The sequence below is a fragment of the Ovis aries genome, chromosome X (genome assembly GCF_016772045.2).
Source record: "Ovis aries strain OAR_USU_Benz2616 breed Rambouillet chromosome X, ARS-UI_Ramb_v3.0, whole genome shotgun sequence".
Classification (NCBI taxonomy): domain Eukaryota; kingdom Metazoa; phylum Chordata; class Mammalia; order Artiodactyla; family Bovidae; genus Ovis; species Ovis aries.
This window is the reverse complement of record NC_056080.1, coordinates 10,259,361-10,331,449: the sequence shown is the minus strand read 5'-3', so window position 1 is coordinate 10,331,449 and position 72,089 is coordinate 10,259,361.

Here is a 72,089-nt window from a genome sequence, read left to right as displayed (position 1 = left end):
TGTCTTGTGTGCAAAGACCCTTTGCAAGGTGCCTTTGTTGCTCTTCCCTTTAAGAAGGTGAAACTGAAAGTGTTAGTCACTCAGTCATGTCTGACTCTTTGCCACCCTGTGGACTGTGGCCCACCAGGCAGGCTCCTCTGTCCATGGAATTCTCCAGGCAAGAATATTGTAGTGGGGTACCATTCCCTTCTCTAGTGGATCTTCCCGACCCAGGGATTGAACCAAGGTCTCCAGTGTTGCAGGCAGATTCCTTATAGTCTGAGCCACCAGGGAAGCCCCTTCCCTTTAAGGGGATGAGTCAGTTTCCCAATCTCTCAAAGATGGGCTGGTCTTGGAAACTGCTTGGCCAAAAGACTGGCTAAAATGATTTTGTGCATCTTCCAAAGCCAGACCTACAAAGGCCTTGCTTCTCCCTCTGCAGACCTGGAAAGCTGCCCCGAAACTATGAAAAGAAGCCAACTTAGTGTCCCCTGCAGGATCAGAGACCACGTGGAGAAGAACCGAGGTGCCCTAGTCAACAGCCGAGAGCCTGAGGCACATGAGGCTCTCTCAGACCTAGTCTTGCTGCTGTCTTGGATGGATGCAGCCACATGAGTGAGCTCAAGAAAATCAGCAGAGGAACTATTCAGAAAACCCACTGAATTATGAGAAATAATAAATTGTTATTTTAAGCTAGTAAGTTTTAGGATGGTTTGTCACACATCAGTAGATAACAGAAGTTCCAGCTCTCTCCAGGACATCTCCAGGTGCACGTCTCAGAAGCACATCAAATTTACAAGTCCATTAGTCAATGCATGCCCAGTCCCTTCCAGGTTCCACAAGTCTTCCTTGATCTCCCACCCTCAGCCTGGTGAGGGGTCCTGGTAAATGCTTCTTGAGCTAAGACAAGGTATTACAAACTCTGTACCTTCTCCTTGCTCTCAGGGCATGCACGTGTGCTCAGCTGCTTATGTCCAACTTTTTTCGATCCCATGGACTGTAGCCCACCAGGCTCCTCAGTCCATGGGATTCTCCAGCCAAGAATATTGGAGTGGATTGCCATTTCCTCCTCCAGGAGATCTTCCTTACCCAGGAATCAAACCTGTGTCTCTTGTGTCTCCTGCATCTCCTGCATTGGCAGGTGGATTCTTTACTGCTATGCCACCTGGGAATCCCTAGCTCTCAGGGCATGCACTATACTGTTTCAGATCCTGTATTCCAAGCTCCTTGACTAGTATTTGGCACATACTAGATGCTTAATAACTGTTTGTTAAATGGCAAATGAATGAATCATGGATTTAGAGACTTCAGCTATCTGGAAATACAGAGATGCAAAAATAACTAGTGATCTGGGTGGGGTTGGGGAGTGGGAGTCAGTAAGGCAAGACAAACCCAAGCACAAGTTGTGAATTTGCCCAAAGCCTAGGGAATCTCATATCATATACATTTATAACAAACCTAGTGATCATATCGTGTAGAATATAGCAGCCATGACCTGAATACTTGGCAAGAAGGCCTAAATCAATTGATTAAAAAGAAAGTTACTCACAGTAGGCAAACTGAAAGGTAACATAAATGACAATTCAGAAAGAAAAAAGGAGATAAATGAAATTAACTACAAAGAACAGACAGGAGAGGCAGGAAAAATATAGGACTGGGAGCTATTTGGTGTCTTGCCTTACTCAAAGTCCTCACCTAAGTCACCCTAAATGTCTCAACCACCAGAAGAATGTAAGAGCAAGGAGGGTAGGGATTTTGGTCTCCTTTGTTCAGCGCTACACACCCAGCTCCTAGCCCATCATCAGCGTTCAGTAAATATTTATGAATTGAATGAACAACCTTCAATTATCAAAGACAACACAGAACAGCTCAATGTCTAAAGTGAGAATGATCTGAGTCACTGGGAAAAGGTTAAAATATATTCATTACGCCAAGTTTAAGAACACAGGGCAGAAGGTAACATACTGGAAAAAATTCTATTGAAATTGCTTTTCAAAGTTTGGACATATAAGCAGTACTGTTCATTCATCTGAAAAACATAGGAACAAGGACAGCCAGATAAGTAGAGTTAGAATGTGTCTATTTTCCCCTGCATAGTGAAAACTAGAATGGCCTCTCACATTTTTTTTTTTTGTATTTTCTACTCTGCCAAGCAAACCAGGTAGAAACAATAAAGCTGTCATGAATATTTTAAGCCTTTTATTATGTGTTCAAACATACATAAAAGTAGAGATAAGTTCATGCATCTCCACGTGACTATCACCCTGCTTCAATATCAGCCACTCTTGATCAACCTTGTTTCATGAAAATCACATCTACCTTACCTCCTCCACACGATACAAATATTTGGGGATGAATAATTGGTTTAAGAGCCAGTTAATTGCTATCACGTATAATCTAGTAGGTGAGATTTCCAGATGTATTTGTATTTAATGGATATTAATTAACGGCATCTCTCAATTAGTGACGATTTCATCTAAGTCTATGAAGAATAACCCACTCATAATGGCTTTTTAAATTTTTTATTCATCCATAGAAAACCAAATGTCATACTAAAATAAATGATTCATTTTTATTTTAATCAATTTTTTATTTGTTGCTCCCATTAAGTCATTTCTCTTCTCAAGCATCTGAGCAATTGTATTTTTCAAACATGACTATGGCAAATTACATAAAAGAAAATCATCTTATGGTTTACCCTTTCCCCTGGTTCAGTTCAGTCACTCAGTCATGTCTGACTCTTTGCAACCCCATGGACTGAAGCATGCCAGGCCTCCCTGTCTGACACCAACTCCCGGAGTTTACTCAAACTCATGTCCATTGAGTAGGTGATGCCATCCGACCCTTGTACTACTGCTGCTGCTGCTGCTGCTGCTGCTGCTGCTGCTGCTAAGTCGCTTCAGTCGTGTCCAACTCTGTGCAACCCCATAGACGGCAGCCCACCAGGCTCCCCCAATCCTTGGGATTCTCCAGGCAAGAACACTGGAGTGGGTTGCCATTTCCTTCTCCACTAGATGTTTTTAAATGCCACAATTCTATTTTCTGTGCCTTTTACAAATTTTATATCCCAATCGTACTCTATTCTAATGTTCAGAATACAAAACATTGCTGTTTTATAAGTAAGTTAAGATACCAAATAATCCTAAATGTTTAGAATATTTGAATCCAGTTTTTTTTTTTTTTTCTGATTTGTCTTCACAGTCCCCAGGCCTTCTGCCTCATTAAAAATTTTTTTTTTCTTTTTCTTTTTTTTTTTTTTTTTACTTTACAATATCATATTGGTTTTGCCATATATTGACATGAATCCTCCACGGGTGTACATGTGTTCCCCATCCTGAACCCCCCTCCCACCTCCCTCTGAATCCAGTTTTAAAGCAAACAAAACACCAATCATTGTCTTGAAATACACTTGTGTAGTGAGGAAAATTTATCATCTCAAACATAATTTATGATCTAAAATTGTGATTTAAATTATTGAATGTAAACTAAATTTGACTTTGATTATACAGATTTTAACATCACATCTAGTCCTATACTTACACAGTTTTTGAGAATAAACTTCGAGGAAATGCATAAAATTCTTAAACAACTTTTTTTCTTGGTTTGTAAATCAGTGACTTCCCTACAGAACTTGCTATGTTACAGTATGTTGTTGTTTGGTCGCTCAGTTGTATCTGATTATTTGTGACCCCATGGACGGCAGCATGCTAGGCTTCCCTGTGCTTCACCGTCTCCTGGAGCTTACTCAAACTCCTGTCCATTGAGTCGGTGATGCCATCCAACTATCTCAACCTCTGTCATCCCCTTTTCCTTCTGCCTTCAATCTTTTCCAGCATCAGGGTCTTTTCTACTAAGTCGGCTCTTCGCAGGTGACCAAAGTATTGGAACTTCGGCATCAGTCCTTCCAATGAATATTCAGAGTTGATTTCCTTTAGGATTGACTGGTTTAATCTCCTTGCAGTCCAAGGGACTCTCAAGAGTCTTCTCCAACATCACAGTTCAAAAGGATCAATTCTTTAGTGCCCAGACATCTTTATGGTCTCACATCCATACATGACTACTGGAAAAACCATAGCTTTGACTAGATGGACCTTTGTTGGCAAAGTAATGTCTCTGCTTGTTAATACGCTAAGTTGGTCATAACTTTTCTTCCAAGGAACAAGCATTTTTTAATTTCATGGCTGTAGTCACCATCTGCAGTGATGTCACAGTATCAGTTCAGTTCAGTCGTTCAGTTGTGTCTGACTCTTTGCGACCCCATGAATTGCAGCACGCCAGGCCTCCCTGTCCATCACCAACTCCTGGAATTCACTCAAACTCACATCCATCGAGTCAGTAATGCCATCCAGCCATCTCATCCTCTGTCATCCCCTTCTCCTCCTGCCCCCAATCCCTCTCAGCATCACAGTCTTTTCCAATGAGTCAACTCTTTGCATGTCACAGTACAGAAGAGATTAAATCAAAGGAGTGGGAAGTATTTTGCCCATGGCTGGGTGAGAGGAATTACATTCACTAAAAATGTATTTCACAAGTACTCTACTGTAGTGGCTCTCAAACTTTACATGGAAATTACCTGGGGTGTTTCTAAAAAATCCTGATGCCCAGGTCACAACTTGGACCAAACGATCTGGATCTCTAGAGATGGGACCAATACATGCTGAAGCTGGCTTAACTCCCAGCAGCTCCAAAGGGCCAGTAGTGCATATGTCTTTCCAACTTTGTGTTCAGTGACAGTTGCTGTTCTGTGTGTGTGCTCAGTCACTCAGTTGTGTCTGACTCTTTGTAACCCCTTGGGCTGTAGCCCGCCAGGCTCCTCTGTCCATGGGATTTCCCAGGCAAGAATACTGGAGTGGGCTGCCATTTCCTTCTCCCAGGGGATCTTCCCAACCCAGGGATCAAACCTGGGTCTCCCGCATTGCAGGCAGATTCTTTACCACTGAACCACCAGGGAAGCCCTTAATATGAATAATAGTCGCTAAGACATGTCTGACTCTTTTGCAACCCCATGGTCCTCTGTCCGTGGGATTTCTCAAGTAAGAGTACTGGAGTGGGTTGCCATTTCCTTCTCCAGGGGTTCTTCCCGACTCAGCAATCAAACTCATGTCTCCTGCATTGGCAGGTGGATTCTTTACCACTGTGCTACCTGGGAAGCCCATGACACTTATGTTAGTAGCTAGGAATTGGCAATGGTGGAAGTATTTACATCACAGAAAGGGGCAGACACTATAAATCAGAGCTCTTTATCTTCCAGGGAATCAACCGTTAACCACTTCCCAGCATATCACTGGAGTAGGGACATGGGGGGTGCACACGTATCAGTATTTTTTAAAGTTCCCCAGATGGCTTCAATGTGCAGCCAAGTTTGAGAAGCAGTTGTCTCTAGACACGGTGATCCTAAACTTGAAAGGTCATCAGAATCACTTGGAGGACTTGTTAAAATACTGGCTACATTTTTGATCCAGTGGATCTGGGGTAGAGCTCCAGAAGCTGCATTTCTAACAGGTGAGGCTAAGGAAACCTTTCCAGGGACCACATTTTGAGAAGCACCAGTCCAGGGCATTTAGTGAATGTGAACCAACTAACAAGTGCAACTATTAGCCCCAGAAATTGAGAGAAGGCAAAATCAATCCAGATAGATCACCTCTCACAATAAAAGCTGGGAAACAAGACCTAAATACGAGATATCTCTATTTATCCACACCTTTCATGTTCTGCCCATTCCTTATCACTTGCCCTCCATTCTCTGAGTACATTCATTCATTCATTCCTATCACCATCTTTTATTGAGTCTATATTATATGTCTGGTAGGATAGGATGTTAGAAATAAAAGATCAAGGAGACAAGATCTAGTCTAGAAGCTTACCTCCTGACTGGAAAGAGAAGCATCTAGATATTCAATCAGAGTAAGGCCTAGTAATCGTACCAAGGTTGGAGGACCACTGACTCAAGAGAATCATGACCAGATGTGACATGCCAGAGTAGCACTAAGAGTCCCTGAGGGAAGGAGGAGGATTTGAGAGGAGGCCAGGGCCACTCTGCAATGAGTGACTTGAGATTATGTTTAAAAAAACTGAGAGATTGCTTACATCTTCTCCTGGCCATTTGGGCATCCAATACCCCAAGGAGAGTCAAAAAAGCTTTGGTTTTTGAAAACAAGGGCCAGCAAACTGCAGTCCACCAGCATATAGGGCCCACCACCCAGTTTTATACCATGTGGGAGGTAAGAATAGTTTCCAAATGGTGGAAAAAATACAATAATAATATTTTGTGATACATGAAAGTTATATGAAATTCAAATTTCTGTGTCCATGAAGCAGTTCTATTGGTACACAGCCAAACTCATTCATTTATGAATGGTCTGTGGCTGTTTTCATATGACAATGAGAGAGTTGAGTAGTTGTGACAGAGACTATGTGGTCAGTAAAGTGGCCTTTACAGAAATGCTTGCTGAACCCCTTTCTAAAGGCTGAGCCTGTGAAGGTCTAGAGCTGTAGAAGCCTCTAAAGGATGAGGAAGAAGGGAGTGACCAAGGCCAAGAAGAGTTAGAGGCCCCCAACTGGTGGCTTCCACGTTGAATGGAGCCTCAGAGACCCAGAGATCTGGTCTCAGCCCCAGAAGTAGCACATATCTTCTGGGACCATCTACTGAGAGGCCACCAAGATCTGTGGCCTTGTGTGCTTCAGGGAAGGTGCAGAGGCCAAGCTGACCAGGAGGAAGACAGGCCGTCAGCAAAGGCAGCCACTTTCAAATGCCAACCTAGGATTTGAGCATGGCAGCTGCAGTCATGACAAAATGAAGACCAGAGGCCCCACTTTAACAGTCCTGGCCCCCTTACCCCTGGAATTATAAATGAGCCTAAAGGTAGGAGCAGGGACTCTTTCCCCAGCCCATGCACTCCACCTGTCAGGCAGGTGGTGGCGAAGCCAGGTTGAATTTGCTTTAGGAAAAGAAACAAATGTGGCATTTCCTGATGCAGCTTAGTTCCCAATATTCTGTTCATACTTCAGATGCCCTTCTCTTTGCTTGGCTCTCCTTGAATTTGAATATCAAAGCCATTTTTCTTTCTGGTTCCACTGACATACGGCCAGAGGGGAAAGCTGGTGATCCCTGGAGCAAGATGTCTAAGCACACCTGTGGCCTCCATCTCAGCACAGCATCCACTGTGGTTGGTTGCAAAGAGGCTATGCCGTGCTCCAAATATATCTGCTGGAGAACAGCCCAGATTTAATTTACTACTACACTCTGGGTGCAGGATCTGTTAATATCTTCCAATTACTTGCCTCATACAACATAGCTATTTTAAGCAGAAGTCACTTAAGGCTTCCTCATCATAGAAAACCTTCCTTTTTCCAGAAACTTGTGGTCAGAGAAAAAGTCACAGAGACCTTGAGCTTGGATTCAGCCCACAGTTAGGATTTTGTATCTTTGGAAGCAGGAACTGCAGCAGTTTGAGGTTCTTCTGGGGAGAAAGGGAATATACTCTTTGGACAGAGGATGACTTTATTTGGCAAAAGCTGCTTGAATGGACTGTTCAATTATGCAAATGTCAAGTGGAGACTATAATTAGTAAAGGAAAGGTTTGAAATGCTACAACTGCAACAGTGGCCAATAAGAAAGTTGCTGTAGGTGGAGCCACACCCCTGTAGATAATGTCTGCCTTAAAGAAATGTTTCTTATCAATGATGGATTTGGCTGTCCTTTGCTCACAGCTTCTAGATTCAACTTCTAGATGCCATTTGTAGTCCCGGCTCATGGCCCTTTCAAACCCAGCCCCTGTGGGTCTTTCTCACCTTCCAAATCTCTGACTCTCCTCTTTCCAGCTCCTCTCCCAAGTCTCTGCTAACTGTTGATATGACTTTCTTTGTCTCCCCAAGTTCATGAACCCAAGGAGCCTCTGGGTTACCTTCAGTCATCGTGACTAGGTGCTGTGAGCTCCATGCTCATCAGCTTCATGGAGAACAACAGTTCAACCAGGTTTTGGCTCCTGAGTCTACAACAGCTTTTGCTTGGTTTTGTTGGGCTCTGAAAACTGAATCTGGAACCACTGTAAGCCTGCAAACCTGCCTTTTATCTCCGGTATCTTGCCAAGTTGTAAGGTAGCTCTTTAACTTGAATGGGTTCGAAGAACACACACAAGGCTCTCCTCTAAAGCGCAAATGATTTCTCTGCTATGTTTTTGCTGTGGGAAATGGCCTTGGCTCTTTCAAAGGCCTCAGGGAGCCCACCAAAGCAAAGTAGAGAGAAATCAAAAGCTTGATTTTTCATTTTGAAAGCTGCTTATATAACCATATCTGGCATAAAGAAAAAAATAAAACTTATAGCCCAAACTGGGATGTACCATCAGTAGAAAAGCCCTGAGGTCAGCCTGTGGTCCTTATGTAGCACATTTCAAGGCTGGCTGCTCTTGTTAGTGCCCCCTCCTGCACCCCCACCCCACTCCCTGCCCCCATGCTGGTTTGAATCATTTGTTTTTCAGTTTATGGGGTCTCATTCAACAAGGAAAGGGATTCCCTAGTGGCTCAGACAGTAAAGTGTTTGCCTACAATGCAGGAGACCTGGGTTCAGTCCCGGGGTTGGCAAGATTCCCTGGAGAAGGAAATGGCAACCCACTCCAGTGTTCTTGCCTGGAAAATCCTATGGACAGAGGAGCCTGGTGGGCTACAGTCCATGGGGTTGCACACGACTCAGCGACTAAACAATAGCATCCACAAGGAGAGTTACAGAAATTAGCAGCCCTTCCTCCATTGTACTTGGGGTTACATAGTATTATCACCCCAATTGCCAGGGAAATACAAAAGGGATTAGTGAAGTGAAGTCGCTCAGTTGTGTCTGACTCTTTGCAGCTCGGACTGTAGCCTACCAGGCTCCTCCATCCATGGGATTTTCCAGGCAAGAGTACTGGAGTGGGTTGCCATTTCCTTCTCCAGGGGATCTTCCTGACCCAAGGATCGAACCCAGGTCTCCCACATGGCAGAGCCAGATGCTTTACCTTCTGAGTCACCAGGGAAGCCCACAAAAGGGATACCTAGACCCCAAATGCTGGGTGTCCTGGAATTCAGAAGAAAAGACCCTCAGATGCTTTCTAATCATCATTTGCTGTGAGAAACTTCTCTGCAGTGTAACCCCAGCAGCTAGAAATCTGAGACCCAGTGGATACACCTGCTCATTAGACCCAACTCTTTTGAATCACATCTGAGAATGGAAAGCCACACAAAGAATGATCTCAGCCTGTTAACCCACCAAGGAGTTTCCAGACATTCACAAGACACTGAAGTTACACACAGGAGACAGGAGAGGGATTGGTTAAATCGTGAAGTTCCCAGTCGGATTCTGTGGCTGCCCAGACGGGAACTGGGTTTAAACTCCAGGGCCAAGCTACCTGGGCCCAGGGAGCAGGGCGCCAGTCAGCACTGGGCACGGCTGCTATCAATCCAAATAACTGTGGCCCCTGGAAGAGTGCAGAGGCTTAAAATCCAGACACTCATGAAGACTGTTTCCATGCAGTTTCGCTTTGAGCCTCTGTAAGAAGTCTATTTAGCTTGATCAAGTAAAGCAAAGAATGAGCAGGACATTTCAAGTTGCAAAAGACCTGCAGAAACACGTGACTGCATCTCCTTCTCTTCCCTCAGCTAACCAGAAACTGAGCCGCTCCCCAACTGGCGGGAAACAAACAAGCTAACATATTTGCAGGAATTCTCAGAAGCACAGGCCTTTCACATTTTCAAGTCTCCCGGTTCATCTTATAATATATGTCATTTTGGAATCTCTGCTTTCCCAGAGAAAGTATAATTGGTTGATTATTCTCAGGGTCATGACTGGACAATCACAATTCCTCGCCATTTCAGCCAAAATCTATGTAAATTCCATTTGAGGAAGTAGAGAGGAGACATCACAGAGGCTGAAAAAGATTTCTGTTGAAAATTTCCAGGACTATCAAGAAAGGGTCTGCATCAAAGCACAAAGCAGCTTGGAAGAAAATCCTAGAGGCAATAATGAAGTACTCATTCAAGAAATGCTGCATCAACAGTACTTTCCATGGCATCGAGGAAAATATTTTGTGGAAAATCACGGACATCAATTACTGCATTGAAAAATGATCCATATGGGTCGAGCTCTACGTTTTATATGTACAAACGTTTGAGGAATACCTTAACTAAGTTGTTTGCTGATATTTCACTTTTTTATATGCGCCAGAATATTATATGGTTAAAATCTATCAGTTCAGTTCAGTTCAGTCGCTCAGTCGTGTCTGACTCTTTGCGACCCCATGAATCACAGTACGCCAGGCCTCCCCGTCCATCACCAACTCCCCGAGTTCACTCAGATTCACGTCCATCGAGTCCGTGATGCCATCCAGCCATCTCATTCTCTGTTGTCCCCTTCTCCTCCTGCCCCCAATCCCTCCCAGCATCACAGTCTTTTCCAATGAGTCAACTCTTCGCATGAGGTGGCCAAAGTACTGGAGTTTCAGCTTTAGCATCATTCCTTCCAAAGAAATCCCAGGGCTGATCTCCTTCAGAATGGACTGGTTGGATCTCCTTGCAGTCTATGCTGAAGCCTAAAAGTTAGCTCAAGAAATATGAAAGTATTATAAAGCAATATATACAAGGGCTTGCCAAACTCTTTCTGTAAAGGGCCAGACAGCAAATATTTTCAGCTCTGTGGACCATTCTGTCCACTATTGCAACTATCCAATTCTGACACTGTAGCAGAAAATCAGCCACAGACAACATGTAAATGAATGGGTGTGGCTGTGTGACAATAAAACTTTATTTAAAAAAACAGGCACTAGGCCAGATTTGACTTAAGGCCAATTTGCCAACCTATGATCAAAGCGACAAAACGTGATGTCTTCATTTCCTAGTGGACACATATAGAAATGTCTGGCAATTGATGAAGTCAGATTCCATGAAATTTGATATATATGCCAGTGATACCAACTGTTGCCCAACTGGGGAAAATCCCAACATCTTTGTTTCCCACCACATCTTTCCTTCCAGTTCAGGGGGATCATACATACAAAGCGCTTCCCCTTTGTTCTACATTTCACTAGTCACCACTTACTTAAGTAATCTTCTCACATATGCACATTCCTAGCCTCCTTATTACTTTCTCTTCTAACATTCTTGTCTACTGGCATTAGAAAGCTACCTCCATGTGATCAAAATGCAAGCCTCATCATGAATCATAAGTTTAACAGTTGTATTAGGGATGTGCTTTGTCAAAGAAGATGAAAGAAACACTTTGAAGTGAAAGAAGGTAATAAAGAATCAGTGTCTTTACCTTCTAAAATTCTCAATATGGTGCAAAATAACTTTCAGAAAGTGACATCTCCTTACTCTCTAATAAAAGCTATCCCCCCTGCTTCAACATGAGCATTTAAAAAGCTCCCTAAGTTTTATTCTCGTGCTGTTTTGGCTTTGATGGCATCACAACAAGGTTGTGCACTGTCCATGTAAGTTGTGCGCATATGGTATTCTGATCACACTGCAGGTTAGAGAATTTTTTTTTCAATCTAGCTTTGAATTTCTATTACCAGGAGAGGCTATTTTCCATAACAAAGCAACCCCAAGCCCAAAGTACCAGTGGCGTAACTCAGCCGAAGTCAGTTTTCCCTATCCCTGTCCAGGAAAGTATAAAGGGGTGGGAGAGGTGTGTAGGTGTGTTGGTGTGTTTTGTTCTGCACAGTTTCAGGGTCCCAGGCATCTTCCATCTGTGAGTTCTGCCTCCTCTAAGCCTTTAGACCAGGAATGCTCAATAGTGTCAGTGCTGACTTTCTAGACCAGCTTATTCTTTGTTGTAGGCTGCTGTTCTGTGCATTGAAGGGTATTTAGCAGCATCCATGGCCTCTACCCACTAGATACCAGTAACACCCCCCACTCCATTGTGACAAATAAAAATGATGTCTCCAGATACTGCAAAATGCCCCTCAGGGCTACAACAGTCCTTCTTCTCCACACTGAGAACCAGGAACTTACTTAAAAAGATTATCATCACTCATCAGAGATTATGTGTTCTATTTATTCTGGGGAGACTAAATTTATATTTAAAAGTTTTAAAAATATGAAATCAAGTTATCTTTGTTCATGTAGTACACATGGAACGTGATTCCAATAGCTGTTGGACACAGGGTTCTTTAGCTGGAAAGTCCATTGTATCATTTTTCTATAGAAAGCAAGTGCCCTGTTCGTCTGCCTTGAATTATTTCACAAGCATTTCAGAACCATTACACTGGCCACAGGATCAAATGTCATCCATGAGTCACAAAAGAAGTCTTTAAAAGCCTGAGTAAAATGGGTTCCCTTGGGAGTTGTTCCAGACCCCAGGAGGTACCCCTTGATATTCATTCCCTCTCCCTTTAAAAATCCACTATTCTACCAGTTTCGCTCCAAAGGAAGGCAATGGGCTATGTACAAAACCACTTCCACAACTGAAACAAAATCCCATGAGATTGTGAAAATGACTCTTAAAGCAAAATGCTGGGACCCCTAATAATTACTTACATTATCCTAATTCCCTTGAAACAGTACTACCTCTCATTCTTGCTGATGCAAAGCTGCTAACAAGTAATCAAAGACAGGTCTGGGTCTTTTGGATGTACCCATCAACATTTAGTGGTTACTTAGGAAAGAGTAGTATAATTACAACTGATAGTGTTTTCCCTACAACTGGCACATGCTAGAGCCCTTGAAGTCATTTTTTGGAAAGTGCTGTCTTAGAGGAAAAAGGAATAGTACACTGGCAAGTATAAACATGCACTAAAACCCTCATGGCTACAATTTGCCTAGGTCAGGAGACTTAGGGTGAAGACCACTATCAAAATCAAACATTGAAACCACAAGGTCTCAAGCACCACTTTTTTCCTTCCAAAAAATAACACTGGAAGCAATAAACCCAATTGTGAAAAAATTATGACAATCAAGAACGATCAAATAATAGCCACAAAAGTCTTAACACTTTGCCAACAAAGGTCCATATAGTCAAAGCTATGGTTTTTCCAAGAGTCATGTACAGATGTGAGAGGCGGACCATAAAGAAGGCTGGGCACCAAAGAATTGATGCTTTTTCAATTGTGGTGCTGGAGAAGACTCTTGAGAGTTCCTTGGACAGCAAGGAGATCAAACCAGTCAATCCTAAAGGAAATCAACCCTGAATATTCATTGGAAGGACTGATGCTGAAGCTCCAATACTTCGGCCACCTGAAGCAAAGAGCCAGCTCATTTGAAAAGACCATGATGCTGGGAAAGATTGAGGGCAAGAGGAGAAGGGGGCAATAGAGGAAGAGATGATTGAATAATATCACCAACTCAATGGACACGAATTTGAGCAAACTCAGGAAGATAGTAAAGGACAGGGAAGCCTGGCATGCTGCAGTTCCTGGGGTCGCAAAGAGTCAGACATGATTGAGCGACTGAACAGCAAGAGTGGGGAAACATGGAGAGAAACACTACCACAGAGAAGGAGAAGGCATAATTGGATAGTTTATCTTGCTCAAAGTCCTGGGAAAATCTCACCAACGAATATCATTAGATCCTAGATATCTCTGTTGCACGCCACTTGCATACTGGGGAGGCCAAAATCCCTAATTGGAACCTAATGGCTCCATTTATCATTTGAAAACCAACTTCTAACAACCATCTATTTCCTTTTTGCCAGAGCACCAAAATATGCCCTCTCTCCCCACCTTTCTCCTCCTTTCATGATGTGTGACCTAAGGAGGCATCAAAAGATGTTACCAGTGAGAAATTCAAAATAAGATGAAGAAACATTTTTACTTAACAGGATGAATCTGGACATTTCAGTAGTGGAAAAATTCACAAAGGTGAAGACTAGCTGGATAAGGTCTACGGCTCATTGTAACATTGGAAGTTAGAGAGGAGAAGAAATCTATCAACTGTCACCATTTTGCAACTTAAGCAGACTGTGTGCTCGGTCAAGAAGGAATCTCCCTGACCTGAAAATGCCATGTTCACCACAGGGAAGGGGACATACCACCCGCTAGGGGTGGAAGTGGAGGAGTCTTACCAGGTTTGCCTGGGACTAAATCCCAGATGCTGCTGTCAGGGTGTCTGTGGTGGGCAGTGAATTCGAAAGCATATGTCATCACCACTGTGACTCACTGTTACACAGACTAATTTACCCTGGCACTCATGGTCCTCAGTTTCAAGGGCACTAATTGTAAATGTCATTGAAAACGATAAACAGGAAGCAAGTCACCAAAAATAATGCATCTGCTTAAAGAATAGTCTGGATTCGATTTACTATTGCACTGTGAGTGGGGAATCTGGTCTTCCAGCTTATTCGCCTCACATAACCACATCTGTTCCAAGGAGAAGGTGCTGCAGTAATTACAAAGCCTCTGTTCCTACAATGCTCTTTATCTTGTTCTTAGAAACCACCAGCACCTTTCATTGGGGCTTGCTATGGTGTCACCCAAAATGGACCGCACAACTCCACCTAATTAATTCTGAGTTCTACATTGTTCCCAACTGGATAAACACTGTTAAATATGAGAAACCTGTTCCCACTTTAGAGTTCATTATACATGCCACTAAGAATTCTTAATCAGACCCTCCAACAATGATTCCAAGAAGAAACTAGTTTTACCTGCAATTTCAGATTACTTCCACAATGCAGATTTTTTTTATGTTCTCTAACATCTCATGACAGATACTGTTCTTTGGAGTAGATTGCATGCATTCATTTCAGAAACAAAATGTACAAAGGCAGTATAGGTTCAAAGGAAAGAAGGGAATATGTAATGGGATGGTTATCTAGACAGAAGGTTACTTGCGATTTTTGGAAAAACTAATTGCTCTGTTTCCTTTGGTGGTGACAATAAAAATCATACTGCGTTAAAGCGAGGGAAGAAACCACTTTCATTAATACCCACATTGTTGGAATTGACACTATTACCTCTGGAAATATATAAAATACAACAAAGATTATAAATATTCTCTTTGCTATAACATAGCATTATTATTTAAAAAGGCAGTTCCATGTGATCAGAGGAGGCAAACGATGACAGCACATCAGAGTGGCATTAATTTCTGCCGTACATGAAGGAGTTACAAGTGGGGACTCTGAAGTGATGGTCAGATCCTGAGTCAGCTTCCTCCTTAGGTAAGTTAGTTACTGATCCTCTCTGATCCTCAGTGGCCCCCTCTGTAAAGCAGGACTAACAATGCAAGCTATCTCATTAAGTTGTTGTGAGAATTAAATACCAGAGTTACTGCTGAGAAAATGCTTATCAAAGTGCCCGAGACACAGTGAGTCCTCAATACATTTTAGGTAGTTGTGGGAGTAGAAGCCACAGTGGCAACAGTAGTAGTCATGATAGCAGTAGTAGCAGGATTTTAGTACTAATAGTAGTAGCAGCAGCTGGAGTAACATAAGAGAGTAGTTAGGATTAATATTGGGCTTCCCAGGCGGCGCCATGGTAAAGAACTCGCCTGCCAATGCAGGAGACACAAGAGACTTGGTTTGATCCCTGGGTTGGGAAGATTCCCTGGAGAAGGGAATGGCAACCCACTTCAGGATTCTTGCCTGGGAAATCCCAGGGACAGAGGAGCCTGGCGGGCTACCAGTCCATGGGGTTGCAAAGAGTTGGACATGACTGAGCACATAACACACACAGGAATAATATTATCCAAAAGTTTTAGAAGTGGAAAAATCATTACTAACATAAATATTAAGATGTAAAGATGTTATGGGGAGGGAGGTGGGAGGGGGGTTCATGTTTGGGAACGCATGTAAGAATTAAAGATTTTAAAATTTAAAAAAAAATAAATAAATAAATAAATTAATTAAAAAAAAAAAAAAGATGTTATATTTGTAAAACTGCAGAACTAAGTAATATTACTATTACTGGTAACATCCCTGGTGGCTCAGACGGTAAAGAATCTGCCTGCAATGCAGGAGACCTGGGTTTGACGGCTAGGTTGGGAAGATCCTCTGGAGAAGGGAATGGCTATGCACTCCAGCATTTTTGCCTGGGAAATTTCAGGGACAGAGGAGCCTAGCAGGCCACAGTCCCTGGGGTCACAGAGTCGAATGCGACTGAGTGACTAATACTTTCACTTTTTTCACTTTAATATTAACATTTCTAACAATAGCCTTGGTGGTTGGCAACACAAAGAGCACTGCTATTACCAGTACTCATAATTATACTAATAATCTAGGCCCTGAAAATCACTGCACAGGCAATAAAAATAATGCAATATAAAATTGGTCTATTTTGTACCAGAAATTATCATTTACTTTGGACATGGGGGTATTCCAAAGACCGTGATATTCTTCCACCTTCCTTTCAAAGAGGATAATTGTATCCTGGAGCAATATTAGGAAAAAAGTCTCATCTTCATGTAGATAAAAGGGAATGAAAGCCACAGAGAAATCATTAAAGTAGGGGTTATTTATGACTTATGTTGATTACCAATGAGGAGGAAAGGTTGCTCTGAAAAGAATACAGATCTGAAACAGACAACAGAAATGAGCTTATTACTCTAGCAAAAAGAGTTTCCAAATTACAGCCAATTCTTGATTATCTAGAAGCAAGTGACCTGGTTTGAGAATGGTGGTGGTCAAAAACATATAGCCACATATAAGAAGATCTACACCAACTGGCAGGTGGTGCCAGTGGCAAAGAACTGACATAAGAAATTCAGGTTCCGTCCCTGGGTGGGGAAGATGATCCCCTGGAGGAGGAAATGGCAACCCATTCCAGTATTCTTGCCTGGAAAATCCCATGGATAGAGGAGCCTGGTGGGCTACGGTCCATATGGTTGCAGAGTTGGACACAACTGAAGTGACTTATACACATGCATACGAATTAGAACTTTATCACCAAGAATAGAGGCCACTTGGTGTCTACCTATAACTATCTGCACTATCCTGGTACAGCCAGTTCTTCAAACTCACACTCCTACTCGCTTTGTAAATGTGAATTTGTTTCAGCAGGACTGATCCATTAGGGAACTATTTGAGGACAATGCAAATTTCCTGTTTCCTGATGCACCATTTCATTGAGGAGAAGGACCATGAATTAAGAAAATTGCATGCAGCTGAACAGAGCCACATAGGATCACACAAAACGTGCTCAGACACAACCCCCTCAAGGTGTAGAGCTCCCTCAGTTCACAGGTCCTCACCTGCTGCTGCAACCTCCATCCTGATTTCAGATCGTCTTCCTCCGCATGCACAGGCCAACTTCAGGGCCTTTGGAGGGAAGGTGACATGTATTGCAGTATTTATGCATTCCCTAACTACTTAGCATGTGCTGGCATTTTTATGAGGTTCTCATCTTTTTTTTAAACTGTGTCCTGACAATGTGTTTTTTTTAATATTTTAAGTGCCATGCTCTTCACCGCTTTTCTCCACAAGCCTGGCGGGTTTTTATTACATGATCTCTCAATCGCACTATAGTTTCAAGAACACATATGTCACACTATAACACTATAGCAGAATTGACTATATCATCCACATCTTCCTCAGCCTAAGAGAGAGACCTTACTGCCAAATGTCTATAACAGAATATAGAGCAGGAGACACACTGTGGTGGCCCAGGGCAATGGTCAGGAGAACTGAAGCAGTCCCAAGATCAAGATTTTTCTCACTCCTGGAATGAGGACAAAGTACTGAGAAGACAGCGAGCTTTCACTCAAGAATGAAGGGTAAGAACAGGGACAATGCTCTTGGAATTTCAGAACGGACTCTGCGGCAGAGACTGGCCAGCTGGCCACGAGGCCAGTTTTTTCTCTTTATGATACCTACGAAACTACAATTCCCAGTGTCCCTTGCAGTTAGATCAGCCTCACAATGTGTTCTCACCTATGGATGAGAGCAGAGGGGATACATGTGCCTTCTTGTTCACGCTGCCTTCCTTGCAAAATCAGCCTGCTTTATGCACACAAACATGACGTCTTGGAAGATGCATACCGAAGATCATACTGAAGACGACAGATGCAAAAACAGAAGGAACTTAGGTCCCTACATCACCACTTGCACAATAGGGAAGAACAAATCTGACTCCATATTAGATCCGTTTCTTTTACTGTAACCTTTATATTCTGTTGCTTTTGCTTAAGAGTGTTGCCTATAGGACTTCCCTATAGGTGGTCCAGTGATTAAGAATCTGCCTGCCAGTGCAGGGGACACAGGTTCGATCCCTAGTCTGGGAAAATTCCGCATATGGTGGAACAATTAAGCCCGTGCACCACAATAAGAGAAGCCCCTGCACAGCAACTAGAGAAAGCCTGCTCATGGCAACAAAGATCCAGGACAGGCAAAAATAATTTTTTTTTTAAAAAGGGCCAAAAAAGAGAATTATCCCTATGGCCTGAATATATAGGATAGCCCATTCTCAAGACTCTGACCTTTAAAAGTGTAACTTTTCCATTCATATAGAGATAAAAAGTTGCAGAACAAAGAATAACATTTGGCTAGTTGGAAATTTACAGGAACATTGTGATCTGAGCTATGAGGACAGATGCAAGAACAAAGGATTCCAACACCAAGAAGTTTGCCTCAACCAACCATGCTCCTCCTTCATCTTGCCTTTAAAATGCTTTCATGAAACCCTTCAGGGAGTTCGGGGTTTTGAGGGCATGAGCCACCCATCTCCTGGCATGACCCTGCAATAAACCTTTTCTGCTCCAAACTCCTACTTTTTGTTTTGCTAGGCCTCACTGTGAGTTGCACACAGTGCGACACACAGTTTGCATTTGGTAACACTTGGAAGAGAGCAAGACATAAAGGATTCTGGTATTAGAGATATCACACAATTTGGAGTTATTTTGTTATGCAGCTTTATCTTAACTTGTTAAATCCAGACAGACTGGCCAACATGTCCTGCTGCTGCTGCTGCTAAGTCGCTTCAGTCGTGTCCGACTCTGTGTGACCCCATAGATGGCAGCCCACCAGGCTCCCGTCCCTGGGATTCTCCAGGCAAGAACACTGGAGTGGGTTGCCATTTCCTTCTCCAATGCATGAAAGTGAAAAGTGAAAATGAAGTCACTCAGTTGTGTCCGAATCTTAGTGACTCCATGGACTGCAGCCTACCAGGCTCCTCCATCCATGGGATTTTTCAGGCAAGAATACTGGAGTGGGTTGCCATGTCCTTCTCCAATGCAGGCATGCATGCTAAGTCGCTTCAGTCGTGGCCAACTCTGTGCGACCCCATAGAGGGCAGCCCACCAGGCTCCCCTGTCCACAGGATTCTTTAGGCAAGAACACTGCAGTGGGTTGCCATTTCCTTCTCCCCACATGTCCTGGTCTAGCTTAAATGTTAAAAGGTTAATGCAGGAGCACTTTCTGGAGTGTTTAAGAAGTTTATGCCTTGGATGGACAACAAAATCCTACTGTTTAGCACAGGGAGCTATATTCAATGTTCTGGGATAGACCATAATGGAAAAAAAAATATAAAAAAGAATGTATGTGTATATATATGTGTGTGTGTGTGTGTGTGTGTGTGTGTGTGTATAACTGAGTCACTTTGTTGTACAGCAAAAATTAACACTGTAAATCAACTATATTTCAATTTAAAAAAATAAATTTAAAAGAGTCATGCCTTTTCTATGCGACAGCTTCTCTACTGTGTAGGGGTTATATAATGTTGAACAAGCCCCTCTCTCTTTTCAAGGAATCTACAGTCTAGCAAGAGGAGAGAAAAACATGAGTGACCATAAAAGATATTACACAGGCAGAAATTCTACTCTAAGGAAGAGTAAGAGAAGAGAGAGAAATCTGTTCATCAGATCATCCTAAGAAGGCATAAGAACAATCAGGACAGCTCTGTTCAATATAAAAATGGAAAATTCCCCAAATAGTCATTAAACCAGAATGGATAAATAAATTGGGGGTCTTCATGTAATGAATACTCTACAGCAAGGAGAATAAGCGGATTACCACCGCATGCGAGCATAAGTGGGTCTCACAAATGTTACTGAAGTGAAAGAAGCCAGACATATTCACATAGCACAATTTATACTAAGTTCAAAGACTTAGTTCAGCCAAATGAACTGACAGTGACAGAGGTCAGGATAATGACTAACTTCAGGAAAAGGATCCAAGGAGGGCCACTGGACTTCAAGCTGTATCCTAATTCTTGAAGTGGGTGGTGGTTACATGGGTGTATTCGGTTTATGAAAACTCAATGAGTCTCCACACTTATGATGCAATTGTTCATGACTTTCATGCTTCGATAAACAGCTAACAAAATCACAAATGTTACTGATGTCAGGACGCCAGTTTGAAGAATGTACCTCAGAGACTCAATGTGTCCACAGAGTCAACTCACTCATTTAGGCCAGTGAGAGACAAAGATTTTTTTGGCGGGATGTTTACTACTATTGGGGCTTCCTTTGTGGCTCAGCTAGTAAAGAATCCACCTGCAATGCAGGAGACCTGGGTTCAATCCCTGGGTTGGGAAGATCCTCTGAAGAAGAGAATGGCTACTCACACCAGTATTCTGACCTAGAGTATTCCATGGACTCTATAGTCCATGGGGTTGCAAAGAGTCAGACACAACTGAGTGACTTTCACATTCACTTACTACTATTGAGAACTTCTGCCTACTTCCTCATATTGCAACCCAGTCCAATAACCTCCAATTCAAACAGCAAATTTTTTTATTTACTACCTAAGTACACCCTCAAGCCTTAGGAGTCCTCAGGAGTCATATTTTTGCAGATACTAAAAACTGTACAAGCAGAATTATGGGGGAAATGGATTTCTCTGCTAACAAGAACATGAAATTTTTTTTCAGTAAATCTCTCCTTGCCCACCCTCCCTCCTTTTCTCCCTCCTCCTCCTCATTTTTGCCCTCTCACCCTCTATCTACACACATGCGCACATGCACATACATATGTACATACATACACAAGAGAACCTACAAGATTCTAATGCAGTCACACCTCTTGACTCACTGAGACAAGCATCAGCTGTAGAGTTCAACAGGCTTAGGCCACTCCAGATGCAAAAGAAGACTCTCTGCCCCTCAGGTCCTGTCATGGAATCAATACATGGCTCAATCTCCAGGGTTCACCATTTCTGTATTGGTTGATGTGTATTACTTAGAGCCCTTTCAGGACAGAAACCATCTTAGACTAGATCAAGAAAAAACAAAACTGTGGCCTGTATAAGTAAACCCACCAAGGTATACTAGCTCCTGGCATGGCTGGATTCAGAGCTCAGATGCCATGAGAATCCTTTTTCCCAGCCTCTCACTAGATGCTGACTCAAGCTTTCAGCCAGAGGTCCCCCAGGACTGGCACTTATGGCTACAGGATGTTTAGGGATTACATTTTTAAAGGCCATCTTCATCAAAGAACAAAGTACTTCCCTGCCAGCTCAGTTCAAAAAGCTCTGGGTGAGAGCTCTCATTGGCTCGGTCTGGGTCACGAAGGCTGACAATCAGCAGCCACTCATGGATATTATGGCTGGCACGGGGAAAGATAAGCTCCCAAAGGAAGAGAATGGATGTTCCAAGAAGAAGGAGGAGTCCCAGAAGTGGAAAAATCACACATCTACAACCCTGGTATTTTTCAAACCTGGGCTGCTACTTATATAGGGCAGGGGTCATGAAAATAATCCCTGGGTTGCAATTAGCAGAAATTAAAAATGAAAAAGGATAAACAAAACAGAATGAGACTGTACCCAACTCAATATTATTTTGTGAAACTTTTGTTTTAATTATGGCTATGTGTGTGTGGTATATGTGCGTACTGGGTAACAATGGAAAAATTCCTTACTGTGGGTTTTGGCTTTAAAAAATCAGAGTAGTACAATACTCTGAGAATACAATCATCAAACATCAGATCTGTTTAACATCTATGCATACATACCTACCCACTCCTGGGAATAATTTGTGGATATTTCATGCCTATCCCCATATCTTCATTTAATGTGATTATGGCTATAGATAATACAAAAAAAATGTTTAGCTGAGACATTTTTATTATGAACCATTACATCTTATCCAATCAATGAGATGTTTAGGAATAAGAAATACATGATTGTAAAATTCTTTTCAGTGACACCCAAACAAAAGAGCCTAATAAATTAATTGGTTTTCGTATAAATACCAAGGAAAATTACTTTCAATTTACTTAATTGTTTATAATTATCTTTATAACCTTACTTTCAATCATATGATTAATACATTCTTGTTGGAAATAATGTGTTCGTTACAGAACAGCATGAAAGAAAAGATCATTTTACTAAAATCCTATCATATAAGAAACACAGGGAAGCACACTCCCCACTCACAGAAAACTCTGGCCCTATGAGCTGTTCCTCGTGAGGGCAACCACTGTCATCAGCCGATGAGTCAGTCGGTAATTACTAGGTATCCATGTAACCATCCCTTTCTGGAGATCAATTTAGCAAATCCTCCCTATTCTCCAGAGCTGGCCTAACCAACAGTTATTTCCTCTCCTTTCCTTCCAGTGTCTCAGTTTTGTAGAGGCATCAGATGGCTCTGTGCAGGGCTGGGGGTGGGACGGGGGTAGTGGGAGCTGAGGTCCTCTCCCACACTAGAAACTAACTTTGAATTCATAGAAGCCAGTGCTATTTTGAGTGAGACAGCTCTTCATTATACAGAACTGTTTTGCTCATGTTAGGCTGTATCACTGGTTCCTTCCTGCTGTATGCCCATAGGAACCCTGCATCCAACACTACAAACAGTTGGCACATTCAGGGTCATTGCCCATCAGCTGCCTGCCAGTTGAAAACCACTGGTTAGAGAAGCAGGGGTCAGCAAACTTTTCCTATAAAGGGCCACCTGGTAAATATTTTAAGCTTTGTGGGCCACATGGTTTCCGTTGCAACTACTCAACTCAGTCACTACAGTACAAAAGCAACCATAAATTTTTTGAATGGGCATAGGTGCTCTAATAAATCTTTATTTACAAAACACATCATAGGCTGTATTTGGTCCACTAGTCATGGTTTGCCAATGTCTACAAGTCTAAACCAGCCAAGCTGATTCCCCAAACCAAGCAGATTTAAGAAAGACATGAGATATCATGATAATTCTGGATAATGCAAGATCAGGGGACTCTGCTATGAGGTTTCAGGGAAAGTTTTCCACACTCTCAAATAAGGGAGGCACTACAGAAACATATCCTGCCCCTCTTTCATCTTTAGCTTTTTTTATGTAAAGATATCATAGCTGGAGCTACTGTAGTCACTTTACAACCATAAAAAGTGCAGTCTACATGCTGAGATGGCACATGAGAAAAAAACAACAAAACCCAGAGCCCAGGAATCCAGTTAACCAACACTAAAATGGCCCTACCTCTGAATTCTTATGTGAGAAAATAAATTCTCCTCCTCTTTAAGCTATGTTAGTTGTGTTTTCTATTACACGCTGATGACAGTATCTTAACAAATACATGTTGATCATGAAGCAGTAAGAGTCATACATTAATTTCTACTGGCATATGAGTGCAGTGTCTACACTGACACTTGTTAGCTACCTCCAAAATTCAAGTGTCTATTCTGCAAACAATAGCCTTGTTGTTGTTCTCCAAGTACAGTTCTGAATAAAAGAGAAAGTACCAGAGAATAACTACATGTTGATTACTTCCTCAACATCTTTCCCCTTCTTTCTCCATGATACTAGAACCCTGATTCTGAGCATTAGGATCTCTGGGAAGGTGAGCCAGAAATGAACATCTCATTGCCCTTTGCTAGATGTGGCCATGTGATCCATTTTAGTCAAGGAGACTCTAAAGGGAGAAAGTCAGCTTCTGTAAAAGATGTTCCTCTATGATTTACAAAAAGAAAAAAAGAGCCACACAAGGAAAACAACTCACAATGCTCCAGCACGTGCTGTTTCCTGTCTCTGAGCCCAGTCATGTTATGATATGATGCCTGGAGCTGTAGCAACCACTTTACACCATAAGGTAATAAGCATGACACTGGTGAAGCAGAAAGAAGGAAAGAGCTTGAGGAAAGCCCAACCCGGGAGTCATCTCCCTCTAGAAATATATTGGTTAAGCCAAAGTTATTCAAGTATTCTTTTACTTGCAGCTAAAATATCCTGACCAATAAATGGATAATAAGAAAGGCTGACATCTTTAACTGTAAAACACAGAACATATTCAGGTTATATATGAACTACTAAGGGCTTTCCCTGTGGTTCAGCAGTAAAGAATCCACCTGCAATGCAAGAGAAGTGAGGTCGATCCCTGAGTCAGGAAGATCCCCTGGAAAAGGGAATGGCTACCTACTCAGTATTCTTGCCTGAAGAATCCCATGGACTGAGGAGCCTGGTGGCTACAGTCCATAGCATTGCAATGAATTGGACACAAGTAAAGAGACTGAGCACATACATGAACTACTAAGTATCAGTTCAGTTCATTTCAGTCACTCAGTCGTGTCCGACTCTGTGACCCCATGAATCGCAACACGCCAGGCCTCCCTGTCCATCACCAACTCCCAGAGTTCACTCAGACTCAGGTCCATCGAGTCAGTGATGCCATCCAGCCATCTCATCCTCTGTCGTTCCCTTCTCCTCCTGCCCCCAATCCCTCCCAGCATCAGAGTCTTTTCCAACGAGTCAACTCTTGACATGAGGTGGCCAAAGTACTGGAGTTTCAGCTTCAGCATCATTCCTTCCAAAGAACACCCAGGACTGATCTCCTTTAAAATGGACTGGCTGGATCTCCTTGCAGTCCAAGGGACTCTCAAGAGTCTTCTCCAACACCACAGATCAAAAGCATCAATTCGTCGGCGCTCAGCTTTCTTCACAGTCTAACTCTCACATCCATACATGACCACTGGAAAAACCACAGGTGGCCCTAAATAAACTACCCCTGGCATAGTGGAGTTTTGATGTCCACTTCCAAGAAAGTGGACACAGTAGGGTAAGCTTATAGGGCTATAGGGCTGGCCTGGGGGAGTGGTCCACATTCTCTTGTGTTTTTTCTATCCTCTAAAGCAATTCTACTTTTCCAATGTGGTTTCTACACTTCCCTTCAAAGCATCCACTCATCATAGCAAAGCACTCAGTGGACAAAGGCTAAAGAGTTTATCACTCTTTCGCTTTGAATCCTTTACTACATAGCATGTGGGGGGTATTACATCTTCTTTGTGGGAAAGAAAGCAAGCACGGCAGGAGGATATAAACATTTACAACACAATTCCTATTCAAGTTGTTTAAAATCTATTTGGGAAGAGAAAAGACTGTTCACAGTGGGAACATTTATACAGAGAATCATCTGTAAATGCAAAGTGATATTATCTAAATTCTCCTTTATGCAGAATTTCCCCCAAAGCCCAGAAAGATAAAAATATTTATAAACCTAAATCTGTATCCACAGAGAATTCCCTGACGGTCCAGTGGTTAGGACTCCTCGCTTTCACTGCCGAGGGAGTAGGTTCGATCCCTGGGTGGGGAACTAAGATCCCACATGCTCTACACCGCAGCAAAAAAAATAAATAAATAAATAAAAATCTGTATCTGCACATTCATTTGTGATTTTCTTCCCATCAAGAACTACTTTTAATGATGTTTGATGACATAGGACAAGGATCAGCAAACTTTCTGTAAAGAAGTACATGTTTTCAGCCTTGTGAGTCATCTGGTCTCTGTAGCAAACACTCAACTCTCACCCTGTATGGACAAAGCAGCCACAGGCAACACACAATGGGTGTGGCCGTGTGCCAATACAACTTTATTTATGGACACAAATTTGAATTTCATATAATTTTCATGTCATTAAATACTGTTCTTCTTTTGATACGAGGAAACCATTTAAAAACGTGAAAACCATTCTTAGTTTTACACAAATATAGGCCTACAAGAGGTAGGATCTGGCCCACAGGCTGTCGTTTGGCAACCCCTGATCCCTGACCTAGGACACAGGAAAAAATATGAAATGACTTCTAGGTCAGCATTCAAACTGACTTATGCCCGTGTACAGTTTTATGTATGTTTCTTCTTGCATTCAGATGATCTTTCTAAAACGTTAACACATATGCCTATAATAGCCAGACTCTTTGATTAAACACATCACTATATTCCAGAGAAATGTAAGTTTATGGAGTTATACATGACCACATCATTACCAGAATGAGATAAACGAAAGGATTAACCAGTAGAGATGAACCAGGCACTTTATTGCCTCCTACGTGTGTTTCCTCAACTTAGTTAAATAGCACTCTATTCTTCAGCCTGTCAACATGATCTCAACTGGAAAGCCAAATTATGAACTAATGGCATCATAATAAAATTATAGTCCTAATGGAAACATCCATCAATATATCTCCAGAACATGGTTCTCCAAAAAACACCAAGTTGTCCTCTTTGGTAAACAGAAGATTGTCAGAGGATACAATTTTTAAGACTGCTGTCAAAATGTGGTGATGTGTGTGCTCAGTCATGTCCTGCTCTTTGTGACCCCATGGACTGTAACCCTCTAGGCTTCTCTAGTCATGGGATTCTCCAGACAAGAATACTGGAGTGGGTTGCCATTTCCTTCTCCAGGGGATCTCCCCAACCCAGGGATCAAACCTGTGTATCCCATGTCTCCTGTATTAGCAGGCAGATTCCTTACCACTGAGCTACCTGGGAAGGCAAAATGTAATTAAGTTTAAAAAACTTATACATACTGTTTGTCAGGTGGTGGGAACAAAAGAAAACATACTTTTTCATTTTATATTCCTATCAGGTAAAGAGTTATCTAGATATAAAAACTGATGGAACTTTGCTTCAGAGTACTCAATTCTATACAAAAAGTAGGAGATCATTTTTATAATCATATGATTTTTCCAGTTTCATCTTAATTTGCTAAAAAAAAATTACTATTAGGGAACTACCTGGTACTCAGTGGTTAGGACTCCACACTTTCATTGCCAAGGGCCCAGGTTCAATCTCTGGTCAGGAAACTAAGATCCTGCAAGCCTTGCAGTGCAGCCAAAAAAATTATATATATATATATATATATATATATATATATATATATATATATATACACACACACATATATATATACGTATATATAAATAAAAATAAAAATTACTACTAAAATTTTATAGATCTGAAATTTATATTACATCTCTATGACATATATCCTTAATGTAGCAGACCATCTCTTGTGCTTCATTCATCCTAAATAGAGAAAACTAATTATAGGTTAAAACTATCTGAGTCAGCAATTTAAACTTTCATCCAGGGCAGATTTTTCAACATTTTTGTCACATTTGGGGAGATCATATTTACCTAAACTCTGTTTCTTTTTTCTAAGTAAACTTCCTTTTCTCCCTAGATTCCCCCAATTCAATAACACTTTCATTAGTTTCTTATGTATCCTTTCAGTATTTTTAAACATAAATAAAATTATACCACTGTATAATTTTCTATGTTCACTTAATAAGTACATTGGGAGATGGTTCTATACTACTGCATAGAGTGTTTCCTTTTTCTTTACTTTTTATAGCTGCAGTGTTTCATGCTATCTTAATCTATGTTCTTATAGGTGCATTTCTTAGAATTTTCTTATTCTATGTGTGTGTGTTAGTCACTCAGTCATGTCTGACTCTTTGTGACCCCATAGACTGTAGCTCTCCAGGCTCCTCTGTCCATGGAGTTCTCCAGGCAAGAACAATGGAGTGGGTTGCCATTCCCTTCTCCAGGGGATCTTCCTGACCTAGGGAATAAACCTGGGTCTCCTGCATTACAGGCTGATTCTTTACCATCTGAGCCACTATCAATAAAATGGTAGAAGTTTAGAAACAAATTAAATTTAGAGGGAATACTGCATAATTTCCCCATTTTACAAACGTGAAGAAACAAAGATCTGCTTGCTAAAAATCCACCTGAAGTTTCTACCACCATTATGCAAGTCTTCCATTCCCAAATGCCTCAAGTCTTGTCACTAGGTTAACTTCTGTGACAAATGCTCCTTGTCAGCTTTAATACCTTTGAGAAACCAGAATGTCCACAATTTTAGCATAAAATTTAAATACCATTTTAATGGCATCTCAAACTACCTTCTGACTTTTATGAGTTTTGAAATACCCAGTATGCTATTATTAATATCATAAAAAATATGCTCATGAAATCCAAAGACTTCACTGTAAAGATATTCATCACATTATTATTCAAAGCAAAACACTGGAAAGGACCTAAATTTAATTAAATAGGAAGTCATTCAGTAAACTGTGGTATATATGGCTGTTTATTTCATATGTGTAAAAAAATTTCATGATACAAGAATACATTTTTTTAAATTTAAAGATAGAATTGTGTTCTGGTCATTTTTATGCAAACATAACAAATACATGTATTAAATCCTCCTTCCTTTTTAACACAAGTTTTTCCCTTACTGTTAGCACTTAACAATAAATATATTCAGAGATCTTTTTATATTACTACATATAAAGAAGTTCCTTGTTCTTTCCCCCCCCGGCCACACTGCATTTTATGTTAACTTTTAAGCGAAATTCTCAAGACCTATTTCTTAAAATTTGCTCATTCAGTGAGATATTTTAAAAGTGCAACATAAAAACTAACCCTCGGTCAAATATGTGCACTTTAACAAGGCAATATCTCTCCTTTAGTACAGTGACAATTTCAATTTCTAGTACTTTATTTCCTTTTCCCAATATACTGTATGCAAGATACCCTGATCATGGGTTTGTTTGTTTTTTATTGGAGTATAGTTGATTTACAATGTCCTGTTAGTTTCAAGTACACAGCACAGTGATTCAGTTTTATACACATATATTCTTTTTCAGATTCCTTTCCCTTACAGGTTATTACAAAATACTGAATATAGTTCTCTGTAGTGTATAGTAGGTCCTTGTCATGGGTTCTTTACTCTCACATTGAAGTACCTAAAACTCTCAACATCAAATCACTAAATATGATAACAAGCATTGTGTACAATTCTCTCCTGGCAGTAGAGAAACAATGTGTATAATTGGAGAAGACTAGGATATTCAGGACTAGAAGAAAGGAGAGAAAACAAAGTGAGACTGTGAGGATCTGAGTCCAGATGTAGAGCTGGGTCTCAACGTGTAGGATTAGGCAGTGGGCTTCACTGCCAAGGGTCCAACAGGCACAATAAATGAGCTCTGGCATCAGATCCTAAAAGCTAGGAGCAATCTGATCTGCTCAATGAAGTACAGAAGCAGGTATATCTACGAAAATTGATACTTGACCTCGTGTGGAATGCAGCATGCTTTCACTCTGATTCATTCATAATTCACCAAATATTTACTCACTATCTATTCTGAACCAAGAAGTTTAATAAAAGCCCTCTTTAAAAAACAAAACAAAACAAAAAAACAGCCCTCTTTAGGAGGCTTGCCCTCAAAGAGCTCATAAAAGAGACACAGTGCCAAATTGGACTGAATTGTAATATCATATGTGACAGCCAACTACTGCCATGATAACACTGCATAACAAACCTCTCCCCAAAACTCAGTGTCATCCAACAATAAGAGTCTGTTTTCATGCTCATAGGTTAACAGGATGATGCTGTGCCATGAATCTAGCTTCTGGAACTAGCAGGCCAACCTGGACAGTTCTTCATATAGTAATGTTATAAGCAAAAAAGAAATGAGCATGGCTTCTTAAGGCCGTCTACCAAAACTGATGCTCTGACCTCTGCCTGTGTTCCACAGGACAAAGCAAGTTACAAGTCCAACAGCAGTGGGTCAGGGAAGGACACTCTAAGAGGAGGAACTGTAATTTCACACAGAAAAGGCTTGAATTTAGTGAAGGTTTAAGAATTGGAAACAAAAGTACAATCTACCACATAGTGAATGAATAAATGTTATGATAAAAAAAAAGTAGGGCACGTGATGCCCAGCAGAGACTGCATACACAGCTAGACTAAATTTCCCAGCCACTCTCGCATGTAGATACGGCCAGGGTTGAGGTTAATGGAGTGTGGGTAGAAGGACGTACTTCAATTCCAGGCATTGCCCTTCAAAACCTCCCATCCAGTCTTCCCCTTTTCTCTCCCGTCATCTGTCGCTGAACCGTGGTGGGCAGGGCAACCTTGAATCACATACTGAAGAGGAGAGAGCCTCCAGCTTCTGGGTGCTCTGAGTGTGTAGAGCAGAGTTCCTTCAGTCCAGCAGGAAGGCCTGTTAGGGGCTCCAAGTAAGAATAAGCCACTTATTCTCAAATTGAGGGGTTAACCTGCTAAAACAATTAGATTATCTTAACTAACAAAAGATGCTCGCCAAGCCATTTAACCCAGGATGGGGAGTTAGAAAGGCTACATGGAATAAGCATAGATTAGAGACTGAAAGATAAAAAACCAAATGGTCCTTTTCTAGGTGAAAGGGGGGCAAGGTAAAGATTGTTCCAGACAAAATGAAGAGTATATTTAAAGGCTCAAAGGTGTGACACAATTTAGGACTCCTAAAAAAGTTCAACATAGTTAGAGGTAAAAAGGATGTGTGTGTGTTTGTTTGTGAGTGTGTCCACCTGTGTGTTTGGGGGTTGAATAGGAAGTTAATTAATTAAGGCTAGGGAGAAATAAAAGTTTCCAAAAATAAGATACCCAAAGGAAACAAAGCAAACAGGGGCCCGCCCCCACAGGGCAGAGATAAAGAATGTGGATTCTCCATCAGGGACATTAAGGAGCAAGGAGACAGAGGAATAGAGATGATCACATTTGCACTTTAGAAAGCTTCTAAATTCACCTCCAAGTGGGACAGTGTTAACAGCTAAAGACCCCAGAGGGGGCTGCCAGGGCTCGGTGTGGGATGTCCCCCCAATCACAGCTTCCTTTCCCTCTCCTAGCAGAGCAGGCAGACAAGGCTCTAGCCCCAGACCAGAATTTGAGTCCTGGGCACAGAGTTCAAGGAAGAGCAGTGAAATGCTCCTGTCACAGGCACAGAGTAAATATTGCAGGTCTTGTAAGCCACATGATTTCTATCATAACTATTCAACTTTGCCACAAGTAGCCATGGGCAACACAGAAGCAAATGAGTGTGGCTGTGTTCCAATAAAACTTTATTTACAAAAACTGGCAGGAGATAAGTAAATGAAAATAGAAGTAAACATATCAGGTGGGCTAAAGAGTTCTAATCCGTGCCCTGGGCCACAATGCAGGCAGGCTTGTGAGGGGTTTGTGACAAAACTAATCCCAGACTTCACTCACTGTGCCCTTGAGACTCCCCCTGCCCCTGCCCTGGCATCAAGACTGGTGACCTGGACTGTGATTTTTATAAGAGGTAAGCACTCTCGACTCCAGTTAAATGGTCATTGCAAAATCACCATGGTTAGATGTATGAGCCAATGTAGAACAGTCTAGAATTGGCCAGATGGCTTCATGCTCTCCACCTTAGCAACCTTCCACCAGTTAAATAATCGTGCCAGTTAAATATATAAAGACTCTCCTTCCTACATTCGATGGGTGAATTTTACATTAATTTGGTGAATTTTGGACTATTGTGTTCTTTAAAGCTCATCTTTGAGAGATAATTATCATGTTCTCATTTTCAGTTAAGCAAATCTCACACTATCTTTGAAACATAAGGAAATAACCAAAATAAACATTAAACCTCTAAAGCAAACTGGAATTGTAGGATTGCTTTTCCTTTTCGAACTTGAGGCACATTTCTTTCATAAAAATAATAGTATTTTTCTATCATTCAAAAAGGCCTTCTTAAAAGAAAAACTTACTGACACCTATTAAAAACTCATTTTAGCATAATACTAATTTTGCTCATTGAGCTTATAGGGTAAAACACAGCGTTCTTAGAAGGCCAAGTTGATGACTTTTAAACCATTAAGCATAGAAAACCACTTCAAATGTCAAAACAAAAATAAAAGTTTATTCTCTGAGACCAATCCAAGAGACTTAACTTACACACTCCTTTCCATTCCTGAATTACTGATCCTGATCACTGTTCAGCTCAACAAATTATGGTAATTCATTTGTTAAGAAGTATTAGAGTGGGTTTGTACATGACTTTATTCACTGATTATCTAGCATAGAGTATTCATCAGATGCCAAATACTATAACCACACTTGAAAATACATTTCTAAAAGAAAAGGGCAGGATGAAACTTTCTTATCTCTTTGTCAGGAAAAAATGGGAATGGTAACTTGGTTATCTAAAACTAAGGCTTAGAGTTCTTCAAGATACTTTTCATAGCTGAAGTACATAATGACCTAAATTGCTCAGAAGTAAGGCTACATATGTTTGATATGTCTTTGCCATGAAGAACTAAAGGCATATAAGTAGCATCATATGATATTCATCTTTCTCTTTCTGACTTACTTCAGTTAGTATAATAATCTCTAGGTCCATCCATGTAGGCACAAATGGCATTATTTCAGGAGGAGGTGGGCAGGGATGGAATGGGAGGTTGGGGTTAGCAGATGCCAACTATTAATATTTTATATAGAATGCATAAACAACAAGGTCCTACTATATAGCACAGGGAACTGTATTCAATATTCTATAATAAATCATAACAGAATAGAAAAAAATTTAAAAACAAAAAAGAACTAAAGGCAGTCTAGTTTTTCATTATGCTGCTCTCAATCAAATCACAAGAAAGCTGAGGTGAACTCAACTGCAAATTAATACAGCTTACCTCCAGTTCTCTGTCTACAACTAAATCTACTTATCTAGTTTTCTTTCCATGTGGAAAAAGATTAATGAAGGTCATCAGCCATTAGGACCAGGTGGCTCAAGTATACTGTAAGGGAATACCAGGCCTTCTCCTGTGGACTTATCAGTTCTCCACACACGTCAGTTGAGGCTCTACAAGTACTGTTGGCCCATTCTTTTTCCATCCATGTTAAACTAGAAGTTGAAAGCTTTATGGAAGGCAAGTATCACTCTAACACATATCTCTCCAGTCTAAAGAAAGTGGGCCAACTTAGTGACCGAAGAATAAGCATGCAAAATTGTCCCCAGTGCAACAAATACCACTAGGGCAGTTACATGCACTTTTGATGCTCAGTGTCCCGACAGTTAAGTAAATAAGATCAGAAGTTTCAATAAAGACAAGGTCTACATTAACTGTGAATGTGTACTGGTAAATGCGTGTATTTAATATACTAAATTGAACACATGTTGACAAAGCTTCTCTCCTTAACCAAACTCTAGCCAGGCTCCTCTGAGCCCTCCCTTGACTAGGTTTCAACCTCTGCCCAGAAAGAACTGAACAAACACTTCCTCAGTTTCTAAAAACTCTAAACTCAAGGGTACACTCCTAGGATGACTTCAGCTCCATTTAAAGTGCTTGTCTGAGAAAATTTAAGGCTGCAAATGAATTGACTGCTTGTTCCAGCCCAGATCTGAAGATGGGGCCTCTGTCTCTCAGCCACTGTAGGAGGGCAGGAGTCGTAACTTTGATAAGAGCCAGTTGACAAAGCCAGATGGGTTTCACATGGACCAACCCTCTTCTCGCTTTTTGTAATATTTCACTTTCCTGCCTGTACTGAGCCCCAGCTCCCTCCCTCCCTCTTTCCTCATTCTCCCTTTAAAATGCCCAGTCACCTCTGTACAACTGGAAGCCGTAGTTGTGTTCACAGCAGTCTCTCTTCCCCACTGCAATAGTATGTTACTGATTAAAATCTGTCCATACGATTTTAACTAGTGTCTGGCTCTGTTGATCTTTGACACTGTGTATTTGGTTATACTTGTGCCCACACACACGTGCTGACAATGTAAAGAAAAGAACATAGGAAAAGGCATTGTTTTGTGCAGGAGTCAATAAACTTTCTGGAAAGAGGCAGACAGTACATATTTCAGGCTTTGCTGGCTGTAAGGGCCTTGGAGCATCTATTCAACTTTGCTGTTGTACAGCAAATGTAGACATAGACTATCAGCAGATGCAGAAGCAGAGCTGTGTTCCAATAAAACTTTATTTATGGACACTAACATTTTAATTCCATATTTTTTTTCTTTTGATTTTTTAAACCATTTAAAAACAATTCTCAGTTCAGTTCAGTCGCTCAGTCGTGTCCTACTCTTCGTGACCCCATGGACTGCAGCATGCCAGGCATCCCTATCCATCACCAACTCCCAGAGCTTGTGCAAACTCATGTCCTTCGAGTCGGTGATGCCATCTAATCATCTAATCCTCTGTCATCCCCTTCTCCTCCCACCTTCAATCTTTCCCAGCATCAGGGTCTTTTCCAGTGAGTCAGTTCTTTGCATCAGGTGGCCAAAGTTTTAGAGTTTCCGCTTCCATCAGTCCTTCCAGTGAATATTCAGGACTGATTTCCTTTAGGGTTGACTGGTTGGATCTCCTTGCAGTCCAAGGGACTCTCAAGAGTCTTCTCCAACACCACAGTTCAAAAACATCAATTCTTCAGCGGTCAGCTTTCTTTATGGTCCAACTCTCACATCCATACATGCCTACTAGAAAAACCATAGCTTTGACCAGACAGACTTTTGTCAGCAAAGTAATGCCTCTGCTTTTTAATATGCTGTCTAGGTTTGTCATAGCTTTTCTTCCAGGGAGCAAGCATCTTTTAATTCCATGGCTGCAGTCACCAGCTGCAGTGATTTTGGAGCCCAAGAAAATAAAATCTGACACTTTTCTTAGCTCACAGGTTATGTGAAAACAGTCAGCAAACCAGATTTGGCCCACAGGTCAGTTTACTAACCCATGGTTTAATGTATTAATTTCCTTTCCTTGCTTTGATTAGCTTTCAAAGTTCAAGATCATTTGATGATAAGAATGGTAGATTTAAGAACTGTATTTCTCAACAAACCAAAAAAAATGCTGTCAATTTTTCTCAAGGAGCCAAGTATGAAATTAGTGGTTTTAAGTTCATTCCTTGAAGATAAATTTTCTAGTTCACCAATAATGGATATTCTCTCATAGTTAAACATCCATGCAAACTCCAAATGGAATAATAAAGCAATAATGTTGAACTCTGAGTGTGTATGTAATCATTAGAGAAATGCAAATCAAAACAACAATGAGATATCACCCCATACCTGTCAGAACGGCCATCATCAAAAAGTCTACATACAACAAATGTTGGCAATGATAAGGAGAAAAGGGAATCCTTCATTGTTGGTGGGAATGTAAACTGGTGCAGCCACTATGGAAAACTATGGAGATTCCCTAAAAATGTAAAAAAGGAACTACCATATGATCCAGGAATTCTACCGTTGGATATATATCTAGAAAACCCTGATAATGCTAATTCAAAAAGATACCAGCACCCCAAAGTTCATAGCAGCACTATTTTCAGTAGTTAACATATGGAAGCAACCCAAAGAAGATGTGGTATAATGGAATATTATTCAACCATAAAAAGAATGAAATTTTGTCATTTGCAGCAAAGTTCATGGACCCAGAGAATATTATGCTAAATCAGACACAGACAAATATGGTATCATTGTATGTGGAATCTAAAAAAAAACAAAAACAAAAACAAATGAATGTACAAAGCAAAACAGAAAGATCCACAAATACAGAAAAAAACCTAGTGGTTAACAGTGGAGACAGTGAAGGGGGGAGGGGCAAGATAGGGTTATGTGACTAAGAGATACAAACTATTTAATACTATGTATAAAATAGATAAACAACAAAGATATATTGTACAGCCCAGGGAATTAGCTTGTAATAACTTTTAATGGAGTACAAGCTGTAAAAATACTGAATCACTATGCTGTACACCTGTAACTAATATAACATTGTAAGTCAACTATACTTCAGTAAGAGAGAAAAAATGAACAGCTGGAAGGTTCATAAGCAGAAAGTGAAAATTTCCAGGTCATGCTTTTAAACAAGTAAGTTTCACTTCATCTGACAATCTACATCAAATTCTGATAGCAAGAAGGTAAATTCACTTGCCCCAAAGAGAGAGAGAGAGAGAGAGAGAGAGAGAGAGAGAGAGAGAGATGCCTGAAATATACATAGCCTGAACTAGACATCTTTTCCCAGAACAGCTAACGACTAGACTTTCACAGCTGCAAACTAGCAAGCTCTGGGAAACTAGAGTTAAATATTCCTAAAACAGGAATCTAGTTCTGTTATGAAACTGTTCATCATTTCACCTCATGACAGCCACGAAAATCAGCAGAACTCAGAAAGGACTCAGACAATGAGCAAGTAGCATTTTTAATAAAATTCAAATCCAGAGTCTTTGGGAGTTTTTCATTGCTAGCCTCCAGAGTCACTATTATCAGCAACATTAATGCAATTACTTGGGTAAAAAGGGAGATGGGAAAAATCTGACCTTTGCATTGCTTCTTTAGCTGCCCTTTTTCCCTAGGAAATATTTAATTCTGAACAAGGGAAAGGTAAAGAACAGAAGTTTAGTAGTCTCTAAAAAGGTTTTACATAAAATGTGAGGAAATCATATATATGTGTGTGTGTGTATATATATATATATATATGTATGTGTGTGTGTATATATATATATATATATATATATATATATATATAAAATTCTTACTCAAATGTATACTTGGAACAAAATTAGCACACATTGTTTGTCACTGCTATATACCACAAAATAACTTGTGAAACTACAAGAAAATGTGAAATAAAGCAGCCCTCAAATTTACCTAACACTGCAAGAAAGAACATTCACATTAATAATTGGGACCAAATAATTATCTCAAAGTGTTCCATTTTGCTTAAAGAAAAGAAATCTTCATTTTTTCAATTCATGAACTCGTGGCTCAGTTTAATAACACCCCTATGAGTTCTGGGTTTCAAATTACTTCCCTCAGGCAAAGGGGGCATAATCATATGTTTTTCTACTGAACTACATTCTTCTATAAACATTTCAAAGAGTGCATCTGCTTTACACATGAAACAGCTGATTCAAAGAACAGTAACAATAAAAAATATATGCCTATTTTTATACTATTACTGGTTTATAAGGCAATCATCTGTAATGCTCTCATCTACAAAGATGGAAAATGATATATAACTGTTACCAAGGAAACAGTGAAGTAAAATTGCATGTAAACTATCAAGCAGTTTAATAACCAGAAAATTAGAAGAACAAGGAAAAACCATCTCCAGATAGAACCATGACACACTGTGCCACCCACGATGGATGCAATCAAGGGTCACTACACAAAAAGATGATGTAAAGGGTCCCAACTTGCCAGCTATTCCAATACTTGGCAGGTTTTTGTTTTTTTCTTTTTTAATGATGACCATAGGATGTAACTGGATTCTTAAGGGGCAATTTGTATTCTGACTTTTCACATAATTAAAAGAGTACAGATTCTGGGAACAAGTGGTTAAATGTAGGTAGTTTGAAAAGTCAAAACACGTTGTTTATTAATTCCAGTGTGGATTAATATTCTCTTGGAATTCTCTGTAATTGCTACTTTCTTTACTCGCTGGTGGGACGGTTAGCAAATATCAGACAGCAAATACTTCCTGAATGAACATTTAGAAACTCAAGTTCAACTCACTTAGGAACCAAAGGAAAGGCTAAGGCCTGGGGTAACTGTGTGTGTTGATCTCTAAACCAGGAGAATTTTAAGCACTCAAGTAACCACACTGATCAAAGCTAAATCCTTTAGGAAGATTATCCACTCCAAAATCAGGAAAATCCTGCAGTGTAAGCACTTTTATACTTCACCTTTGAGAAAAGAACTTGATTTCTGTAACGGTGTTTAAAACACACACACAAGACTTTATTCCTTCAAGGGCAGAAACAAGCAGCTGCAAACATGTGTTTCCGCACGCTGATGACCCTCTAAAGGTATTTCTATTTCAGCTTGGGGACCGTCGTTGAGCTCACACTGAGAAACAAGAAGAATTCTTATGGATGGGAGATTTCTTAATCGGCACATAAGCTCAGAACATGTGCAGCTTCTCTCTTTAGAATAAACACTCTATTTGGATCACGTTAAGGATAGAAAGTGAAATTCACACTCATTTACTAAATTTTAACCTCTCTTTAAAATAAGATACTAATCCCCCACAGCCTGGCTTGGGTTTTGCAAAAGCTCAGATTTGTGAATATCATGAAGGCATCCTAGAATTGAGTAAAAGAGTATAAAACATCTTTTCACTGATACACAGCACTGTTTTCCCCCAAGCTCTGAAGTTTAAGGACAAAATCTAGGCTCTGGATGTTTCATTAATCTTAACGTTTTTAGCATTTGAGGCAATCGATGGCTATCTTGGTTACTTTGAACTATACTATCTGTTGAACCTCACTTTCCCTTGGGCATCTCTCTGTCCATCACAGATGGCACCAGGCAACTGCTAAACCCTTGCTCACAACCCTTTCCTGTCCATGGTTCATGATTTGACAGCTGTTTATAATCTAGCCACAGGCAGCAGCATGCAGGAAGTTAACAGAATAGAAGTGTGAAGCCATGGCCTTTGATGACATCGGCATGAAATCAAACAATCTGCCACAGTACTATCATCCACCACTCAACTTACTAGTCTTCTGTTATGCAGAGCAATGCCTCTTAGGGGGTGGACATACTTACCCATCAGCTGTATATCCCAGGTCTACCTAGACTAAGTTACGCTGGAGCCTCTCCCTAGGAAATCTGCTTGGCACATTAAGACCCACCCAATGTGAATAGAGAAGGAAGGTGGAGATGGGCAAGAAGAACAAATAAAGACTGGTGGATGTTGGAGAGAGGCACATCTGAAAGGTAACATCCAAACTGAATGTTTCTGAAATGACCCAAACATACTTTAGCAAAGCAAAGTCAACATACATTTCTGTCAAAACAAAGCCAACATACATTTCTGACTACTTGATGTTACTCACTCTTGCCTGATGCAATTGACACTTCCCACCCTGACACCAATTATTCTCTCAGGATTGCAAGGGAGTATAAAGCAGGTCCTAAAGACATCTGATGTCTCCCTCCTAAGATAGAGGTAGTAACTGCTATTAAGAGCTCAGGCTGGTACTTCCAGAGGAGACCTGGGCAGTAGAGGTAGGGCACAGTCTTCTAAGTCTTCTCATATTGGGCTCTTCCCAGTGAATGCCACTTCTTGGGCTTGCTGAAGTCTCCGGAAGGAAGTGTAAGCAGGGCAGGAGACCTAGGAGGAATGCTCTGACCCGATAAAACCTAGGTAGCCAAAAAATGGGAACGTTCCTCCTCTATCAGCACGGCCTGAGACATCTGCCTGAATTGATGCTTTTTCTTCCGTTTCGACAACATGGCCACTTGGAAGCAAATTTCTAAATCTCTCCAGGCTTAGAACTACACAGTTGCGCAAAGAAAAGCTAAAGGTCTTTCTCTTCTGTCTCCATGACTTCAGCACCTAGGTCATTGCTGGGAACACCTGACAGGTTACCTGGGTCCACCTGCAAGCTGACTTTTCAGGGGTGTGGAGGTCCAGTTTTGGGGTGGGGGGCAGGGGGTCACTTTTGGTCACTGCTGCTTAGAAAGCAGGAACCCAAGCTCTAAGCACTTCTGGTTTTCCCTAGCAGGCGCGATTACAACCATCTTCTCTTAGCCCTGAATTATACATGTGACCCCAAACACCACTGGGGCTTTTCTTAGGGAAAACAAACTCGTGAAGGTTGCTCTGTGCGTGAGGGCATGTGTGTGTATGTGTGTGTGTGTGTGTGTGGTCTACAGTCGTGGCTCCACAAGCCTCACTAGCCAGTGAGAGAGAAGTTGAACGCGGCAGCCCCTGGCCACCTCGCTTCTGTCCTAGCTTAAGCCCAGCTGCTCTCTCCGGCTTTTGCTTCACCCCGAGGCTCCCGAAAAATAAAGCACCAAGTTGCCCACCGCGGGTGCCCTGGGTGCACGTGAACCGGCGCGGCCCCTACCTCGAGAGCTTTGCAATCTTCACAAAGCTGAAGACATCCATGCAGGCAGCCGGGGACCCCGAGCGCGGTGGCTCCGTCGCCCCTTGTCACGCCAGCAGCAGCGGCAGCAGCGGCAGCCCCATGGCCGGCCGGGACCTCAGCGCGCCCCAGGGCTCGAGTGGCGGCGGCGACGGGTGGCGGCGACGACCCGGGAGAGCCCGCACCTGGAAGCGGCGGCTGCTACCCCCCTCCGGCCGCAGGCTGCGTGTGCATCCCCGGGCAGGACCATTGATGGGCGCCGGTGTCGGGAAAACTCAATGGAGAGGGGGCCGGGCCGGGTGCGAGGGGCGGGGGTGGGGAACGCAGCCCGGGAACCGCCGGGCGCCCCCGGGGAGGGCGCTGCTCTTGCTCCCCGACCCGCCGGCCCCGGCAGCCCCGCGTGCCGAGGAGCGCAGACTGAGCCGGGAGGCGGCGGGCGAGCCCGGCACACGCGCGCGCACCCCTCCCGGCACTGCAGCTGCCTGCCTGCCTCCTTCCCCGAGCCCAGTCCCTTTTCCTCTCCCCACCCCCAACCCGCGGGTGGTGGTGGGGGGGGGGGCTCTCCTGTAACCGCTGCCTCTGCCTCCGGATCCGAAAGATCTGATCTAACAGTCTCGGACACACCGGGGGGCCGTGAACGCTGCCCCCTCCCTCCCCAAACCTAGCGAGAGCCGGGCCACCGCAGATTGCCCAAAGCCTCGGCGGGTTCCATAAACAAAACTAGCGGTCGGAAAGGAGCAGGGATGGTCGAGGCTGGGTCGTTATTCTAGGGGAAGGGGAGGGAGATGCCCGGCGAGGCGGGCTCATTTGGAGAGCTCAGAGTTCCCACCGCTTCCCCGAACCGCTGGAGCGAGACGTGACAGCTGGGTTGGCTGGGAAGGTGTGTCTTTGGACAGCAGCACCGGGAGGGAGTCGGAGAAATAAGAAAATAAGAACGAGAGGCATCGGCGAGGGGTGGGGGGGGTGATACACAGAGCTGCTTCTTTCTAGAGGGGCAGAGAGATGAGGGTCCCAGGAGCCAGCGGCGCGGAGACTAATACGAATGGGGTTTCGAAATCTAAAGGAAGAGAAGGGAGGAGAATGGGGGTCTGGCAGGCGGAGCAGCCGCTTTCTCAAATTGAGCGGTGGGTGAAGAAGGAAAAAACCATACTCCAAACACAAAAACCGAAACACAAAAACATAAACACTTACCTTAGGCAGAGTAAACTCCAAGTTGCAGCCATTTATAACTCCTAGCCTTCTCTTTTACATAATTATCTGGGATAATCACCCCTCTTCATTAACTCAGTTTTATCTCCCCCGAGGCTCAGGCTTCCTCTGGCCCCCTTTTTCTTGTTCTTTATCTTCGAGACTCAAGGCCTCTTCTCCAAAATCCTTTAAAAATTTCTCCCCAGACTCTGTGAAGGTCAGATGGCTGCACAAAGTGTGTTCTCCCACCCAGAAGCGTTCACCTGATGACAGGGCCACCGCGAGGAAAAGATGCCACCCCCGAAATGTTGGAGGATCTGGCCAGCTCACTTCGAGCTCTCCAACAGGATTAGAGAAAAGGAAATAGGTTTAAAGTTCCCAGACTTCTGCTCCTATCCTGGTCTGTCGCTGCATTTAAAGTCTTCAGTATTCAAGCCTGGTGCTTCCACTTTTTTTTTTTTTTAAAGGCATTTCTTTCAAAAATTAAACATAAAATCAGTAGCAACCTGAAAGATCTGAATGACTCAAGACTCAGGCACAAAATTACATTATTTTTTAAATAAATAGAATCCATTTTCCTTTAGCTTCTTGTAGACAGACTGGTTTAATTTCATGAACGGGTTACTACTCATGATCAGAAGCGGCAAGAAGGACCTTGGCTTTTGAACCCTCTATTGTTTGTGTAAAAATAATTATCGTTTGGGTCTGTACTGTGCTTTATAATTTTGAAAGCGCTTTTGCATTTGAGTCTCATAGCAACCCTGTCATATAAGTAGGCAACATGTTTAAAAAAGAGAAATCTTTTCTTTTTATGCCACAATCTATTCTCAATAAATTGTCAGCCCTAGACAGATGAGTTTCAAACATTGGCCTTCCCTTGTGGCTCAGCTGGTAAAGAATCCGCCTGCAATGCGGGAGACCTGGGTTCAATCCCTGGGTTGGGAAGACCCTCTGGAGTAGGGAAAGGCTCCCCACCCAAGTATTCTGGCCTGGAGAATTCTATGGAATGTACAGCCCATGGGGTCTCAAAGAGCTGGACAGGACTGAGCGACTTTCACACTTTCACTTTCAGGTAAGATTACTTGTCTGATCCAAATTCTGCAAAAGCTCTCCACTCTTTTTTGAGCTGAAGTCGCACTCCTACAATGACCAGTGAGGCCCTAGATGCCTGGACCTTGATTTTTCTGACATCATCTAATTTCTTCACATCTCCCCTCACCCTTACTAGGCCCCAGCAACACTGGCTTCCTTGAATTGTTCTTCAACTCTGCAGGCACCCTCTCACCTCTGTCTCTTTGCAATGGGGTTGTTCCCTCGGCCTGTAATGCTCTTCCCTCAGATATCTGCATGGCCAGCTCTTTTGCCTCGTCAAGTCTTTGCACAAATATCCCTTCCAAAAAACCACCTCTGAAAACCTCTTTAAAACAGCAAGACCTCCATGCCCTGAGACTCTGAGGCCTCATTAACTGTTTTTCCTCCTTGTTTCCATAGCACTTATCACCCACTAGTATATTATATAATTTATTTTTAAGTCTGTTGCTTCTTGTCTGATTCTTTTGCTGGAATAAAACCTTCACAAGGGCAGTTATCTTTTTTGGTTTTGTTTTTTCTTTTCGTGCCCCCCCCCATTACTGATGGATCCCAAATGCCTAGAACAGTTCCCTGGATGTAGAAGAACCTTAACAGATACTTGTTGAATGAATGAATTTTATGCTTATGAGATTCACAGCCAAACCAGCGCTGGCCAAGCCTCCCCAGTGGGAAACTGCTCCTTCTCTGACCTCATTGCTGATGTTTGTTCATCTCCCACCACTTCTCCATACCCAGCATCCTTCATCCTCCTTTGGTTTACTAATGATAACAGTGAAGGCCCTCATAGTCTTCACTAATTAATCCCCTTCACCCTGTCTACCTCTTCCCAAGAGAATAGCCACAAGAACCTTCCTTCATCTCAGAATCAAAAACTGGCAGCACAAGATCAGCTCTTGAGAGGGAAGTAAAGCAATGCCTTGGGAGAATGTGTTTTGAAAAAGTGCTCCATTCTGAGAACAGAACAGTTGGGATGCCCTTTTAAAAAAGATAACCCTATTAATCAAGAATTATGCCAGATACCAAATAGCTATTCAACAGTGACAGTGTCAGGAAATAGGTATTGTGTTTACTTATAGAGAGACAGCCTCCCTTCAAGACATCTGGTCTACCTGGAACAGCTTGCTGTTGGGCTTTCAATCTTTGCCAATTTGCACACTACAGTTATGAATGGTGCAGATGCCGACTCTCCACAGTCTAATTGCCAACAGGGGGAAACAACGATTGGCTTCTCCAGTTCTTTATACTCCTCTGGTACATTAATTATCTAAAATGTTTTCTAATGGATTGATATATATATATATATTTTAAAGCAAAGAGATTTCCCCCCTCCTCCTTTGTTTTTCATTGACATAAAAATGGAAGAATCTGCTCCCATGACAAAAGCTAACACAGCCAGTTTATATCTTTAAGCTCTCTTGGCAGAGAGACAAAGATGTGAGTAGCTGGTCTTCAGGCCCTGTTCCCTCTCTGTGTGCCAGGTGTGTGCAGCAGAGGTTGGGATAGGTTTCTTTGTCTAGCATGAAATGAATCTGCTTAAAAAAAAAAAAAAAACAAAAAAAAAACAAAAAAACAATGTGTGGCATTTGAATACACGTGGTTTTCTGAGGTTTTATTTTCAACCTGGAGACTCTCTAAGGCCCCTTAAATATCTTGCAGAGATTAACTCATTGGAAACTGTACCACCCAGCCGTGAGAATCTGTTTACTTTGCTTTACTTGGCTCAAAGTGGCATTTGGTCATTTCTGAGAACAAAACACTTTCAAACACTGTTGAACATATTCACAAATAAGAGACTTAAGGGCATCAGATCCAGAGCAAGACATTTAACTTTTCTGAGACTCAGTTTTCTCAGCTGTGAAATGAAAATGTGTATTTCTACCTTACCTAGAATGAGTCCTTGAGGTTGAAGACCAATTCAGAATTGACTACATGTAAATTGAGGCACACGGCTATTAACTCCAGAAGGACTTTCACAACTGTCTTGAGCCTTGGCAGTAAAAGTTTCAGTCCATAATATCATTACTTTGAATGTGAAAACATCTGCTTTGATTGATCAGAGGTGGGTGTTTTGCCTTAAAATCAATCTCATTGCTTCCTGGTCAGTCATCAGAGCCCTAAGCAGTTGTATCTTTTCTGCTCTGAGGGCTTCTCAGGAAAAAGAGGGAGGCATTTTTTTCATTACTGTTAAGACCTTATTTCAAGCTAGTGTCAGGAATCTGCTATTGGGTCAGATGTTCTGTACAGGATGGTAGCTGAGGATTCTTTTGATGCAAATTACAATAGAGAGAGCCCCATGCATTTCTCAGTTGGACTGTAGCATCTTGGCCATCTGGTCACAGTCTTGAAAACAGGAGTGAGTAGGTAAAAGCAAGGCATCCGCTAACTCAATAATTATTTAAGGAATTCTCCTATGAACCAGTTGCTGTTCTAGGCACTGGAGAATACAGCAAGCAGCAAAACAAGTTTCAGTTTGCATAAACTTTACATTTTAGTAGAGAAGACAGATGATAGACAGCAAAATAGAAAAATAGCAGATGGTGATGTGCAGAGAATTCAAGTCATTTTGATTGAAAGGAAGTCATGAGATGACTAAGATCCAATGGTCAAAGAAGATTTCTCCAAGGAGGTTATCTATCAACAGATGAATGGATAAAGAACATGTGGTATATACATACAATGGGATATTACTCAGCCATAAAAAGGATGAAATAATGCCATTTGCAACAAGGATGGACCTATAGAATATTATGCTTATTGAAATAAGTCAGACATGTAACATAATTAGCCTCCAATTAAAATAAATAAATTTATATTTAAAAAGTTAAAAAAGAGAAATAAGTCAGACAGAGAAAGACAAACACTCTATGTTATTACTTATATATGGAACCTAAAAAATAACACAAACAAATATATATAGAAAAACAGAAACAGACTCAGATATAGAAAGCAAACCAGTGGTTACCAGTGGGGAGAGGGACGAGGGAGTGTCAAGATAGGAGTATAAGATTAAGAGATAAAAAGGTGTGCCCACCTTTCTATGGTTTACAAATAATCACCTTCAAGGCATTGCTTTATATCACCCTGTTTGTGCACATTCTTTGCTAAAGAACTGAGCATTCCATCCTTATTAACCAAGCACTGAATTTTGCCTGGGATATAAAATAAATAAACATGAATTTACCTAAAAACAGCAGGCAAAAATAAATAAATAAGCAACAAGAATATAATGCATAGTACAAGGAAATATAGTCATCAGTTTGTAATAATTTTAAATGGAGTATAACCTATAAAAACTTGCACCTGTGAACATACTCTCCATTTCATATGTTACCTAGGAGTGGGATTGCTGCATCACGTGACAAATTTTGTGTTTAATTTTATAAGAAACTGCCAATTTCTTTTCCAAAGTGGCCATACCATTTTGTATGTATGTATACACAAGCAACATATGAGTTTGTATGTATGTATAGCAAGGAGATCAAACCAGCCAATCCTAAAGGAAATCAACCCTGAATATCCACTGGAAGGACTGATGCTGAAGCTGAAACTCCAACACTTTGGCCACCTGATATGAAGAGCCAACTCATTGGAAAAGACTCTGATGCTGGGAAAGATTGAGGGAAGGAGGAGAAGGGGGTGACATAGGATGAGATGGTTGGATGGCATCATTGACTCAATGAATATGAATTTGAACAAACTCTGGGAGATGGTGAAGGACACGGAAGCCTGGAGTGTTGCACTCCATGGGGTTGCAAAGAGTAGGACATGACTGAGTGACTGAACAACACACACACAAAAAACCTATGGGGAGGGAGGTGAGAGGGAGGGTTCAGGATGGGGAATACATGTACACCCATGGCTGATTACATTGTCAATGTATGGCAAAAACCACTACAATATTGTAATTAGCCTACAATTAAAATAGATAAATTAAAAAAAATATTGAATCACTAGTCTGTACATCTGAAAATAATATATTATTATAAATCAACTATACTTCAATAAAAAAAGAAATACTCCACCCTCCAGACTCCTTATTACTTTGTTTTAGTTTTCTCCATAGTGCTTCATATCATAGGATACTTTAAATTTGTTTTTAATTTCTTATTTCCCCTACCAGAGTATGAGCTCATAAAGGGGAAAAAAGGAAATATTGTTGCTTGAATGAATGATAGAATACATTACATTTCACAGAGACGAAGTGAATTTCTTAGAGTCACACACACAGTTCATAGTAGAGTAAGGATCAGAACCCTGTGTTCTTTGCACTACGTCAACTAATGCTTCCAGCATCTGAATTAGTACATAATGGATAGTAGATATTCCAAGAGAGAAAGAGCAACTAGGTGGGAGAAAGAATGCTTCCTGAAGGTGGTGATGTGTGTATGTGTGTGTGTGTGCTCAGTCGCTCAGCTGTGTTCAAGTCTTTGCCATTCCGTGGACTGTGTAGCCCTCCAGGCTCCTCTGTTCATGGGATTTCCCAGGCAAGAATCTTGGAGTGGGTTGCCATTCCCTTCTCCAGGGGATTTTCCTGACCCAGGGAATGAACTCACATCTCATGCATTGGCAGGCAGATGCTTTACCACTGAGCTACCTGGGAATGCTGAGTCCTAAAAGATATGTGAAATTTCATTATCTAAAGGCAGGATGGGGCTTTCAAGGTGGCGGGCACAACATAATGAAACAGTCAGGGGCATGGAAGCATTGTGTGTGCAGGAAATGTAGGCAGTTTGATGTTGCTTGTTCTATAGCGAGAAGGGAGAAGAGAGATGCACCTTGAGAGGCAGGCAGGGACCAGGTCATGAACTGTGTATCTTATAGTCAGTGGGCTTCCAATTTTAATTGCATAATGCTTTTTTATTTAAAAGCAATTATTTCTAAGAATCTCAATGCAGAAAGCAAACACAGAGTGGGCTTTCCTTGTCTGAAGTGGAGGTATATCACAGCTCAGATAGCATCCCCTTCACCCTCTTTCACTCTGCCAGCGAAGGCACCCCATGGGCTCCATATGAACCTATTTTGAAAACCATGGTTTTAGTGATGAGGAGTTATAGACTAGCTTAAGGCAGGATACGATCTGGTCAGACAGCAATTTGAAATACATCCTTCTGGAGGCTTTAGGAAGAAGAAGGAACATAAGAAGTCCAGTTGGGAGAATACAGAGGGAGTCTATGGCAGAAGATGAAAGGATAGAGCATTGGGTTGGGGATAAAATCAGCAGGACTACTTATCTGATTATTTTGGGGAGCAGGAAGGAAGGGGTATGAAAAAGCTCTTCCAGATGCCTAACTTAGATGCCTGGGCCAATGGAAATGTGCCTGAGATAGTGGTACTCATGTAGTAGTCTTGTTGGGAAAGGTGATGAATTCATTTTGTGATGTGTTGAACTTGAATAGACTATAAAACACTCAGGTGATGTGCATAGGATGTCAGATGTACACACCCGAACCCAAAGGGCTATTGGGACAGGTAAGTCGGTTCAGTTGCTCAGTGCGTCTGACTCTTTGTGAACCCATGGACTGCTGCAAGCCAGGCTTCCCTGTTCATCACCAACTCCCAGAGCTTGTGCAAACTCATGTCTATCGAGTCGGTGATGCCATCCAACTAATTCATCCTCTATCGTCCCCTTCTCCTCCCACCTTCAATCTTTCCCAGCATCAGGGTCTTTTCCAATGAGTCAGTTCTTCACATTAGGTGGCCAAAGTATTGGAGTTTCAGCTTCAGCATCAGTCCTTCCAATGAACACTCAGGACTGATCTCCTTTAGGATGGGCTGCTTGGATCTCCTTCCTGTCCAAGGGACTCTCAAGAGTCTTCTCCAACACCACAGTTCAAAAGCATCAATTCATCAGCACTCAGTTTTCTCTACAGTCCAACTCTCACATCCATACGTGACCACTGGAAAAACCATACCTCTGACTAGACAGACCTTGGTCGGCAAAGTAATGTCTTTGCTTTTTAATACGCTGTCTAGGTTGGTCATAGCTTTTCTTCCAAGGAGCAAGCATCTTTTAATTCCATGGCTGCAGTCACCATCTGCAGTGATTTTGGAACCCCCAAAATAAAGTCTGTTACTGTTTCCACTGTTTACCCATCTATTTTTCATGCAGTGATGGGACTGTATGCCATGTTCTTAGTTTTCTGTATGGTGAGTTTTAAGCCAACTTTTTCACTCTCCTCTCACGTTCATCAAGAGACTCTTTAGTTCTTCACTTTCTGCCATAAGGGTGGTGTCATCTGTGTATCTGAAGTTATTGATATTTCTCCCAGCAATCTTGATTCCAGCTTGTGCTTCATCCAGCCTGGCATTTCACATGATATATTCTGTATATCATTAAATAACCAGGGTGACAATATACAGCCTTGATGTACTCCTTTCTCAATTTGGAACCAGTCTGTTGTTCCATGTCTAGTTCTAACTGTTGCTTCTTGACCTGCATACAGATTTCTCAGCAGGCAGGTCAGGTGGTCTGGTATTCCCATCTCTTGAAGAATATTCCACAGTTTGTTGTGATCCACACAGTCAAAGGCTTTGGCATAGTCAATAAAGCAGATATAGATGTTTTTCTGGAACTCTTGCTTTTCTGATGATCCAGCAGATATTGGCAATTTGATCTCTGGTCCCTCTGTCTTTTCTAAATCCAGCTTGAACATCTGGAAGTTCTTGGTTCACGTATTGTTGAAGCATGGCTTGGAGAATTTTTAGCATTACTTTACTAGTGTGTGAGATGAATACAATTGTGTGGTAGTTTGAGCATTGTTTGGCATTGCCTTTCTTTGAAACTGGCATGAAAACGGACCTTTGCCAGTCCTGTGGCCACCACTGAGTTTTCCAAATTTGCTGGCATATTGAGTGCAGGGCTTTCACAGCATCATCTTTTAGGATTTGAAACAGCTTAACTGGAATTCCATCACCTCCACTAGCTTTGTTCATAGTGATGCTTCCTAAGGCCCACTTGACTTCGCATTTCAGGATGTCTGGCTCTAAGTGAGTGATCACACCATTGTGGTTATCTGGGTCATGAAAATCTATTTTGTATAATTCTTCTGTACATTTTTGCCACCTCTTCTCAATATCTTCTGCTTCTGTTAGGTCCATACCATTTCTGTCCATTATCGAGCCCATCTTTGCATGAAATGTTCCCTTGGTATCTCTAATTTTCTTGAAGAGATCTCTAGTCTTTCCCATTCTATTGTTTTCCTCTATTTCTTTGCACTGATCACTGAGGAAGGCTTTCTTATCTCTCCTTATTCTTTGGACCTCCGCATTCAAATGGGTATCTTACCTTTCCTCCTTTGCCTTTAGCTTCTCTTCTTTCTCAACTATTTGAAAGGCCTGCTCAGACAACCATTTTGTCTTTTTGCATTTCTTTTTCTGGTATGGTCTTGATCACTGCCTCCTGTACAATATCATGAACCTCCGTCCATAGTTCTTCAGGCACTGTCTCTCAGATCTAATCCATTGAATCTACCTGTCACTTCCACTGTATAATGGTAAGGGACTTGATTTAGGTCATACCTGAATGGTCTAGTGGTTTTCCCTACTTTCTTCAATTTAAGTCTGAATTTGGCAATAAGGAGTTCATGATCTGAGCCACAGTCAGCTCCCGGTCTTGTTTTGCCAACTGTACAGAGCTTCTCTATCTTTGGCTGCAAAGAATATAATCAATCTGATTTCAGTGTTGATCATCTGGTGATGTCCATGTGTAGAGTCATCTCTTCTGTTGTTTGAAGAGGATGTTTCCTATGACCAGTGCATTCTCTTAGCAAAACTCTGTTAGCCTTTGACCTGCTTCATTTTGTACTCTAAGACCAAATTTGCCTGTTACTCCAGGTATCTCTTGACATCCTACTTATGCATTCCAGTGCCCTATGATGTAAAGGTCATCTTTTGGGGGTGTTAGTTCTAGAAGGTCTTGTAGGTCTTCATAGAACTGTTCAACTTCAGCTTCTTCAGCATTACTGGTTGGGGCATAGACTTGGATTCCTGTGATATTGAATGGTTTGCCTTGGAGATGAACAGAGATCATTCTTTGTAGACCCATGGACTATACGGTCCATGGAATTCTCTAGGCCAGAATACTGGAGTGGGTAACCTTTCGCTTCTGCAGGGGATCTTCCCAACCCAGGGATTGAACTCAGGTTCCCTGCATTGCAGGCGGATTCTTTACCAGCTGAGCCACAAGGGAAGCCCTGTGACAGATCAATGAGGCACAAAATATGATAAAATGTTAATTACCAAATGTTAATTCTTCAGGGAATAGTGGGTGTAAATAATTGAGCAATGTTCTCAGAGCTGGAGTTGGCACCTAAAATAAAAGAGATTCTTGAGAAATGAGGCTAAAAAACTAATAAGAGCAGTAAAGGAAGGATTGCTTCTTTTAATTTTCTTCCTTCCTTTACTTTTTACTTTCTACCTTGCCTGTCTTAGTATTCTATGGAGTTGGGTATTGGGACTAGAGGTAACAAGGCAAGACAAGCTGGTTTTAAAGTTTATTATTTTGATTAGTATTAAATAAGATGATGAATCATGCCATACATTTGTAAGTTTTCATTTTTCTAAACTTTTTTTTGTCCTATTAGTCCTTGAAATTACCCTGTACGTTAGACAAGAAAGTTATTACTGTCCCATTTGGGTGATGACAAAAGGCAAGATCAAAAAAGCTAAGTGATGACAATAATTTCTATAAAGTATGAGGATTATTATGAGAAGCACTGGTTCCTAGGAGTAAGTCTAGTATCAGAAGGGTAACTTTTGCACAAAGATTTGTGGAATTAATGTCTCTCAAGTTCCACCAACATAATTCAAGTTTTATCTCATATTTGATTATCTTAAAGGAGATTCAAAAACTAAACATGCCCTATTGGGCATTAGAAAGAGCAACAGACAAGGCACTAGGATTTCCTGGTTCTGCTCCCATATCCATAAATAAAAGTGACCCTTGAAATATCACTTAACTTTTCTTAGTGTTGACTTCCTCATCTGTAAACTTTTATGGGTTAAAATACCTTTGCATATTCCCATTCCCTTCCTTATTTTGTGCTGCTGCTGCTGCTGCTGCTGCTGCTAAGTCGCTTCAGTCGTGTCCGACTCTGTGTGACCCCACAGACGGCCTCCTACCAGGCTCCCCCGTCCCTGGGATTCTCCAAGCAAGAACACTGGAGTGGGTTGCCATTTCCTTCTCCACCTTATTTTGTGCAATGCAGATATACAAGCGCACCTTCCTGAAGATGAATAGATTCACGATATTTTGAGATCCTATCCACTTTGGTAATTCTGTAATCAAGAAGGCTAGATTTTACAGGAACAAATTTATGATCAGAGACTTTTACCAGTCAATTGTAAATCTATGAAATAAAAAATTATTAGCTCGTTCTCCTATGAGTTTAACTTTATTCAAAGTTAAGAACCACATTTGCTACATGTGCCTTTCAGTAGGCCTTATTAGGTCACCTAATTTTCTTTATATCTTTAATCCCCGCCCTTGCTCACCCATTTTGCTCAGGCATATACCAAAAATCTGTCAAAGTAGGAAGGATCATAATTACTGCTTTCCTACTGAATCTCCTCCTGTCTGAAAAAGTATGGAAAGGAAACGGGGAGGAGGTCATTTAAAAGATTCTAAGAGTGTATAATTTTCAGAATGTGATTCTCACTATGATATACCCTGCAACAATATTTTGAATTCCTATGCAACTTTGTATAAAAAGAAAACCATAAAGGCTCATATGTGTCAGAGACATGTTTTAATACTTCAGACTCATTTTAAACTCTTAGATCTGGACTCACATTTATGCTCTTTCTCACATAATGTTCCCGCATCTGGGCCCCTGACTAGACAAAAACTAATCAAATCACTTTGAATAATAACACTTCTGCTTGATGGATAAATTGCTCTAGTTCTGAAGGCTACCATGAGGGTGAACTTAAAGGAAGATAAATGTACAAATACGGCTGCATTGAAACCGCTTATTTCAGGCTTTTGAAATCTCAATCATTCATTTATTAATTAGTTCATTCAATTACTATTTATTGAACAGCTACCATATGGCATCGACTGTATTCTGGGCACTGCAGAGAGGAAATCAAGATGAACAGGACTTGATTCCTGCATCAAGGACTGTAGCAGACACTGTTGCCTACTCAACATGTACGCTTTTTCTCTTCTCAGTGGAAATGAGGTCCCTTTTCAAGGCCACCTGAGGATCCACCTCTGATCCAGTACCTCCTCCTATACACACAAACAGTGCATCCTGTCTCCAGACGAGGTCATCAAGTCTTGGGCTGTGGCTATCATCTTGCAACTATGAGACAACAAGCATGAAGACAGAAAGTCAAGATACTGAAGACAGTGGGGTAGAACCTGGACAATGTTGAGTTGTAGACCCTACCTTGACTGCTGGCCTTCAGATTTCTTATTTTATGAAATAAATAAGTCTCTTTTCTGCTTAAACCTGTGAAAATCATATATTCTGTTACTTGCACCTGAACGCCTGTGTAACTGATACAGGAGGTTAACACTGGTTGTGGGAGAATGGAATGAAATAATTTCTCAGATAACTATAATGGAAGAGATATAATAAGGCAATTATGTAAAAACCTAGAATATAAGATAGATAACCATTATGATATCCCAGACTGGTATAATAGTTTCCAATTAGAAAAGGTTTATGTATATATCATCTCAGGATTTCTAGCAATCTTATGAGGCAAGGATTATTACCTCCAATTTGAAAATAATAATACAGAGGTTCTAAGAGGTTAAGTCACTTGTCAGACATCACACACAAGCAAAGTGGAAGCATCAAACAGATGCACCCTAATTTCCAACGCATTGCGCTTTCAACTATACCACAGGTACCTCAACCAGAACAATAGCCAGGGGCCTGGGAAAACCCCATGAGAGGTGGAGAGAAGAGGGTATGGAGTGAACAACAATGCTGAGAGGAAGGAAACACATCAGGACGGGAAATAACAGAAGCCATCTGCAGAAGGGACACCTTTTGAACTGGGCCCTAAAGGATGGGTGTGTGCTAAGTTGCTTCACTTGTGTCTGACTCTTCCTGACCCCATGGACTGTAGCCCACCAGGCTCTTCCACCCATGGCATTTCCCAGGCAAGAATACTGGAGTGGGTTGCCATGCCCTCCTGGGGTTCTTCCCGGCCCAGGGATCAAACCCGCCTCTCTTATGTCTCCTGCACTGGCAAGTGAGTTATTTAACACTAGTACCACCTGGAAAGCCCAAAAGATGGGTGGGAATTTAGAAAGGGATCAGAGGAAAGACCATTCTAGAAAAAGAGAATATTATGAAGATGCAAGTTACACTGAACAAGTATTTCAACTGAAGTTAGAGAGAAACTAAAGATATAAGGGATATAAGAATTCTGAAACCAGATCATAAATTTCATGCCAAGGAGTCCAAGTTAGTAGAAAATGGGGCTCTGTTTGCAACTCTAGAAGAGAGACTATGGAGGCAGTTACAAAAGGAAATTGAGCTTTATCAACAGAGTTATAGGTAGATGAAGGAGAACAGAGCCCAGAGAAACCAGGAAGAGGGTATCTGCGGTAGTTGGTCCAGATAAGAGAGCTCATGATGACCTAAAGTAGGGCTGAGTTCAGTTCAGTGCAGTCACTCAGTGGTGTCCAACTCTTTGCAACCCCGTGAACTGTAGCACGCCAGGCCTCCCTGCCCATCACCAACTCCCAGAGTCCACCCAAACCCATGTCCAACGAGTCGGTGATGCCATCCAACCATCTCATCCTCTCTCTGTCTCATCCCCTTCTCCTCCTGCCCTCAATCTTTCCCAGCTTCAGGGTCTTTTCAAATGAGTCAGCTGGGGCATCCAAAATTGAAGAAACAGGATGGAGTTGGGATGGTGGTGGGACTTATCTACCAAGTGCAGGAGATGATGTAAAAGGGAGGAACCAAATGAGAAACTTCCAAGAATCCAGTAGAAGCAAGTTTAGTGGAATGACAGATGATTGGTCCACTTGCCCCCTCATATCCTAGGAAGAACACTTAATTTAATCAAATCAAACTGTCTCACTCCCTGACTCGCAGAACCACTTGGAGGGTTCTTTCTTGGGCCATTAATCCAGTCTGCATGTGTAATATGGGATCTCTGTCTCATTTCCTGGAGCCACCACCAAAATTCCAGATCCATCCTAAGTTATGTACCTGGCTTTGTGATGTGCTAAAATCCACCTCTCCCACACTATCCTTCAGAGAAGGAGAATGGAGGGAGATCCATTATCCCTTTCTTTCTGAGGCACTAGCTTTGTCTCTGAGCAAGAAATGTGATCTTCTCCTCTCTATGGCTTTTTGTTGTTATTATTATTGTGTCGTTCATTCTGGCTTTCCTGGGAATCCTCGCCATCAATTGGCAGACAGATGTCCTTCTCTATGGTTCTTCCTGTGTCCTGCTGTGTCACTGGCTAGTGACAAGCTGCGGCTTAGTTGTCAGCTAACTAATTACAGGACAGTCTAATTACAGACATGTTACACTTGCAAGGTATTATTACTGAGGCCCTGTCTGCCATCACCCAGAAGTAATCTAGCAAAATGTCATCACAATTGTTAGGGGACTGGTATATGGAACGATGTAAATTCTTCCATAAATCATTAGCCCTGGGAATGCCCTTGGACTTCGGGTAGGGGACAGGAGCATGGGGAATGGAGAAAGGTCACTAAGCTGGATTCTTTAGGGCCGTTCAGTGTGGCAAGGCAGAGTTTTCTGTGTCCCTCTCCTTATTCAATCCTTGGCCTCCTCATTCTAAGAGCTCTTTTGTTTTTCTTTGCTTAAGCTTAATGGCGTTTCAATTCTTATTATGAGGGGCTATCAGTGTTAGCAAGGGGAAGGTTTTCCTTATGTCATTTCACTCTGAAGAGACAGAGGATGTAAAGCTACATCTGTGGAGGACTTCATCCTGTCTGAAAGGATTCACTGGATTCCTTCCAGAACAGAGTTGGGAAAGACAGCCTCTACCCACTTGACCCCAAGGTGCTTGCCATGAAGGCTCCAGAAAAGAATCAGGGGTGGAAAATTAAAAGAAGGATGACCAGGGAGGGAAAAGCTGTCAATCACCCACCAGAGGCTGACTGTTAAGGTGGTAAGATTACTTAGTAAGAAAACTAATCTTGGGCATGGTCCTTTGAACTTTCTGTATATTTGAGATTAGCCAAAAATGAGATCCCTTTCTTTCTGGTAATACCCCTGGAAAGCCTCCCAGATATGGTTTCCTTCCAGTGTTGCAAAATCTAAGGGGTATCCTTTTAAGTCCAGATGCCTGATATCTCAGGATTATGAAGATCCAGGAGAATCTTCGAAAGTTAATGCAACTTATCTTGATTCAAGAATACACAGAAGAACTATACAAAAAAGGTCCTAATTACCCAGATAACCACAAAGGTGTGGTCACTCACCTAGAACCACACATCCTGGAGTGTAAAGTCAAATGGGCTTTAAGAAGCATTACTACAAACAAGGCTACTGGAGGTGATGGGATTCAAGCTGAGCTATTTCAAATTTCTAAAAGATGATGCTGTTAAAGTGCTGCACTCAATATGACAGCAAATTTGGAAAACTCAGCAGTGACCACAGGACTGGAAAAGGTCAGTTTTCAGTCCAATCCCAAAGAAAGGCAAGGCCAAAGAATGTTCAAACTACCACACAATTGTACTCATTTCACATGCTAGCAAGGTAATGCTCAAAATCCTTCAAGCCAGGCTTCAGCAGCACATGAATTGAGAACCTCTAGATGTATGAGCTGGATTTAGAGAAGACAGAAGAACCAGAGATCAAATTGTTAACATCTCTTGTATCATAGAAAAAGCAAGGGAATTCCCCCAAAAACACTTACATTTGCTTCACTGACTATGCTAAAACCTTTGACTGTGTGGATCACAACAAACTGTGGAATATTCTTCAAGAGATGGGAATACCAGACCACCTTACCTGTCTCCTGAGAAACTGTATGCAGGATAAGAAGCAACATTAGAACCAGACATGGAACAATGGACTGGTTCCAAATTGGGAAAGGAGTACATCAAGGCTGTATATTGTTACTCTGCTTATTTAACTTATATGCAGAGTACAGCACGAGAAATGCTAGGCTGGATGAAGCACACGCTGGAATAATGATTGCCAGGAGAAATATCAACAATCTCAGATATGCAGATGATACCACTATAATGGCAGAAAGCAAAGAGGAACTAAAGAGCCTCTTGATGAATGTGAAAGAGGAGAGTGAAAAAGCTAGTTTAAAACTCAACTTTCAAAAAACTGGGATCATGGCATTCAGTCTCATCACTTCATGGCAAACAGATGAGGAATAAGTGGAAACCGTGATAGATTTTATTTTCTTGGGCTCCAAAATCACTGCAGACGGTGACTACAGTCACAAAATTAAGACTCTTGCTCCTTAGAAGAAAAGTTTATGACAAACCTAGACAGAATATTAAAAGCAGAGACATCACTTTGCCGACAAAGGTCTGTATAGTCAAAGCTATGGTTTTTCTGGCAGTCGTGTATGGATGTGAGAGTTGGATCGTAAGGAAGGCTGAGTGCCGAAGAAATGATGTTTTTGAATTGTGGTATGGAGAAGATGCTTGAGAATCCCCTGTACAGCAAGGAGATCAAACCAGTCAATCCTAAAGGAAATCAACCCTGAACATTCACTGGAAGGACTGATGCTGAAGCTGCAGCTCCAATACTTTAGCTACCTGATGTGAAGAGCAGACTCATTGGAAAAGAGTTCAATTCCCTTCTTTTGCCAAGTACTAAAGGGAAGACCGGGCTTCCCAGGTGGCATGGTGGTAAAGAACTCACCTGTCAGTGCAGGAGACATGGGTTTTATCCCTGGGTTGGGAAGATCCCCTGGAGTAGGAAATGGCAACCCATTCCAGTATCCTGGCCTGGAGAACCCCATGGACAGAGCCCATACGGTTGCAAAGAGTCAGACATGACTGAAGCGACTTAGCATGCACGCATGCACATAAGACATGACAATATGAAACTCCTAAAAGATAACATTGGCATAAATTGTACCAATATTTTCTTAGGTCAGTCTACCAAGACAATAGAAATATAAGCAAAAATAAATAAATGAGACCTAATCAAACTTATAACCATATACACAGCAAAGGAAACCATAAATAAAATGAAAAGATAACCCACATACTGGGGGAAAATATTTGCAAATGGTGAGACCAAAAAGGCCTTAACTTTCAAAATACACAAACAGCTCAATAACAACAATGACAACATACTCAATCAGAAAATGGGCAGAAGACCTAAACAGACATTTGTCCAAAGACATACAAATGGCCAATAGCACATGAAAACAGCTACACATCACTAGTTACTAGAGAAATGTAAACAAAAACTACCATGAGGCACCTACCACCTCACACTGGTCAGGATGACCATCATTAAAAAAGCACACAAATAACAAATGTTGGAGGGGACATGGAGAAAAGGGAACCTTCTAAGACTATTGGTGGGTATGTAAATTGGTGCAGACACTAAGGAAAACAGTATGAGTGAGTGATAGTCACTTAGTCGTGTCCAACTCTGTGACCCCATGGACTGTAGCCTGCCAGGCTCCTTTGTCCGTGGAATTCTCCAGGTAAGAATACAGGAGTGGGTTGCCATTTCCTTCTCTAGGAAATCAGTATGGAGACTCATTAAAAAGCTAAAGATAGAGTTGCTGTATGATCCAGTAATCCCACTTCTGTGCATATATCTAGATAAAACTCTAATTTGAAAGGAGGCATGCATCCCTATGTTCATAGCAGCACAATTCACAATAGCCAAGACATGGAAACAACATAAATGTCCATCAACACATGACTAGATCAAGAAGATATGGTACATATACACAATGGAGTACTATTCAGCCATTAAAATAATGAAATAATGCCATTTGCAGCCACATGGATGGACCTAGAGATTATCACACTAAGTGAAGTCAGAAAGAGAAAGACATATACCATATGATATCACTTATATGCAGAATCTAGAAAATAACACAAATGAACTTCCTTAGGAAACAAAGATCCTCACAGTCATAGAAAATAAACTTCACAGTTACTAAAGGGGAAAGGGGATGAGAGAGGGATATCTTAGGAATCTTGGATTAGCAGATACAAACCAATATATATATAATAAACTGTAAGGTCCTACTGTATAGCAAAGGGAACTAAATTCAATATCTTGTAATAAATCATAATAGAAAAGAGTATTTAAAAGAATATGTATATATATATGTATAACTGAATCACAATGCTATACAACAGAAACTAACACAACATTGTACATCAACTATACATCAATCAGAAAAAAAGAAAATACAGAAGAATCAATACTAAAAGAGAAAATAAGGACACACAGTAATTATGCGTACTCAAAGATGACAATATACACATGGAAATGCAAAAAACTAAAAAATTAATTTCAAAATATAATTATGTATGTTATTCATAATAAAATACCCAGTTTGCTTTTGGGATTCAAATTCTGTTTATATGCAACTATGTAAGAATTGAGTTTCTGTCAACTGGTTGCTATACCATCATGATATTAATTTTTGCAGACATTTAATGATATATTTATTACTTTTAATTTTATATCTTATTTTCATCCTTTGGAGGCCAATATCTGTTTTTTTCAGACTCAAATTATGAAATACACCCTTGAAAATCTCAAAGGCACTTACTGTTTGGTCTGTTACATGTAAGAGATCCAGCACCCCAATGGGCAACCAGATTATGGAACTTACCTTCTAGTGTAGGAGAAAAAAAAATTACTTAATTTTCTAATACTGCACATATTTTTAACTATTATAAGAGCTAGTAAGGGAATGGACAGAATGTTCTATTGGTACTTAACTCAAAACCTAACTCTGTCTTATGAGAAGCAGCTTAGGGAAAGATTTTCTGAAGGAAATGATAAGCTCTGAGCATTGAAGGTTAAGTGGAAATTAGGGGAAGAGCAATGAACTCAAGAATATTCCAGAAAAATAGATCAGCATGCACAATGTCCCAAAGGAGAGAAAGAACATGGGATGTACCACAGTTTGGATTACAATTTGTACGTGGGAGGGTGGTAGCTGGGAGGGTCAGAGAAGAGGTGGAGGCCCTGTGGGTCACTGGAGGGATACCAGCCTCTATCTTTGGAGCAATGGAAGTCACAGGAGTGTGTTTTAAGAACAGCAGTAACATGTCTACTTTTGATATTCCCAGAAGTGGGTGGCCATGGTGGGAGAGGAGAGAATGAAGAAAGGTACAAACCAACAATGACACCAGTGTTCTAACCCAAGTAGCACAAGCACAACAGCCTATGAGAGGAGGGCTCTAATCCACCCAGTTTAGGAGATAACAACTACACTCCAGGCCACTGTCTTCTTCCTGTGGTTCTCAACTGGGGGTGATTTTGACCCTCAGAGGACATCTGGTAATGTGTGGGAACAGTTTTGATTGTCAACAACTGGAGAGAGTGACAGAGTAGGCAGAGACCAGGAATGCTGCAAAACATCCTACACTGTCCAAGACAGGCCCTACCACAAAGAATTGCCCTCCCTACCTCTGCTAAATTGTCGATAGTGTCAAGGTTTACAAACCCTGATAATAGGATAATTATATAGACTAACTAACCATGTATGATGAGAAACTGTTAGATCCAGAAGCTGGAACTCCAGGACTAAAGAATAGTATAGAACAATCTACTGCTCTTTCTTTTCTATTAAGGGCAGGTAATAATGAGAAAACACAGAAGAACTATGCAAAAAAGATCTTCATGACTGAGATAACCACAATGGTGTGATCACTCACTTAGAGTCAGACATCCTGGAATGTGAAGTCAAGTAGGCCTTAAGAAGCATCCCTATGAATAAAGCTAGTGGAGGTGATGGAATTACAGTTGAGCTATTTCAAATCCTAAAAGATGATGCTGTGAAAGTGCTGCACTCAATATACCAGCAAATCTGGAAAACTCAGCGGTGGCCAGAGGACTGGAAAAGGTCAGTTTTCATTCCAATCCCACAGAAAGGCAATGCCAAGGAATGCTCAAACTACCGCACAACTGCACTCATCTTACACTAGTAAAGTAATGCTCAAAATTCTCCAAGCCAGGCTTCAACAGTACATGAACTGTGAACTTCCAGATGTTCAAGCTGGATTTAGAAAAGGCCGAGGAACCAGAGATCAAATTGCCAACATCTGTTGGATCACAGAAAAAGCAAGAGAATTCCAGAAAAACATCTACTTCTGCTTTATTGATTATGCCAAAGCCTTTGACTGTGTGGATCACAACAAACTGTGGAATATTCTTCAAGAGATGGGAATACCAGACCACCTGATCTGCCTGCTGAGAAATCTGTATGCAGGTCAAGAAGCAACAGTTAGATCTGGACATGGAACAACAGACTAGTTCCAAATAGGGAAAGGAGTACATCAAGGCTATATATTGTCACCCTGCTTATTTAACTTATATGCAGAGTACATCATGAGAAATGCCGGACTGGATCAAGCAAAAGCTGGAATCAAGATTGCCAGGAGAGATATCAATAACCTCAGATACTCAGATGACACCACCCTTATGGCCGAAAAGGAAGAGGAACTGAAGAGCCTCTTGATGAAAGTAAAAGAGGAGAGTGAAAAAGCTTGCTTAAAACTCAACATTCAAAAAACTAAGATCATGGCATCTGGTCCCATCACTCCATGGCAAAAAGATGGGGAAACAATGGAAACAGTGACAAACTTTATTTTCTTAGGCTCCAAAAATCACTGCAGATGGTGACTGCAGCCATGAAATCAAAAGACACTTGCTCCTTGGAAGAAAAGCTATGACAAACCTAGGCGGCATATTAAAAAGCAGAGACATTACTTTGCCGACAAATGTCCGTCTAGTCAGAGGTATGGTTTTTCCAGTAGTCATGTATGGATGTGAGAGTTGGACTGTAAATAAAGCTGAGCACTGAAGAATTGATGCTTTTGAACTGTGGTGTTGTAGAAGACTCTTGAGAGTCCCTCAGATTGCAAGGAGATCCAACCAGCCCATCCTAAAGGAGATCAGTCCTGAGTGTTCACTGGAAGGACTGATGTTGAAGCTGAAACTACAATACTTTGGCCACCTGATGTGAAGAGCTGACTCATCTGAAAAGACCCTGATGCTGGGAAAGATTGAAGGCGGGAGGAGAAGGGGACGATAGAGGATGAGATGGTTGGATGGCATCACCAGCTCGATGAACATGATTTTGGGTAAACTCTGGGAGTTGGTGATGGACAGGGAAGCCTGGCATGCAGCAGTCCATGGGGTCGCAAAGAGTCGGACAAAACTGAGCGACTGAACTGAATGATGAGAAAGGCTATTCTGCATGGGACAAACTGAAGGAACCATGAAGAGGAACATTTAAAGAAAAGCAAGCAATAACTTAATTATGCTCTCTGGGTGCATTCCTGCAAGACAACTGGAAACCTGGGCTGAACTATAATGACTAAAGGGGTGGAAATCCTTAGTGAGCATAAAGGCAGGCCATCTTGGTAGTTGTACGGGACATGTACTGCAAAATTTCAGAGGGCATCATTCATATTATATTAATAATAGGTCTGCATATTTGCTCTGAAAATTTTCTTGTAAACTTTCACTGAAGAAAATTAACACTGAAGTGTCTGAGGAAAATAAAGTCTTTTCTATTATAATTTTCACTAGGATGTTATAAGGGCTGCTTAGTTTTAGGTATCATATTAAAGTTTTTGATAGTTAATCTCAGGCCCATATATACTTACATCTGAGGACCTTGGCCCTGAAGGCCTTAAAGTAAAGAAACTTCCATGTCAGGGATATCGAATTATTGGTGTGTCCTCAGTCATTCAGTAATGTCCAATTCTTTGTGACCCCACGGACTGTAGCCCACCAGGCTCCTCTTTCCATGGGATTTTCCAGGCAGGAATACTGGAGTGGGTTGCCGTTCCCTACTGCAGGGGATCTTCTTGACCCAGTGATTGAACACGAGTCTCTTGCGTCTCCTGCAATGGCAGGCAGATTCTTTACCACTGTGCCACCTGGGAATCCCTATCCAATTATTGACAGACCTTCTAAAGTATCAGTTGATCTGAGAGCTCAGACCCTAGTGATATTCCTACAATCTCCTCATTATTACTTAACATCAAACTCTTTACAGTGCTCATGTGACTGTTCAGCTCTTCCCTTTTTCCTTCTGGGCAGCTAGACCATATTTCCAAGCATCCCTAGCCATTAGGTGTAGCTATATGAGAGATTAAAAGCCATGAAATACAGGTGGAAATGCTGACTTGGCTTGTGCAGTTTTCCATTATCCTCATTGACTGACTAAAGGTAGAGAATTCCAAGGGTTTACAGAAGGATGGAGCCACAAGATGGAAAGATCCTGGGTCTCTGAGTGACCATATGGAACCCTCACCAACCCACTTTGCACTAGAACACAAAGGAATTACTTTTATATGAATCTTCTGTAAATTTTAGGTTGGCTGTTACAGCAGTCAGTCGACCCTTCCCAGTGCATTGGAAGAGCAAACTGGAGTCAACAAGTCCATAGGGAGAGTGAGAGCATACAGACTTTAACACCACAGAACCTGGAGCCAAATGATGTGTGTCTGAATCTGACTTTTCCTACTTTTGACCTGTGAGACCTTAACCAAATTTAGCTAAATAGTGTGTCTCAGTTTCCTCTGACATAAAACTGCCATAATAAGTATACTTAACTCCCAAGTGTGTTACAAGATTTAATACATATAAATTAGCTAGCCTGATGTCTCACCTGTCATAAGCATCAGTAACAGCTATTCTGAGGCTGATAGTGGAACACCAATTACGCATATGCTGAAAGACATACCGATGCTAATGATACAAGACCAGGCTTTGTCACCAAATCCAGGTCATCTCCAGGGCCCTTCCCTCAGCATAAAATGCCATCAGTCTTTGACCCAGAGATGAATAATGCTGGAGAATCCATACAGTACAGGAATGGAATATGTTATGAGGCTTAGATATGATGGTATTGCCTGAGAACCGCACACACAGTTCAGTTTCAACTTGTGCCAGTTTGAGAGGATTCCCAAATATCTGTGCTCTGTGAGGGATTCTTCTCCTGAGGGTCCCACCACCTACCATAAGACCATGGCAGAAGGAGGGAAAGTTAGAGCATGCATGGATCACCTTACTCAAAGTCACTTTGCCGAGGTGAAGTGGTTCTCCAATCATTTTGCTTCAGGACTCTTAATACACTTTTAAAATTAATGAATGACCTCAAAAATCTTTTTTTTTTTTTGACCACTCCGAGCAGCATGTGGGATCTTAGTTCTCTAACCAAGAATCAAACTGGAGCCCCCTGCAGTGGAAGAATAGAGTCTTAACCAGTGGACTGCCAAGGAAGTTCCTCAAAAGTCTTTTGTTTGTACGAGAAATATGTATTGATATTTACTATATTAGAAATCAAAACTGGAAAGTGTTTAAATATTTATTTAAAAAAAAAAGAACAATAAGCCCATTACATGGTAAAAGTGAAAGTCAAAGTCACTCAGTCATATTCGAGTCTTTGGGACCCCATGACTATACAACCCATGGAATTTTTGAGGCCAGAATACTGGAGTGGGTAGCCTTTCCCTTCTCCAGGGGATCTTCCTAACCTAAGTCTCTCACATTGCCTGCTTTGCAGGCAGATTCTTTACCAGCGGAGCCACAAAGGAAGCCCAAGAATACTGGAGTGGGTGACCTATCCCTTTTCCAGTGTATCTTCCCGACCCAGGAATTGCACCGGGGTCTCCTGCATTGCAGGCAGACTCTTTACCAACTGAGCTATCAGGGTAACACAAATAATATTTTAAGTGAAAAAGAACTGTATTTCCAAAAGAAAAAAAAATAAGAAGAAGAATAGGACTGTTTTATACTTTTTAAAATCTCTTTAAGATCTGGCTTAGAGAAGCCAGCTGGATTCTCATATCTGCTTTTGCATTCAATCTCTGAGATATCACACACTATGTAGCCTCCAGAAAACTCCACCAGGCATTCATGAGAGAATGATATTGAAAAAAGCAAATAAAATTTTAGTATTACTATAAAAGTAATTTTGACCTTGCAACCCCCCTGAATGAGTTTTGGGGACCCTCAGGATCCCAAATGACATTTCAAGTAGAAGTGGTAGGCCATTGCTCAGTGTCTAAGGCTTGCTCAGTTCTCAGTGGTTCTCACTATTGGGCTGTAGGACTTGCAATCTGAATTGACTATATTTTCTTGTAAGTAATCATACATTATTGTATCTTGAAGTAGATGAGGTATACACACTGTCTTCATTTGAAGGAGAAATTAAGGCACAAAGAATTTATTTGTTCATCTAAGGTCATACAGTAAAATTCTCTGGAATTCCAGCCTTGAGTTATCTTTCACCCAATCAAAATTCTTACTTGGCCCTGATACTACACTGACATGTCTACTTAGTTCACTCTTGGGCCGGTAAATACAGATAATTTGAGGATAGTGATAATACAGAAAATCTGAGTAGAGTACACCTTTCACAGGTGACCTCAGCTCTTGTCCAGTCATACTTGAGGCTATACTTGGCATTTTCTATGCATCCTAGCAGAGATCCAACTCCCTGACTCAATAACAGAGACAGATATTTGGTGACAATTTTCTGGCGAAATCTTGAGGGAGGGGGTGGATAAAGATGACTCACACTACACACTACTTACAGGAAAGTCTGTTAATTTCTCTAACTGAAATTTCCATCATTTTTCCCCATTTCTGGTCACTTCATCTGTCCTCTCTTCTCTCACCTAGTCACTAGAATCTTACTTGCTTCATTATGAAGGAAAATTTAGCTTTCACCCTTAGTTCATAATTCCCACTCTACAAAAGAAAATTCAGTGCTTGGTGACTATTACTGCTCCTTTGAATGCCCCTTAGAGAGCACAATTCATTTGGCCACATCTGGAATCATTCATTAAGAAAAATATGACGAAAAAAGTTTTTTTTTTTCACTTCTGTCTTTCATTTCTACTGAGTTTCACAAAACTAACCTCAGGCTCATAGAGCTTGAGGCAATCTCAACAAAGTCCTCTAATTTATACTCCTGTGAGTATGATACCACATATCTGCTCCTATAAATACATTTATGAAAAGTGAAAAAGAAAGTGAAAGTCACTCAGTCATGTCTGACCCCATAGACTATACAGACCATGGAATTCTCCAGGCCGGAATACTGGAGTGGGTAGCCTTTCCCTTCTCCAGGGGATCTTCCCAACCCAGGGACTGAACCGAGGTCTCCTGCATTGCAGGCTGATTCTTTACCAGCTGAGCCACAAGGGAAGCCCAAATACATTTATACATCTTATATAAATAGAGTCCATGAATTTCTCTGAGCACAGCACTGCAGCCTAAAAGGTTGAGTTTATGTTGTCATTAAAATCTATATTCAATTGCATATTATACCAGGGAAATAGAGGTGATCTCACTATATCTCTATTTCACCTTCATATGTTTGGGGAACTTCTCACATCATTACTATCTTCTCCAGGCTAAATAAGCATTAATTTGAAACTCACATGCTATTTTATTTCTCTTTTATCATTTCCTTAGTTTTGCATTGTTGTTATTCAGTTGCTAAATTGTGTCTGACTCTTTGTGACCCCATGGACTGCAGCACGCCAGGCTTCCCTGTCCTTCACCGTCTCCCTGAGTTTGCTCAAACTCATGCCCATTGAGTCAGTGATGTCATCCAACCATCTCATTCTCTGTTGTCCCCTTCTCCTGCCTTCAATCTAGACTCCCTCAAATTCTTCCATATGCTCTTTTAAATTTGTAGGCCAAAATTGCACTGAATTTCTAATAATGTTGATTTTTAAACATGTAATGTATGATATATATTATTGTAAGAACTAGTTCATAATTTTTCCTCATTTTCTATTGATGACATCAGTAACATGACAATTTTAAGATTAATGAATTTTCTTCCATATCATAGTGAAACTAGCTATTAAAATTAGAAGAAGGCAAAGAAACAGCCCTGGGGTGTGATGATTCTCAAATACATATGTAACACTCAACTTTTTTATAGTGGAAGTGTGGGGACCTATGTGTGACTCACTCAAAACTTCCTTGAACAAACAGGACCAAGCATTTATTTGTATAATGTGTGCCCCCAGCCCCACAGTGCTGTGGATCAAGGATGCACACCTGGCCCAAAGTCAACCATCATATCAAATCGAAGTTTAGCCAAATCCCTTGCCTTGAGAATCTGCAATCAGCCAACAGTGGATGATGGATTAAGTCAGTAAAGTTATGTGAATTGGGCCCCTCTGAGCCCTTTATCCTTATGTATGGATGTGAGAGTTGGACTGTGAAGAAAGCTGAGTGCCGAAGAATTGATGCTTTTGAACTGCGGTGTTGGAGAAGACTCTTGAGAGTCCCTTGGACTGCAAGGAGATCCAACCAGTCCATTCTGAAGGAGATCAACCCTGGGATTTCTTTGGAAGGAATGATGCTGAAGCTGAAACTCCAGTACTTTGGCCACCTCATGAGAAGAGTTGACTCATTGGAAAAGACTCTGATGCTGGGAGGGATTGGGGGCAGGAGGAGAAGGGGACAACAGAGGATGAGATGGCTGGGTGGCATCACTGACTCAAAGGATGTGAGTCTGAGTGAACTCTGGGAGTTGGTGATGGACAGGGAGGCCTGGCGTGCTGTGATTTATGGGGTAGCAGAGAGTCAGAGACGACTGAGCAACTGAACTGAACTGAACTGAGCCCTTTACAAGAAGTCAGCATCTTTGGAGAGCAGAGACCAAGAAAAGCAGAGATGGGAGAGGTGCTGCAATTGTTGACAAAGAGTTAAAGAGAAAAAAAGAGATTTCAATCCCAGCATCTTCTTCCATTCTCAAGAAGTTTGGCCACTTTCTGATTCCTGTGTCTGAGTGATTGCATAGTATAAATGTACTACAATTCCCTTCTTACCATGACCTAGTCTGAGATTTCTAGCTCTTGCAACCAAATAATTCCTAGCCAAGACCATATTTGCCATCCGATGAAGACTAAGGTTTGCCTTGGAAACGAACAGAGATCATTCTGTTGTTTTTGAGATTGCATCCAAGTACTGCATTTTGGACTCTTTTGCTGACTATGATGGCTACTCCATTTCTTCTAAAGGATTCCTGCACACAGTAGTAGATATAATGGTCATCTGAGTTAAATTCATCCATTCTAGTCCATCTTAGTTTGCTGATTCCTAGAATGTCAATGTTCACTCTTGTCATCTCCTGTTTGACCACTTCCAATTTGCCTTGATTCATGGACCTAACATTCCAGGTTCCTATGCAATATTGCTCTTTACAGCATCAAACTTTGCTTCTATCACAAGTCCCATCCACAACTGGGTGTTGTTTTTGCTTTGGCTCCATCCCTTCATTCTTTCTGGAGTTATTTCTCCACTGATCTCCAGTAGCATATTGGGCACCTACCGACCTGGGGAGTTCATCTTTCAGTGTCCTATCTTTTTGCCTTTGACTGTGTGGATCACAATAAACTGTGGAAAATTCTGAACGAGAAGGGAATACCAGACCACCTGATCTGTCTCTTGAGAGCCTGTATGTAGGTCAGGAAGCAACAGTTAGAACTGGACATGGAACAACAGACTGGTTCCAAATAGGGAAAGGCTGTAAATTGTCACCCTGCTTATTTAACTTATATGCAGAGTACATCATGAGAAACACTGGGCTGGAGGAAGCACAAGCTGGAATCAAGATTGCCGGGACAAATATCAATAACCTCAGATATGCAGATGACACCACCCTTGTGGCAGAAAGGGAAGAAGAACTAAAGAGCCTCTTGATGAAAGTGAAAAAGGAGAGTGAAAAAACAAAGATCATGGCATCTGGTCCCATCACTTCATGGCAAATAGATGGGGAAACAGTGGAAACAGTGTCAGACTTTTATTTTTCTGGGCTCCAAAATCACTGCAGATGGTGATTGCAGCCATGAAATTAAAAGATGCTTCCTCCTTGGAAGGAAAGTTATAACCAACCTAGATAGCATATTAAAAAGCAGAGACATTACTTTGTCAACAAAGGTCCATCTAGTCAAGGCTATAGTTTTTCCAGTGGTCATGTATGAATGTGAGAGTTGGACTATAAAGAAAGCTGAGTGCTGAAGAATTGATGCTTTTGAACTGTGGTATTGGAGAAGACTCTTGAGAGTCCCTTGGACTGCAAGGAGATCCAACCAGTCCATCCTAAAGGAGATCAGTCCTGGGTGTTCATTGGAAGGAATGATGTTGAAGCTGAAACTCCAATACTTTGGCCACCTGATGCGAAGACCTAACTCATTTGTAAAGACCCTGATGCTGGGAAAGATTGAAGGCAGGAGGAGAAGGGGACAACAGAGGATGAGATGCTTGGATGGCACCACTGACTCAATGGACATGAGTTTGGGTAAACTCCGGGTGTTGGTGATGGACAGGGAGGCTTGGCGTGCTGCAGTTCATGGGGTCGCAAAGAGTTGGAGATGACTGAGCAACCGAACTGAACTAATAGCCAGCAGTGACATACTGTGGACCTGTATATTTTTTTAAATAAAAAGTATTCAGCAATTTGGTATAAAAAAGGGAAAGAAAATGGAGGTAAAAATACTTCTTGTCTTCCTTGCTGTCCACTCAAGTGTATACTTAACAGGCTAATTATTGGTTCTTGATGAGGAGAGTTCCAGTGGATAATTCCACTTACTAGTATGGAGACAAGGCAATAATGGACTGTAAGAATGAAAATTAGGAAAGAGTGAGTATTTAGGTTAAAGAGAGTCAAGCAGGCTTTTTGGAGGAGGTAGATTTTGAAGTGGTCCTAGGGGCGTTTAGAAATCAATAATAATTAAGGAAAAAAATGAACACTGTAATTCACTTTTTGCTTACTCTTCCTAACCACTGTATGTGGGTTATATTGAGAATAAGAGTATTTTAAACATGAAAAAAAGAATTATCCAGGTGAAATGTGATGTGGGGAACAGGAAAAGAAGCAGTAAATATGGCTTATGACGTTCAGGAAACAAAATAATTGGAACGTGAATATTGGGAGGATCATTTGGTAAGATCTGACAATGAATTTTTTAAGTCAGTAATACAGGTTGCAGTGAGGGAAGGGTGGTAGGTATAGCAAAAGTAGAAGAGTATGTACAGAAGAGCGCCATGTCTGAGTGCAGTAAAGGAGGCATGCTGGATGCAGACTATGGGGCCAAACGATGGGAGACCTGGAGCGCTAGGCTCATGAGGTTAACGTAACCTCAAAGCCAGTTGGTATGATATTTATAAGAGGAATGATAATGTGTCCTTCTGTTTTGGGGAAAAATTGATCTGGATTCAGTATCATTTAAGGGGAGAGCATGAAAGAGGTAAAGGGCAGCATGAAGAGATGACTGCAGGAATGTGGGCTGAGATGATAAAATACTAGACGAGGGGGGTGGGCATGAAAATGTAAAGAAAGGATAGACTCTGAGCGATGCTGAAAATAAAGACTGATGTGTGTGGTGACTGCTTTGATATAGGGAAAAAAGAAAATGGAGAAATTTCAAAGGTTATTCATCTGATTAATTATTCAATAAAACATATATAGCAATAAATACATATTCCTGGTGCTGTTATAGTAGAGAATGGTCTTATTTGCTAGCAACCAAAACTGAATCTAGCTATCCCAGGTGTGGAAGGAATGGATCATAATGCCAGAGGCTCACAGCATCAATGATAACTCAGAGAATGAGGCTTAGAAGTTTGGCAGATCCAAAATTGCCTTGTAGCAGTCTTTCTAACCCAAGTTTCGTGAGAAAATTAAGTTCTATCACCCTATAGCATGTGTTATATACAGTATAGTGACTTAACTCCTCTCCTATGCATCTAAAATGGCACCAGTCATATGCTATCTTTGGCAGAATTGAAAAATCTGTCACTCAAATCATTTTCACTTTCTCTGCCTCAAATGAGGTACTCTACTTGAGAAAGCCTGGATGGGGGCTGAGCAGAAGTCACCACAAGATGGCCTTGGCCACACACTATTCATTGACTTTGTTCCCATGTGTGCTTAGTCACTCAATTGTGTCTGATTCTTTGTGACCCCATGGACTGTAGCCCACCCGGCTCCTCTGTCACTGGGAATTCTCCAGGCAAGAATACTGGAGTGGGTTGCCATGTCCTCTTTCATGGGATCTTCCCAACCCAGGGATCAAACCCAGGTCTCGTGCATTGCAGGCAGATTCTTTACCATCTGAGCCACCAGGGAAGCCCTTTCTTCCCATATTATTACTCATTTGCTTAAGATTTAAAATTCCGGGAGCATAGAGAGAGTTCAAGTATATGGGAAGGCTTTTTTAAAAATTTATTTATTTTAATTGGAGGCTAATGACTTTATAATATTGTAGTGGTTTTTGCCATACATTGCCATGAATCAGCCATGGGTGTACATGTGTTCCCCATCCTTAACCCCCTCCCACCTCCCTCCCCATCCCATCCCTCAGGGTCATCCCAGTGCACCAGCTCTGAGCACCCTGTCTCATTCATCGATCTGTTTCACATATGATAATATACATGTTTCAATGCCATTCTCTCAAATCATCCCACCCTCACCTTCTCCCACAGAGTCCAAAAGTCTGTTCTTTATATCTGTGTCTCTTTTGCTGTCTCCCATATAGGGTCATCATTACCATCTTTCTAAATTCCATATATATGCATTAATATACTGTATTGGTGTTTTTCTTGCTGACTTACTTCACTCTGTATAATAGGCTCCAGTTTCATGCACCTCATTAGAACTGATTCAAATGCATTCTTTTTAATGGCTGAGTAATACTCCATTGCATATATGTACCACAGGTTTCTTATCCATTCGTCTGCCGATGGACATCTAGGTTACTTCCATGTCCTGGATATTGTAAACAGTACTGCAATGAACATTGGGGTACACGTGTTTCTTTCAATTCTGGTTTCCTCGGTGTGCATGCCCAGCAGTGGGATAGCTGGGTCGTATGGCAGTTCTATTTAGTTTTTTAAGGAATCTCCATACTGTTCTCCATAGTGGCTGTACTAGTTTGCATTCTCATCAACAGTGTAAGAGGGTTCCCTTTTCTCCACACCCTCTCCAGCATTTATTGTTTGTAGACTTTTTGATAGCAGCCATTCTGACTGGCGTGAGATGGTACCTCATTGTGGTTTTGATTTGCATTTCTCTGATAATGAGTGATATTGAGCATCTTTTCATGTGTTTGTTAGCCATCTGTATGTCTTCTTTGGGGAAATGTCTGTTTAGTTCTTTGGCCCATTTTTTGATTGGGTCGTTTATTTTTCTGGAATTGAGCTGCAGGAGCTGCTTGTATATTTTTGAGATTAATTCCTTGTCAGTTGGGGAAGGCTTTTTTAAAAGATGCTTTAAAATGGATCTTGAAAAAAAAAATCAGTGGGGACCTGAAAGTCCTGCCCAAAAGAGACCATCACGTGCAAAGTCAGAAGTTTAAAAGGGCTTGGTTGACCTGTTTTGGAAATGACATCACGGGCAAAGGGGCTGGGGATGTGAGATTGGGGCTGATGGTAGAAGATGAGGTGGGTAAATGTGAACAGGCCTTGAAGATCTGTTCTAACAAAGAGTTTAGACTTTATCCTCTGGGTACTAAAAAATTACTGAAGTTAGCAAAGTTTGAGAGTGACAAGATCAGACTTTGTTTGTCACAATAGGAATACTGATGAGGGATAAGTTATAAGAATGAAAGACTCAAAGAGTAAGGAAACTACTATATACATGATATGTCAGCAGCAGTGGGCTATTCATCCATGAGCCAAGGTACATAAATCAAGACCCAGAAATGTTTAAATGACTACTGTAGACCAGGACAGCTTGCAAGGGAAGAGGGAGGACTGAAATTGCCAGGGAGCAAGGACACCATCCAGGAATGAACTGAAATTGTCCAGGTGATAAACGATAAGGTTTCACAACAAAGAAGTGGGAGTGACAATGGGGAGAAGACACTGTAGGAATGATACCAGGCTAAGGAACTGGTCAAGAGATAACCTTGAGCCTAGAGCATGAT